This window comes from Corylus avellana, chromosome 6, assembly GCF_965113065.1.
Source record: "Corylus avellana chromosome 6, dhCorAvel1.hap1.2, whole genome shotgun sequence".
NCBI lineage: Eukaryota > Viridiplantae > Streptophyta > Magnoliopsida > Fagales > Betulaceae > Corylus > Corylus avellana.
Genome location: NC_142495.1, coordinates 15,666,041 through 15,738,129, shown reverse-complemented (window position 1 = coordinate 15,738,129; position 72,089 = coordinate 15,666,041). Strand labels below are relative to the sequence as shown.

The 72,089-nt window shown below is 38.2% G+C and overlaps 4 protein-coding genes across 8 annotated transcripts in view; 3 read left to right on the top strand and 1 right to left on the bottom strand.

The window, feature by feature from the left end:
• The first annotated feature begins 1,297 nt into the window (after positions 1–1,297).
• LOC132190770 (uncharacterized) lies at positions 1,298–2,049 on the top strand. Its single transcript, XM_059605820.2, has 2 exons — positions 1,298–1,570; positions 1,663–2,049. The coding sequence occupies exons 1-2, from the start codon at positions 1,298–1,300 to the stop codon at positions 2,047–2,049; spliced, it is 660 nt and encodes a 219-aa protein (XP_059461803.2).
• Positions 2,050–18,556: 16,507 nt separating this feature from the next.
• On the top strand, positions 18,557–56,330 carry MED8 (mediator subunit 8). Of its 3 annotated transcripts, none has more exons than XM_059599887.2 (14): positions 18,557–18,848; positions 19,320–19,337; positions 20,740–21,025; positions 21,162–21,286; positions 25,650–25,774; positions 25,861–26,044; positions 26,953–27,057; positions 27,165–27,229; positions 35,818–36,129; positions 36,720–36,776; positions 52,728–52,937; positions 54,588–54,641; positions 55,712–55,772; positions 55,867–56,330. In XM_059599887.2, the coding sequence occupies exons 3-14, from the start codon at positions 20,841–20,843 to the stop codon at positions 56,067–56,069; spliced, it is 1,686 nt and encodes a 561-aa protein (XP_059455870.2). In that variant the 5' UTR covers positions 18,557–18,848; positions 19,320–19,337; positions 20,740–20,840; the 3' UTR covers positions 56,070–56,330. The 3 variants fall into 3 exon arrangements, with proteins under 3 accessions (XP_059455870.2, XP_059455869.2, XP_059455868.2); XM_059599886.2 differs by having other exon boundaries at positions 20,728–21,025; XM_059599885.2 differs by lacking the exon at positions 19,320–19,337.
• Positions 56,331–57,345: 1,015 nt separating this feature from the next.
• Positions 57,346–58,702, bottom strand: LOC132188434 (uncharacterized). Its single transcript, XM_088517912.1, has 2 exons — positions 58,348–58,702; positions 57,346–57,675 (listed from the first exon to the last, which is right to left on the bottom strand). Exons 1-2 carry the CDS (start codon positions 58,629–58,631, stop codon positions 57,624–57,626), a joined length of 336 nt encoding a protein of 111 aa, XP_088374038.1. The 5' UTR covers positions 58,632–58,702; the 3' UTR covers positions 57,346–57,623.
• Positions 58,703–67,297: 8,595 nt separating this feature from the next.
• Positions 67,298–72,089, top strand: part of LOC132187106 (DUF3754 family protein, putative (DUF3754)) — a 20,448-nt gene continuing 15,656 nt past the window's right edge. For 2 of the 3 annotated variants that reach the window (XR_015912703.1, XM_088517729.1), the window contains exons 1-4: positions 67,298–67,735; positions 67,877–68,173; positions 68,687–68,866; positions 69,949–70,084. Coding sequence is in view for 2 of the 3 variants with exons in the window: in XM_088517729.1 (XP_088373855.1) it covers positions 67,383–67,735; positions 67,877–68,173; positions 68,687–68,866; positions 69,949–70,084 (966 nt within the window). In the remaining variant the exon portion in view is untranslated. The remainder of the gene's footprint in view (positions 67,736–67,876; positions 68,174–68,686; positions 68,867–69,948; positions 70,085–72,089) is intronic. The other variant, XM_059601280.2, reaches the window with a different exon arrangement.

The following is a 72,089-nucleotide window of genomic DNA, read 5'->3' as shown; positions in this document are numbered from 1 at the left end:
TGAGGATGGAGATGTACAAGGACAAGCTAGAGAATGTGAAAATTCTCAATCAAGACATTTCAAAAGCCCACGAGTTAAAACTAAGGCTGCCCGTTCTGTTATGCCATCCAAGAAAGCAAGCAAGCAACCGACCACCAGCCGAGGAGGTACATACAAATTGAGTTGGACTCTTATTAGTTTTTTTTTTTTGTTTAGAAATAATATTCACCAGCAACTAACTTTATGTTGTCACATTTATTATATTGTGTTGTAATATAATTAATCATTTGTGAATTGTTGTGGTTGTTGATCCTTTTGTTTTTGGTTTTTTATTTTATTTTATTTATATATTTTTTTCAGTATGCAGAAGAAGAACACGGGTTGCTCAACCTATTTTGCAGGACGAGGAAGACAATCTTAATGTTGGTGCAGACATCGTGCCCAAAACCGGTACAACAAAAGAAGGACGAGGTGGGAGGCCACAGAAGAAGAAAGTGGAAGAGGATATTGATGAAGTCATTAAGGAGCTGTTGACTGACTTCAAAGCAACTGATGGCGAGGATGAGGACCTTTTCTATGATGCTGCTGAGGTCAATAAAGAGAAGGATGGGACGTCCAAATGGTGGGAAAAAGTTGACATTAACATAGGTGATAAAGGAGCCAATTTTGTGGATGAGGAATCTAATGATGAAAGTGATGGTCTTGTAAGTTTGCAAGACAGTGATGCTGGCGAGGTTGGAAAAAAAAAAGGAAACAGTATAGACAGTTTAATCTAAAACATGACTTGAAGATTCCAATGACGTTTGAATTTGGGGATCAATTTGCAGATTCATATTCCTTCAAGATGGCATTAAAGACGCATGCTATGCATAATGGGTTTGATTACAACTACAAGCACAATGACATGAGTAGGGTCAGTGCAGTCTATAAAGCAGAGCATTGCTCATGGAGGATTCATGCCTCTACTGATGCTACCAAGACTTGTTTTCAAATTAAGACTTACTACCCAGTTCATATTTGTAGTAATCAGTACGAAAACTCCAGATGCGATGTTGAGTATCTTGTTCGTACTTATAAGAAGGACTTCAAGGATGATCCCACGTGGACACCATATGCATTGAAATAGAGGGTGAAGAGAGACCTTAACATAAATGTTCCTATTGATCGTTGCTATAGGGCAAAGAGGGAGTCATTGCATCAACTTTTTGGTAGCCACTCTAAGCAATATCGCCTCACACGGAGATACGCACTGGCAATACTCAGCACCAACCCTGGTAGTAGTGCTTTCGTACATAGAGATTGAGCATTCTTTCAAAGAATGTATATTTGTCTTGATGCGTGCAAGAAAGGGTTCAGACATGGTTGTCGGCCAATAATTTGTTTAGATGCTTGTCATCTGAAGGGGGAATATGGGGGGCAATTGTTCTGTGCCATAGGCAAGGATGGCAACGACGACATATTCCCCATTGCAATTGCTGTGGCCGAGGCAGAGACAAGAGATTCATGGCAGTGGTTAATTACCATTTTATTGGAGGACTTATGCGGGCCAGAAGGCGGACTTGGTTGGACTATAATGTCTGACAGACAGAAGGTATTTGGTGTAATATACTATTTATGTTCTTATTGTGTCATTTTATTTCTTTATGTTATTACATATAATTTAACATAAATTTATGTGTGTAGGGACTTGGAACTGTAGTTGAAGTTGTGTTGCCACATGCTGAGCATCGCTTTTGTGTTCGGCACCTAGATGCGAACCTCAAAGCAAAAGGCTACATAGGGAAAGCTATGAAGGATGAGTTGTGGGGGGCTGCACGTGCAGCCAATGTTTATGCGTTTGACCATTACATGCAGAAGATATTATCAATGGAGAAAGGTGCACACGATTACCTTAGTGGTGTACCCAAGGCATCATGGTCCAGACATGCTTTCAGCTACCAAACCAAAAGTGATATGTTATTAAACAACTTGGCTGAGAGTTTTAATGCGTGGATTAAGGAAGCTAGGATTAAGCCTATACTGACTATGCTTGAAGAAATTCGTCTGCAAATAATAGCACGCTTCCAGTAGAAAAGGAATGGAATCCGGTCGACGCACTACACAATATGCCCAAAGATCCAGAAAAAATTGGAGAGGTCAAAAAGTGATGCAAGGAATTGTATTAGTCGGTGGCAGAATGAGCTGGAGTTTGAGATCGAGCACATGTACGAGCCACGACGTTTAGTCCAGTTAGATCATCACACATGCACATGTGGAAGATGGTAGGTGAGTGGGATCCCTTGCTCACATGCTTGTGCTGCAATTTACATGCATAAACAAAAACCGAAGGATTATTTGGATGATTATTACAAGATGGACAAGTACATGCAAGGATATGCAGCTCGAGTTCATGGCATGGAAGGTCCACAGACATGGCTAGCTGATGATCCATACGATGAAATCCTGCGACCTATCGTTAGAAGGGCTCCTGGTCGACCAAAGATTAGTAGGTGAAAAGCTGTAGATGAGCCGACTAACCCCTACAAGCTAACCCGTAGTGGATATATCGTTAAATGTGGAAATTGTGGGGGTTTAGGGCATAATTACAAACGTTGTCATTTACCTTTGAATCCGGACCGGAAGAGGTGGAAACGGAAGAAATATAAGCCGAAAAAAGATGCTGTTCAAGCACAGGTAAAACAAAGACATTTTACAACACAAGGTTCATATTCCAAAATTTGTTAACTTAATTATTATTTAAGTAATATAATAATTATTGTTGGTATTTGTCTTAATGTTTGGTTAAATTATTGTAGGGATCACAAGCTCAACCCCACACAGAAGCAGAAGCCCACGGGTCATCACAGCCAAGTGTACGTACATGTACGGCTACTCAGTCACAGGTAAAATCCAAGTTTTTTTGTGCTTAAGAAAACTCATATTTCACAATGATTTCCTTCTTTTTTATTTTTTTTATTTTTTTAACGCATTTTTTGGATCCCAACATGAACCACAGGCAGAAGCAGAAGCCCACGGGTCATCACAGCCAAGTGTACGTACACGTAGGGCTGCTTAGTCACAGGTAAAATCCAAGTTTTTTTGTGCTTAAGAAAACTCATATTTCACAATGATTTCCTTTTCTTTTTTTTTTTTAAACGCATTTTTTGTATCCCAACATGAACCACAGGCAGAAGCAGAAGTCCACGGGTCATAACAGTCAAGTGTACGTACACGTAGGGCTACTCAGTCACAGGTAAAATCCAAGTATTTTTTATGCTTAAAAAAACTCATATACTTGTGCTTAAGAAAGTAATATTCACAATGATTTCCGATTTTTTTATTTTTTTATTTTTTTTGGTTAACGCATTCTTTGGATCCCAACATGAACCATAGGTGGAAGCAACAGCGGAATCATCACATCATGGTAATACACGTAGGGCTACACGTGTACTAAGAAGCTGAGGAAGTGGTGCCACGCAATGATCACATTTCTCACTTACCAGATCTCTTCCTTTTGCCTTTTTCCCGCATACCCATTTCATAATCAAGTTATATGTCGGCTTTTTTTTTTTTTTTTTTTTTTTGTAATATAAAAAACAATTGGGGGATTAATTTTGGGACTTTATGTGCTTGTTAACTTGAATGTTGTTCATGAAGCATTAAACGTGCACTGTTAGTTATTGAATTACATTTTGGAATTTAGTCATGGCAATTACCAATTCCGGATCGTATTAGTGGACGGAAAAAAATTAATTCTACCTGCAAATTCTACTGTAGGGTTCAATATTTCAGACTTAAGAGCAGCATACAAATAATCATAAATTGCCGCATACGAATAAAACTAATGCATGGAAATAGTTGTTCCATAAAAGTAATCAGCCAACCTTCAATGCATGAAAATTGTTGTTACATAGAAGCCATAACCATATATTGTTGTGGACAACATAGCTCAGTAAACAATATCCTTGACAACAACAAAATAGATAGTCTATTCCACTCATAATAATCTAATTGCCTCCTTCCCATGCCTCAATGCCCCATCAACCTTAGACAAATCAACAGTACACAAATCACCAACAAAAAAACCAACATATATGTTTGGATCTTTAGTTTGCCCCTAAGTAATGACACTTCACCTTTCAGGGAATGAACTTGTTTATACAGCCCAGGTAGGACCTCCCTTTCGCAAGCACAGGTTTCTTCATCATACCATTGGAAAATACGACATTTGCCAACTTTCTGTAATTACACAAAAAAAATTTGATAATTACGAACAAGCACGAAGTAATAACTATTTCTTAAAATTAGATTATCCAAATTCAAATACCTTTTTACGGTCATACATAGCACACCCATAGAATCGCCTCCCAGGATTTTTTTATAGTTGTGGATGTTATAATTGGGCTTGTAAGTCCACACCTACACTGCACAGGTTCCATATCCTCTTTGACCGATGATGTTATAGATGCCGACGACATTGACTGTTCATTCTACATTGAAACCCACAATTATTAGAAGTAATCACAGTTCCCAGATGGGTTTCACTAAATAAAATTCACAAACTTTTTTCATCTTCCCGTCGTAGAATTCGCTTTCATTGTCTCCTTCCCCGAAATCTTTCTTCCTCCTGTTCATCTTATAATATGAACCTAACAATATATAACTGACATGTGAGAGAATAATCAAGCTCATGAAAAAAAAAAAAAATCAAGCTTGCCAAAAAATTATTCTCACTTCAATTTGTAATCTAAACAATACTGGGAAAAAAAAATGTACCCTAAACCCTAAACAAAAGATAATCACATTGTTTAAAATGTGATTCCCTTGCAGAAATAGTACTGCTCAATTTGTAATCTAAACAATACTAAGTTGTTAGTGTAGTAGCTAGAGATGGTATATGAGCATAGGCGGCTCCCTACAAACATGCAAATATGCAGTGTAATCAAACATGCAATAAGAAGAAATTAGCCGTAACATCCAACCACGTATATAATACTGCTCAATTGTAGAATGATGATACAGGCGTAAACTATGCACAAACAATTCCTATTTTCACGTCCTCGGCAATCCACCATTTGAGTAGAGAAGCAAAAAAATAAAATAAATAGTTATACAGATGAAAAAATCCCCCTTGACCAACTTGCCAGTGTACACGAAAAAACCACCGTCTCATTCCAGGACCACAACCAAGGTGGACCACACCCACTGCCAATCAACAATAATGTTGGCTCAAAAGTGTAATAAATTATACACAATATTCCAATACAAGCTCTCAAAGGTGTATATAGTAATCCGACAGATGTTCGACAAAAAAGCTTGGGATGGGGTTTCGACTAAAAGCTTTCAATACAACAAAAAAATTCAAAAAACTACTATAAAAGGCTTCCATTTCAGTCAATCAACAAAACCCACAAAAAAATTCCGGAAAATACCTTCGTCGAAACAAGATTTTTCGATTCAAAATCTTGTGATTTGACGGAACCCTAGCCGAAAATGTGACACCGGAATGAGTGATTTAACCGGTGGGTACTGTCGCCGGCGGGTTCTGCGTCAGTGGGTTTGGCGCTTAAGGTGTATCTAGGTTCTTTTTTTTTTGACCATGTGCAAGTGATGGGTTTCAAAAAAGATGCCCTCAAGTTTAAGCCAAACTCACCGTTTTGGATGGTCCAAAATGATGAGTTTTATATCCTACGTGTCCAATGTGAACACATAGGATACAAAAATTCGACTGAGGTGGACTTAAGTGAAACGGTTCGTTTAACTCAAAATAATGACAGTTAACAAAAATTGACGGTAGGGAGTTTCTAGTAGTTTCGAGTGACCTAGGGACAAAATTTCTGAAAAAAAATACCTAGGGAGTTTTTAATCGAAGCGCGTTGACCTAAGGAGTTTATATCTAAATTTCCTAATCATAATGAACAACAATGGATAAGAGAATCCAAATAGATTTCTACCAGGAAAATGGTTTCCTCGCGATCGATCCCTTCTTTCTGAGTAAATTCTTTTGCAACCAGTCTTGTCTTAAAGGTCTCAACCTTACCGCCTACCCCTCTCTTCCTCGTGTAGTCCCATTTACACCTTATGAATTTAATGCTGTTATGCGCCTCTACAAGTTCCCAAACTTGGTTGGAATACATGGATTCCAACCCCACTTCCATATCCTTGACCTAGCGGTCCGTAGCCACATCATTAACCGCTTCCTCGTAGGTTTTGAGATTCAATTCGGGTCTTTTCGAGATAGCTTCATAAGGTTCTCCCAAAAATATAAATCTATCAGGTGCCTTGATAATCCTCCCACTACGACATGGTAACCTATGGTGTATCTGATACAACCATCTCATCTCTAGACATCTCTAGAGATTTCCTTGTTCTAGTATCTGACATTTCGTCAAGAACCACCATGACCCTACTCTGACTTGAAAATACTTCACATTGCCATCTTTTAAGAACTTAGTGTTTTTTGCTAACGGTTAGAAGGGTTATTAGGGTTAGTAAGTCATTAGGGTTTGAGGGTAGTTTGGTCATTGTGATGTTTCCCTAATCCTATATATTAGAATGTTTGTATTAGGTTAATGATAAACTGAATGATATAACAGACACCTCTTCTCCCTTTAATCTTTACTACAAAACTCTTAACATGGTATCAGAGTTTTATGGTTTAGATCCTTGTTGTTGTGCAAATTTTAATACTCACAAGTGCACGAATCATTTGCAATATAATGTTTTGCAAGTGCGAGGTCGAACCCACAGGGAATTGTGTTTTTGAAAGAGCAATTTATATCTAAACTAATTAAATTCCAACATAGTTCCAAAAGGGTTTTGAATTTTGAGTTTTGAAAATTAAAACGACTAAACATAAAATAAATAAACTAAGTAAATCAATAGATAAAGGTACTAAGGATGCAGAATTCACACTCACCGAATCATAACAACATACTCTATGTTCATCAATATTAATCCGAAGTTCTCACAATTTAAATCTTATGTATGTTTTACTATGCTTTAAAGAATTAATCAAAATCATCCCATGTATCCATTCATTGACCAAATCACGAAAGGAATCCAAATTCAATTGAAACACCAGATGTATCCGTAGAACAAATCACAAGGAATATCCAATTTTTATGAGTTAAAAACCAAGCAATCAATCATGTGAAGTTATCTTAAATCATCACATGTATTCTTGAATCACAAGAGATATCCAAGAATCCTTCCACACAATTGATTAGAAGTAAAACAATTGAAATAATAAACTCAATGAATAATAAAAACTTACATAAAAGTAACGTTGTTCTTCATCCCCAAACTTAGTTGAGAATTTAGCTCCACATAACTATGAACTAAAACCTAAACCTAAAGAAAAACTAAACTAAAAGAAAAGCTGTGGATTACATTGTCTCCAAAATTGTATCCCAAAACTCGTCTCTGGAATTGTGTCTCTTTTCTTGAATGCAAAGAAGTCTATTTATAGGCTTAGGGAAGTCCTAGAAGCCCAATTAAACCTAGACAATTCGGAGGTTTGTCTTCCAGTCAAAATAGAAGTCTGAAATCGGAATAGAATTCGTCCAAATTTGTGTCCTTTTATTGCGAAAAATTTTTGGCATAGTAACCGTCCGAATTAGGAAAATCCTATTTCACAATGAACTGTATTATTTTGAGTGAGCTTTCCAATGCCCCTTGAATCACCTCAATAGGATACTTGAGTGGAAAGTTATGGTCAAAATACTGAGACATGTGCAGCATCTGAATTTGAATCTAATCCGAAATTTTATCCAATCTGAACTTTAATCCAATCTAATCTTTAATCTGATTTAATCTTTTCTTGGATTTGGTTAAACTTAACCACATTATCTAGGTCTTCTCAAAGTATGCTTTCTTCTAAACTTTGCATTTTTTCCTTTAAAGCTGTAGTTTTTCTTCAATGATCTACAAAATACTAAAAACACAAAACTAACACAAAACATTAAATAACGACACAACTAAAGGATTAACTAATGTAAATCAAGGGGTCCAAATATGGAATATTTGGCATTTATCACTTGTTCCTTTGTAGTCTTAGTTTTTCACTGTTTTTTGTTTTGTTTTGGTGAGTATTCTTCTGATGGCAGCACCGCCCATGTGGGCTTAGAGTCCACACAGGCAGTGCCTTGAAAGATGTTGTCTGTGGTTATCGAAAAAAAAAAAAAAAAAGATTGCCGTGTACTTTCACGATGATTTTTGTGGTGTTTCCTACTAGTTTTCAAAGTTTCTAGTATTTTCTGTGATGTTTTGTGCCGTCTATGGTGGCTGGTGTAAGGTGGCCAATGTATTGCAATGGCCATAAAAAAAAAAAAAAAATCTACAATTCCGGCAGGCCTCCGACAAAGGTTTCTGTTTGGTTTGGCTTCTGTTTTTGGTATTGCCGACGTGGTCTGCCTGTCTCACGCCAGTTTTGACTGTCTCTGGTGTGTATCCGGCGAAGGCTTTTTTCTTCTTTTTTCCCGCAGTAGTAGTTCCGGCAAGATTTGTTGGTTGATCATGTGAAATGTGATAGTTGTTAGTTGTCGAGATCCAACCGGCCTTTGTGTTTTGCAGTGAGGTCCGACTGGCCTTGGTGTTTTGCGGTGCTTTTCGACCGGTTGTTGTGTTTTGCGGTGAGATCCGACCGGCCTTGATGTTATGCGGTGAGATCCGATCTACTCTTGGTGTTTTGCTGCTAGATCCGACCGGCGTTGGTGTTTTGCGATGGGTTCCGACTGGTCCTTGTTGTTTTTCGGCAAGATCCAATCGGCCTCGGTGTTTTTCGGCGAGATCCGACTGCCTAATACATTTTTTGACAACTTTTCAACCGGTGTAGAAGTTTTAGGAAATTTTCTTTGTTATTTTTATGGGCCTTTGACTCTTTGTATTGTGTGCTCCAAGCTGTTCCAGCTTGAGGGGGAGTGTTGGAGTATGTTTTTATATGTGTTTTTTGTTTGCTTGTTTCTTTGAAGCTGGATTTATATGATTTATATGATCCAACTTGAGGGGGAGTATTAGAAGAGTTATTAGGGTTAGTAAGTTGGTATTGTTTGAGGGCAGTTTGGTCATTGTCAAATTTCCCTAATCCTATATATTAGGATGTTTGTATTAGGGTTTCTTGTACTCAACTTCCAACTTGTATTTTAGTATACTCCAAAATGTTTATAATTGTTTGATGGAGTGTTGTGAAAGTGATGATTATTTATTGAGTACCATGGCAATGAAAATGAAAATGAAATATGATAAGCATTGGGGAGACTTTGAGGCTATTAGCCCCTCGTTCTTTGTCGCTTCTATGCTTGATCCACGTTACAAGATATCCGTCTTGGAATATTGGTTCCAGAAGAATTTGAGTGTAGCAAAAGAGAAAAAAAACATTGTTGACAACTTAAAGAGTGTCTTGGACTAGTTATATCAACATTATGCTAAGAATGTTGGGGGAAGTGGGGCTAGGTCATCAAATGAAGAGCATAATTGCATAAGTTCAGGGGGGTGTGGATACTAATAAGAAAGATGCTTTAAAGGACTACCATTCCTTTCGGGCGTCCAAAAATTTGATGATGTGTCGGACAGAGATAGAGGAATATTGTACGAAGGATGTCGAGACACCAAGTGATACCTTTGATATTTTAATGTGGTGGAGGGTAAATTCGGCAAAGTGTCTGGTTCTTTCCGAGATAGCGCGAGATGTCCTGGCAATGCCAATTACTAATGTTGCTTCTGAGTCGGCGTTTAGCACCGGAGGTCGCATCATAGATCATTTTCGGAGTTCTTTGGCTCTGAAAATAGTGGAAACTCTTATTTGTTGTCAGAATTGGTCGAGATCTTCTCTTTGAAGACATGGGTCAATGCGTTTTTCATTAATTTGTTTTGTTTTGTTGAGATTGGCTTAGTCCATATTGCTGACATTGAGCATTCCTTGTGTTAATTAGTTAATTTGCTTTGGAGAAATTTATTAGAACATGTGTGATATGTTTGGTGGATCATATCTTTTAAGCTGTCGGTTGTAGAGTCTTGAAGTTTCATGTTGTTAGAGCAATTTTCTATCTAACTGTTTCCGGTATGGTGCGAGCTACATGTTCTTCGAGGCATGAGCGTGCTAGATCTAGAATACGCTTGTGATGCTCCTTGATGGCTGCAAAATAATAAGAGCGTCAAAAGATTCGCTGGCCACTGTGCCAGGATACTCCGATGCCTATGTCAATTCCTCGGATAAGAGCAATTTGATGAACAAAGCTCAATAATTCTGCCTCCTTGAATAGATGAGAGAGAATGTTTTATACCTTGGTGGAGGGACCTATTTATAGGCTGAAGAGTTGAGGTAGATTTGAATTGGTTCTCCTAAAGTTGAGATAGACTTCAATTGGTTCTCCTAGAGTTGAGATAGACTTGAAAGTCTTGAGAGCTGGAATTGGACTTGGGCTCTTCTTCCAACTTCAGACTTTGAGTGTGACTCTATGACCCACATTATCCCCATAGACATTTGGATTGTATCTCCTGCAATTTAATTAATAGCTCTGCAGTGTAAATTTATTCCCAACACTTGTTAACTGGACCATTTGTTATTTTATATATATATATATATATAAACATAACTCATTATTAATTTAATGTATTTGTTCTATCAAAAAAAAAAAATTAATGTATTTGTATTGATAATGACATTGTGATATTAACTCACATATTAAAATATGACATTTGAGAAAATGTGGGTAGCAAATAGAGTTGTGTATTTTTGAATTACGAGAAAAGCTCATAATTATGAAATTATCTTTTAAATCTTTTAATATATATATAAACGATAGTTGATCAATATAAAAAGGCTTGAATAAGCTATTTTATCCAAAAAAAAAAAAAAATTGAGCCCCCAAAACAATTAATTGTTGGCCCAATTAAAAAGTAATAGCCCAATAAAAAAGCCCACGGTAAGTGATTATCTGAACCGTTATAAACCGATTAACCGTTTTAACCAAAATTTTCGGAATATTTTCTTATCGAAATGTTATCAGTTAATTAACCGAATTAACTAATAATTTTGGTTAATTATCAAAAATAGTTTTACTAGTACCGGTATAACTGATACCCACCCCTAATTGTAGGTATATTACTTATTGAGAAGATGACATATTTTTACTTATTTTAAAGTATGAATATTATGTATCACATTAGCCGGATATTTTGTGAATAAATATGACTTTATACTTTTGATGATTTTTACATGTATTTAGAAGTGTATTAAGAATTGCATTGAGAAACGATGTTGAACATTGCATGATTATGGAAACAAAAGATTTTTTGGTTTTAAGAATATGACATGATAATGCATATGGATAATTTGCAAGTGAATAAGCCATTAATGTTCAAACGAGAATGAGTTAAAAATGTTGAGATGAGAATGTGTAATGAATGTTGACCAACAAGGAATAAAGTACGTTCTTGATGGGGTGAGGCCCCTCTTGTTATAAAGAAACTAGGGAAAAGAGGCCAAAAATTTATTGACAGGGGCTAAAGTATAAATGAGAAAAATATTAAAGTAGGGGGGCCAAAAATGTATGATAAATATATTAATATTAAATATTAAATCAACATATAAAAAAATAAAATTAGTATCCATTTAGTGTTAAGAAAACATAAGCAAATCCTTAAGGGATAGCTTAATCGGCTGAGAATCACACCTCTTAAAGCGGAGGTCACTAGTTCGAATCTCTTCCCTTTTATGCGGACATGTCAAAAAAAAAATTTAAAAAAAAAATATACAAAATAAGTGTTTCTTAAAATATTTCAATTTTCAATTCAATCACTTATTAAAATGGAACTTGATATTCTCCTAAATCCCTAAAATCATCTATGATTAAAAATGGCGTTGGCAACTAGAAGGAAACAAGAAAAACAAAAGAGAAAGTATTTTATTTAGGTTTGAGAGGTCCAATGCATTTTTAAAAATTTTGGACTGTTTTTTATGGGTCAAAGCCAAACAAACATTTGTTGGACTGCTTTCTTTTGAGCTCGGGGCCAAGCTTTTTTTTTTTTTTTTTTTTTTTTTTGTCTCAAATGCAATTTTAAAAGCATATTTAATAAAAAAAATTACAAAATCGAGGGTGGGCTGTGAGTGCGTTCGTCTCTGCCCCTAGTGCTGATCGACAAATAAGAAAGTTCCTAGTGAAAGTGAGGCCCCCTTTTCAACATAATAAGTCATCGGGAATAAGTTTTTAGAGTGAGAGATGAGAAATAATATAAATGGGATGAACAAAAGAAGGAAAAATTACAGTTTACCCCCCCCCCCCCAAAGTTGTCAGCAATTTGCAATTCCGCCTCCAAAGTTTCAATTTTTGCAATCCACCCCCCTAAAGTTTCAATTTTTTGCAATTCAGGCATTCCGTCAGTCAAAGCGGCTTTGACTGACGGAACAGTGATCACGTGCGACGCACGTGATCACTTTATGCGGTTTAGTGCCCAAAATACCCCCATCAAGTGGTTACACCCTCACTCACTCCCTAACCCGGCTGACCCACGCCCTAACCCAGCTGACCCACTCCCCAACCCTACTGACCCAACCCCCAACCCAACCCAACCCAGACTTAGTTACTACAACAAATAAACAAAACTGAAAAGTGTGAAAAAAAAAACCCGAAGCACGCACGAGGGAGGGGAGGACGTTGTTGACTCACGAGCGAAAGCGACCTGAGAGAGGTAGAACCCACCTCCGACAGCCACTCGACAATCTACCCGACACCCACTCGAGATCAACCCAAAGTTTGGAGCTTTGCGCATTTGTGTACGTGATGTAGGACATGTGTGTCCCCACCCCCAAGAATAAATAGTTTACTTTTAATCCTTTCCCTACTAGGAGTATATTTACTTTTCCTAATTAGAATTATGTTTACTTTCCCTACTAGGATTATGTTTACTTTCCTACTAAGATTAGATTTACTTTCTCTACTAGAAGTAGGTTTACTTTTTCTCCAAGGATTTCTCTTCTATAAATAGGCTTGCCTATTATGTAAAACTCAATCAATTGAATTATTATAAAATCAGAGAATTCTCTCTCAAATACTCTGCGGAGTTTTATCCTTTTTTTAGCCTGCGGGCTTGTTTTTATCTTTCTGGGTAGAAGACGAAGACGCTTCTCCTTGCAGAATCAAAGACGCTGCTCTTTGATTAGTTACCTTAGTCTTCCGCTACGTCAGTTGGTATCAGAGCAGGCTTTATCCTGATCATGACCAATCAGCGCAACGGTGACGATTCCCTTAACGACGCTGCTCGTGACAGGGAGGCTCCTTGGAGAGCCGAATTCCAAGAGCTCCAACAGATCCAGCAAACGATGCAACAGGAGATGCGCCAGATGCGGGAGATGATAGAGCGCATGCACATAGGTCCTAATCGTAATCACAGGGACAATGATGCCCATGATGACGATGGGATCCGAGTAAGGCCTATTCCTCATCAACCACTTGCACCCATAAACCGACCACCGGCCTATGACGATCCTAGTGACGATGAAGACTTTGCTGAAGGAGTATTCGGACGGGACATTGAGGTAGATCGAAGGGGCTTGTTTTTATCTTTCTGGGTAGAAGACGAAGACGCTTCTCCTTGCAGAATCAAAGACGCTGCTCTTTGATTAGTTACCTTAGTCTTCCGCTACGTCAGTTGGTATCAAAGCGGAGCATTTAGCAGAACGGGTGAAAGCTACCCAAGAGGGAGTTCGTCAGCATCTGGAAGAATCCTATGCTAAGTACAAGACGGCAGCAGACAAGGGTCGGCGATCGAAGATTTTTTCAAGAAGGAGATCTTGTGATGGTGTATCTACGGAAGGGGCGACTGCCAACTGGTACTTCTGGAAAGCTGAGGAATAAGAAGTATGGTCCATGCAAGGTACTAAAAAAGATTAACGACAATGCATATGTCATCGATCTTCCAGAAGAAATGGCGATATCCTCAACATTCAACGTGGCAGACATTTTTGAATATTTTCCACCAGAGGAGTCAGAACTTAACTCGAGGACGAGTTCTTTTCAAGAAGGGGAGACTGATGTAGGACATGTGTGTCCCCACCCCCAAGAATAAATAGTTTACTTTTAATCATTTCCCTACTAGGAGTATATTTACTTTTCCTAATTAGAATTATGTTTACTTTCCCTACTAGGATTATGTTTACTTTCCTACTAAGATTAGATTTACTTTCTCTACTAGAAGTAGGTTTACTTTTTCTCCAAGGATTTCTCTTCTATAAATAGGCTTGCCTATTATGTAAAACTCAATCAATTGAATTATTATAAAATCAGAGAATTCTCTCTCAAATACTCTGCGGAGTTTTATCCTTTTTTTAGCCTGCGGGCTTGTTTTTATCTTTCTGGGTAGAAGACGAAGACGCTTCTCCTTGCAGAATCAAAGACGCTGCTCTTTGATTAGTTACCTTAGTCTTCCGCTACGTCAGTACGACGAGGTAAGTTTTTGCCCTTATTTGATTCGTAAATTTACACTGAACTGTGTAGTAGCGTTCTTTTTTTTAAGTTAGAAAACGCACGCATGAGTCATGACTCTCTCTCTTCCCACATTTTCAGACAAATCTCTCTCTCCTCTTCCCTCTCCCCTCACCAATGGCCGGCCACCAGAGACCACGAACACCAAGCACTGCTGACGACGAACCACCTACATCTCCGGCGACGAGCTACCCACCGTCAAAATCCATCTTCCCTCCCACTAACGACGAAACGCACAGGTTTTATCTATCTCTCTCTACTATATTTCTTGTGTTAAAGTTACGTGATGTTATGGAACAACTCTTGGGGTTATTAATGGTGTTTGTCAATGAAGTTTGGTTGACAGAGCATACAGATGAAATAGGCTATCAAAGCGAATCTGTTTTTGTTGATATAATTAATATCTAAATTAGTATTAAGAGGTGGTTGGATGTTGATTATTTTAATTTTTTTATTTGATCCTGAGGCTTGTATACGTAGAAAAGAATAGGAATTGATTTTTCGAGCGGTGATTTTTCTTCTATGTTGCTTTGATAAGGTAATATTAATTTCTTTTTCTTTAATCATGTTGCAGAAAAAAATTAAAATTGAAAGTGAAATCACACCTAGGGCTTGCAATTTTGACACAACCCGCAAATCCAACACAAAGTTAATAGGTATTAGGTTTGGACTTATCGGGTTCGGGTCTTAATCGGGTAGAGGGTCTACTTGATTAAGACATGATTAAATTCGTGTTTGGCGGGTTGACCTGGCGGGTCAGGCGAGTGACCCGTCAAACCCGTTAAGAAAATGTGTGACGGGTTGACTTGGCGTGTCAACCGGGTGACCCGCCAGACCCATTTAAATTAAAAAAGAAAAAAAAAAAAGAAAAAGAAAAAACGTAAAGTGCCCACCCTAACTCCTTTCTATTCTAACTCTATCGCAGCCCCCCCCCCTCAAAGCCAGCGACTCTCTCTCCCTCTCGGCTCTCTCTCTCTCTCTCTCTCTCATCTCTGAATCTCAACGCTGCACCTCTTCTCCCTGTGGTGGTCGGTGTCATGGTGGTCATCCGAAATTATGAATCTCTTTGCCTCTTTCTCCGTTAGCCCGACTCAGCCGTGCCTCTCTCTCTCTCTGCACTCTCTGTCTCCGGTATGGCGGTATGTCTAATCTTTGAAAGAGTTTTACCTAGTGTTGTTTCTCAGCTCTTGGAAGGTTCCATCTGTTGGTTTTCTTTTTAAAACTTATGCTGAAGAGGCGTACAAGGAAACATACTAGATATGTGAAAACTTTGAACTCCTAGTATCTCTTTAGCATTACTAATCTTTGAATCAACTCATACAAATCATCACAAAGAAACAATGTAATAAGGGAATGAAGGATTTACTAAGCCACCCCTCCTGAGAAGCAGCGACATTGAACAACTCCATCCAATTGGATCACAACCCCAAAATCATCTCACTTATTCCCCCTGAAATACAAGTAAATTTTCTGCACAAACCAAACAAAAAGGAGACACTTAAGTCAGAGAAAGAGAACTAGAAAAAGCTAATCGGGGTTAAAAGATGCCTAAACGTAGAGTTGAAAATTGCTAATCGTGTCGGGTCGTGTCTACCCGATATGATTCCGTTATTTTAAAAGGGTTAAGCAGGTCGTGTCGGGTTACCCAGATATTTTTCATGTTATAATCGTGTCAGACCCACTAACCCGTTTAGCTAGACGGGTTGTGTTCATGTATAGGGTAATCGGGTCACGGGTCTTAACGGGTTGAAATTGTGTCTATCCGTTTACCCGTTTTGCCAGCCCTATGAATCACACCGACAAAAGCGGTTTTGGGAATATCCTTACAGTTCCCAATTTGCTTTCACCAAAAATTTATTTTCTGTCTCTGCTGGAATAAGCGGTTTTGGGAAAGGTTCTATTGGTAAGAAACTTTTCATTATGATTACTTAGAAATTCATAAATCTTATATTTTTATTCTTTATTTGAGTTTCTATAATTATTCCCAACTTTCGGTTTCTTTAATTTTTTTAATTTAATTCATTTCTCTTTTTTGAATAGAATTTTGGTATCCGGTTCTATTTATTTTTTATGATTATGTTCTGGCCGTACTCCCAGTGCTAAATTTTTTCCCTGACTTACTTTGACAATCCTTTTTTTTTTCTCTCCTGCTTCCTACTTGAAACTTTTTTTTTTCTTCTTCTTGTCATTTATGCATCAACTAATTATTATTATTATTATTTTTCATTCCAATCATTTTTAAAAACTAACCCGTGCATTGCACGGGTTTCAAGCTCGTAATAATCATGTGAGGAGTTTTTAGTAATTTTGATTCAATTTCAGTTAGACCATGTGTGTTGTTATGAAACTAAAGAATTTGAATAATAATTATATTTTAACCTCTTTTGTAATACCTATTTAGGGCTCGTTTGGTTCACGGATTGAGTATTCCATTAGGTAAAGGAATAACTAGGGCTGTTAAGTGAGCGAAGCGTCTCACGAGCAAGCTTGAGCTCGGCTCGTGCTCGACTCGAATATTAAATGAAGCGTTTCATGAACACAAATCCTGGCTCGAATATTAAATGAAGCAAGCTTGGCTCGACTCGGTTAAGTTCGTGAGCAAGCTCGTATAAGGCTTGCCTCGCTTATTAGGCTCGGCTCGTATATTTTTTATTAAGTAACAAATAACAATATATAATCAACATTACACATTTACTCAATAATAACAAATATATTATATACCTTTGTTTTTTTGTTATTTATGCATATGTGTGTATATATATATTATATATATGTATATATTAATATAAAAACATATAAGAAATATATATATATATATATATATATATAATAAGAAATATATGATATTATCATTAATCATTTTATCATATGATATAATCATATAGTACAACCGTACAAGTTATTGTATCATTTAATATAAATATTATAATTAGATAGTTTATACTTTGAAAATTGGAATCGTATACGGTATATCACATAATCATTAATCATTATATATGGTATATCTGCATAAGTTATTGTGTTATTTAATCAATACATTATAATTATATACTTTATTCTTATAAAACATATATGATGTATCACATGATCTTAGATCTAAGATAATATTAATATTAATTGTGAGATAATATGATCATAAACTTTAAGTATGAGTGTATGACCATTAGATCATATGAATTTATTAATTAGAGTTTGAGTATTATTATTAGATTAAATGATTAATAATTAAGTAACTAATGTGTTTTTTTTATAATTTATACATTATAATCACAATTTACGGTAAGTAAAAACTTAACAATTTGAATTTAAATCATATATCATGAATCGTGATAATGAGAACATATAATACAAGTATATAAGTTATAACAATTAACATTGACCCATTACCCATATAAATTAGATAATGATACAATCATATATAAGTACATAAATGTTTACATATAAGATACAATATATATTAATATTGACAGTATATACTTGACCCGTGTTAAGCATTAACATTTTAGCATATTAACTAAATAATACTATATGTAATATGATAATAGTGATTAGTGTGTGTGAGTGTGTGACATAAAGCGTTTTACGTTGTGATTTAAAAAATACTTAATCTAAAATAAGAAGAAAAAAAAATATGCGATTGAAAAAAACACAATTTTTAAAATCGTAATTATTAAAATTGAAATAACAAACTGACCCTAAATAATACTACATAACACAATTTTTAATTCTAATTCCTAAATTTTGAATTTTGAATTTTTTTATTGAATTTAATCGTAGCTGAATTTGAATTTGATCTATGGTATATAAGTGTAATCGTAGCCGTCCAAAATGTTTTAATGATCTAATAGCTGTTGGATAATATTAATGGATGATAGCTATCAAGCATTTACTAAGAAGTATGCATATGATGTAATAGAGACACCGTAATCGACACCGACACCGTAATCTGACGAGTAATATTAAATATTGAAAACGTATATATAATCAATGGATCATATTGAACAAGCACACCTAAGTAGAAACAGCCACATGGGACGAGCTTTTGGTAAAACTAATCAAACCGTTAATATTTAAAATTTAATTATTTTTCCAAATAAACGGTTGCAAATTAGAGAACCCAAGTTTAACTTGAATCTGTCATCTCTGATCTCTCCATTCTCTCGACTGTCCTCTCACAGTCTCCACCATCCTCCTCGCCTCCTATCTCTGTTGCCGCTCCTACCACTCCCCAAGTGCCCCCAACAGCAACCACCACCACACCGCAGCAACCACACACCTCGACGCCTGGCTGAAGCTAATCCGCTCGTGCCCGGTTTCCAGGAACTTGCCGCTGCCAACCCCGCTGTCCACGCCGCTCTCGGAGGTCGTTTCACTCTCGCAGTACGCCGCGGATCGAAGGCGGAGGAGGTGATAAGATTTGTGGGTTTTTCTTTTCTTTTTGGGTTATTTTTTTCTCCGTTTCTTCTGGGGTGGTGGGTGGTTTGGGGTTTTGCCGTTTGATGTGTTTGTTTGGTTGCCCAGAAAAATGTGTAAATATTTTTGGATAGATAGGCATTGAGCACAATAGTAATTAATTGCATTGAGCACAATAGTAATAATTCTATTTCAAAGGCTGATCCTTTCTCCCCATAATTATCTGCTGTTGGTTTTGATAGCCAATCTGTTTAGAACTTATATAACCTTATTTAATTTTAATTTGTAATAAAATATTACAAATTTTGGTTTTGAAACCCATGTTAATCCAGTAATAAAATATTGGGCGGATTTCTTAAAGTTAGGCTAAATTTATGGTTGGGACCAATTTTGGGTGGGTCGAGATTCCTTGTAAATGTGAGAGGTTCTTGATTGCGTATGATTAATTGTTGATTTAATTTGCAGTTTACAGTAATCTTGCTGGTGAGACATTTCTTTGCTGTGTTTACCGGTGGAACGGAAGATTAACCCCTTCACACTTAAATTACAAAAAAAAAAAAAAAAAAAAGTCGAGCTCTATCGTGCCGAGCTCGAGCAGCGAAGTCAGGCTTGACTCGAGCTCGAGCCTGACTCAAAAATAAACGAGCCGAGCCTGGACAGCCCAAGCTCGCCCAAGCTCGGCTCGGTTACACCCCTAACAACATATGTATTCTAATTGGAGTTGAACCAAAATTACCAAAATACCCTACCCTTCTTAAAAAAAAAAAAAACCTAGAATTGCAGGGGCGGCCACCCCATTGAAATTCTAGGTTTTCCTTTTTTTCTTTTTTTTTAATAAAAAAAAATTTAAGGGTTAAAATAAACTTTTTGGAAAAAGTTTTCCATTCCTTTAGGAATAGCTGTTCTTCTCATTTTTTGGAGGAATAGCTATTCCTGTGTGTAAGGGATTAGTGATTCCCATGGGAATAACTATTCCTAGGAAGAGACCCTTACCAAACAAAGTAATAGCTATTCCATAGGAATAACTATTCCATTCCAGGGGTCTATTTTGCAAACCAAACATGCTCTTATTTTCCTAATGGAATATCCATTCCGCAAACTAAACGGGGTCTAAGTTTTGTATTATAGAGACCAATTCTCAAAACATGCATGTTTTTAAAGTTTTGCTATTCATGGCAACATAGTTTACTCTAAAGTTCATAGCTTTTCAAGTTTAATGATGCATTATAATGAAAAAAACCTTTGATGAAATTACAATTTTATGTACTTATATATTGGTTGAGATAAACACCTATATACTTGTTCAATAATATATGTGTGTGTATTTTTCTATACACTTTGATTTAAAATAACAACGTATATGTGTGCTATCTAAATTAACTTATATCATATTTACTCAATTTGATAATTTTACTTTATTTATTTACAAAATTGTGTGCGTGTGTGTATTTTTCTATACACTTTGATTTAAAATAACAACATATATGTGTGCTATCTAAATTAACTGTTTCGTTTTCTTTTGGTTTATCATATTTACTCAATTTGATAATTTTACTTTATTTATTTAGAAAATTCAATATATACTTGTTCAATAATATATCTATATATGTGTGTGTGTGTGTAATATTTCAATATATACTTGTTCTGTATGTGTATATAATATTTCAATATATACTTGTTCAATAATCTAGATAATGTGTGTGTGTGTGTGTGTAATATTTCAATATATACTTGTGTGTGTGTGTGTGTGTGATATTTCAATACACACACACACACACACACACACACACACACACATATATATATATATATATATATATATATATATATATATATTATGATATTAAAATTATAATATTAACGATTATAGTAGAATATAACACAGATCAAGCACGTGCATTGCACGTGCCATCCCAACTAGTGATTGGAAACGCGTTCTCCCAATTTAAGTCGATTAGTCCCTTTGTCCGTCGGCGGAGTTGTACGATGGAGGGAGCGGTGGTGCAGAACCACCAGCAGCAGCAACAACAAGCGGAGAGGCTGAACCTAGCTCTTCAGCAGCAGCTGAACCTGGAGGCCATGAAGACGCGAGCCATCAGCCTATTCAAAGCCATCACTCGCATCCTAGAAGACTTTGACGCCTATGCTCGCACCAACACCACCCCCAAATGGTCATTAACTCGCTCTTCATTTTCTTTTTTACTCACAATGCTCAGGATTTACCCGCTGTTTGGAGAATAGCACAAACATATTTCCATTCTCAGTTTTCAACAAATTTTATTGTTTATTTCTTGTGTTGTGTGCCAGGCAGGACATTTTGGGACAATATTCTATGGTGAATCTTGAGCTTTTCAACATTGTTGACGAAATTAAGAAGGTCTCCAAGGCCTTTGTAGTACATCCAAAGAATGTCAATGCAGAGAATTCTACAAGTATGCACCTTTCTTCTTAACATGATTAATTCTCCGCTACGAACATAAATTGGCTTAAGGTACTACACTTCACATATAATCCGCACCTACATTTATATGATGAAATGCAATAGACGAACAGGCAGTTGCACACACACCCATGGGTCATATTAAGTCCATTCGCTAAGCACTTGCTCATGGTTCCGACCACCTTTAGACCCACCAAGTAGATACAATGAGCTATCCAAGAGCACAATTTCTCCCCAAAACTGCTCATTCTCTGCATGTACAATAGAAAATACCAATTTTGTTTTTTGATAAGTAATGTAATTTATTAAAAAAGCATAAAGTGCCCCTAAGTACACATGTTACACAAAAGGCTCCTAATGAGCAAACGAAACCCAAACGAGACAGCAAGGAACACCCACAATCCACATAACCCTAAAAGCCCTCAAACCCAAAACCCACAAAACAACAAAGCCCAAGCCCCCAGGCACTGAACGCTAGAGAGCGTGAGTCTTGCCTTACCCCCTCCTAGTGGATGCTCCCTTAGCATCATAGTTGATGAAGTATTCTAAATTCAGAAGTTCCCTTCTACCCTTTACCTCCCGAGGGGTTTCCCCTAAGGTGTCATGATCATAAGCATTTTTTAAGTCCAATTTCCACAGTACCCCCGACTCCCCATATCGTATTCTACTATCAAGGCACTCATTGGAAATAAGAACAGGATCTAGGAACCTACCTTGGATGAAACATTTTCCTACTTAGAGATAATCTTTTCTAGCGCCATCTTCAGCCTATTTGCAAGAATCTTAGCAATAATTTTTTTAATTCCACTCACCAGACTAATAGAGCAAAAGTCTTTGGGATTATAGCCTTAAGAATTTTCAGGATGAGGGTGATGAACGTTGCATTAAGGCTCCTTTCAAACTTGCCTCTAGCATGGAAGTCATGAAATACCTTTATAATGGCTTCTTTTAATGCACCCCAACAAGCTTTGAAGAAAGCCATAGAGAAACTGTTAGGTTCTGGCGCCTTGTCACCATTCATAGCTTTGAATACCTCCAACACTTCCCCTTACTTGAATTCTCTCTCCAACCAATTGGCCTTCGCCTCACCAATAGAATCAAAAGAAAGGCTGTCCAATAAAAGTTGCTAACTAAACTGCTCTGTATACAAATTTTTGTAAAACTGGATAATGTGTTCGCTGATCTCCAAGCGGTTGGAAGAAATTGTGCCACCAATCAACAAGGAGTCGATGGAGTTCTTTCTTCTATTGGAGTCGGCCACCTTGTAAAGAAATTTCGTACATTTGTCACCCTCCCTCAGCCATAAAGCCCTAGATTTCTGCCTCCAACTCACCTCCTCCATGAGAGGGGAACACTCTAACTTGCTTAAAACTTTTTCCTTCTTCATTCTTTCCTCTTCGCCTAAAGCCCTTTCTTCTTCAATGATATCAAGAGCAGAAAGTTATTCCAGAAGTATCTTTTTCTTCCTCCCTACTTTGCCAAACACCTCCTCATTCCATCCTTTTAAATCAGCTTTCAAAGCCTTGAGCTTGCAGGTTGGAGAGCTTTGAAAGTGATAAGAGTCCCACCACTAATTTACCTTGTCCACAAAACCCTCAAACCAAAGCCACATGTTTATTGAAGTACCTACTACCCCTTTGAATTTCACCACAGTCAGGAGGATCGGGTAATGATCCAAGCAAACCCAAGGAAGCCTCCTCTAGGGCATGCTAGGAAATTGGGCTTCCCAATATGGAGAAACAAGAAATCTATCAATCTTGGACCAAGAAGGTAACTTCAGATTATTTGACCTAGTAAAAGTTTCGGTTTTGATTAAAAATGAAGTCGAAGAACTCCATCATAGCTAAGTGTAAGCGAGCTCCTCCTAATCTCTCACTGGGAACTGGGTAATGTTGAAATCACTCCCAATGTACTAAGGCAAGTTCCACCAATTAAGTATACTAACCAAGTCATCCCAAAGAAGCCTTTTATCTCTCATCCCATCCCAAAAAAGCCCAAGTGAAGTGACTTCAATTTTTTTTTGAAAGTAATAGCCAGGGTGAACTCAACCCCACAAACTACGCCACAACGCTATGTGACATAGCCAAAAAGCTTAGTTTCTTGAAAACAAACAATGCTAACCTTCCACTCTCTAAGAAGGTTCCTCACCCTCATACATTTATCCCCCTCATTCAACCCTCTAACGTTCCAGGATAACAATCTAGGCTTCCTTAAGAACTGAGAACCCCCTTTTCCTCTCCTTTACCATGGCTTTAGCTCTCTTTTGGGATCATAATTAATGGAGCACTCTAGCATTTTAACTCCCTACTGCCTTTGTTACCAATTTTAGAGGCAGAGGTCGAAACCTTATGAATACGGCTTTCTTCAAAAACTGTTAGGAGAGCCATAAATTGCTCCTCAAAACCCATACATGAAACCCTCACAACATGATGGATTTCCTTCATTCTTTGCAAAACTCAATTTGAATATTTTGAACCTGGGCAACCAGATTTCCCATCATAGCAGGGGAATAGGAGCTTAGGGGATTGCAGACTGAACCTTCCTTCCTATTGACAAGCAACACGTCCCTACATGGTTAGTAAGGAACAAAATGGCTCAATGAGTAGATTGAACCGTCCTTCCCCCTTATTGCCATTAACACTACCCTTCCACACAAAACCCAATGAGCAAGGAAGAAATGGCTCAATGGTCAGTAAGGGAGCAAGAGCCCACTCAAAAGACCGAAGGACTGCTGCCGCCCCATCAGATTCTGGTAGGCAACCACCAACAGAAGCCTCAAGACCACTAGTACCGAAACTACAAACAATCATCAATGTTTTGGGAGGTTGAGAGATTGGCTGCAGGGGAGCTTCTGGTTGCAACCCCATTGACCCATGATCACTAGTCAAATCAGAAACATTTTGGTAGCATAATGAGAGCTCTATGTCAGCTCCAACAAACTCTGTGGGGCTCGTCGTGCTCCCTTCCACAAGGAACGACTACTGCAGAACCGCCCTAGAGAGGATCAGGATAGTCCCAAAAGCATTGGCAAGGGAGCTCCCCTTACCCTTACAACGGTTGCTGACCAATGACCACGGCGACCTTGATTGTCGGTCCTTCAGGTTGACCCACTAGTCCTTCGGATAGTCCCAAGTTAACACCCACCCTGCTTGAGCCCAAAACGAGCCACCTCAAAAATGAAGGCCCAATTGCAGTTTTATTTCTCTACTTTAGCATTTTTGGTCTAGGCTTAAGGGGGAATTTTACCCGAGCGCCCCTCGAGCCCATTAGGGCCTTCCTAGGTCACGACCTACATGGGCCACAAGAGGCTTGGAAGGGCCTGCTTTAGCAACGGGCTTCAGTCCAAGTCCAGCCACTCTAAACGTCTAGACACATCCTTAGATATGGGCTTCAACGTCTCTTTGAGGATGCCAAGTTCGAGAGTTTCACCCAAACTACCTTTGTCCAATGTTAGACGACTTTCACCAGCAAAAAACTTGGGACTAACTCTAGACCCAGACGCTCCTAGCCACCCAGTCAATTGTTTGTCTCATCGGGGCAAACACTTTGGAGTTCCCAATGGCCTCTTGCTAGATTCCCCTCGAGGCATACGTTTTGGATTTCAACACCTCTGCGTATGGTCTCTTCCCCCCCTCGGAGAACATAGCTTTGGCTCCGTATGATTCTTGCCCATAGCCAACGACAAGCGGCCAACAAGGATTAACTAGAGGAAATTTATGACCAAGCGAACGTCATCCTCCCTACATTGTGTCTTCCTTTTGACACTAGAATATGTCCCCTCGGTCTATCTGTACTGTGCTCCTCCCACGACCAAGAACCACCCGTGCTTGTTTGAGCATCTTTGGGAGAGAATAGTAGGGAAGCTAGCTATGGATCTTCTCCAAAACACCTTCAAGCCCCTCTCTCGGATTAGCTCTTCTATGGTGGCTAGCAACAACTGACTATAAGCTTTACCCAAGAAAACAGAGTGAACAACGCCCCTACAACTTTCAAGAATCCGAACCCCAAAAGAATTTCCCCCCACCGTCAACTCAAACGCTTTGGATTCAATTGAACACCATCTACCCATCCACACAGCTCTTAACAACTCTCAAACTCAATCGTTCAAAGCAAAACAAAACTCTAACAATAATCAGTCAGCAGATGCGCCTACATGTGCTGCCGAGAACACTTTCTGTCAACATAATCTTCCCTACTAAATCCATCATTAATTGAGAGAAGAATATCCCAAAAGACTAAGCCAGTGGACTCAAAAGAGGAGTTTGAATATGCTTTTTTTTTTAATCACTATCCAATGAAACACATGATACAACAATCAAAATGTTAAATCAATCAATGGGATTCTGTGATTACAGTCCTACCAGTTATGCTGTCCTCAAAGCTATTGCCTGAGATGGAAATGGAGGACAACACCAAGAGAGAGCAGTTGCTTCATGGGATGCAAAACCTGCCAATATCCTCACAAATTGAGAAGTTAAAGGTGTTTCAGAGTTGATTGAGAATCCAATATTAGTTTTTATTTAATTTTGTATGAAGTTCATTCATTTAGACACTTGCATTTTACAGGCTAGAATTGATATGATTGGAGCAGCCTGTGAAAGTGCTGAAAAAGTATTAGCTGACACTCGGAAAGCTTATTGTTTTGGAACTCGGCAAGGGCTACCAATCGCCCCAACTCTGGACAAGGGCCAGGCTGCAAAAATTCAAGAACAAGAGAAATTGCTCCGAGACACCGTAAATTTTGGGGAAGGCATTACTCTCAACTGCTACTTAACATTCAATGCCTTAATAGATTATCTGCTTTTCGTCCAGCTCTAACTCTCTATAGGTTATTGGTCTTATTTGTATTTTTTAAGATCAAAACCTGTTGACATTTCTTAAGCTATCTAGTATTGTAGCTTTGTTTCAGCAATTTGTGGTCAGACAGTAAACAGAGAAAATTAAAGAACCAACTCTAGGATGAAGAAAAGTTCAGCAGAATTTATATACCTTATATTTATTGTCACTAAGAAGAGTTCTAAATGATGCTTTGCGCTTATTGAAGCAACATCAGCCTGTGTCCTTTCTGCATTCTTGAGTTATTATTGTTAGCTGTGACAGTGAGATTCTTATAGAATTGTGTTCTCGTATGAACTGTGTCAGTGTATCAATCCCTCCCATTTGCCATAGAATTGTGTCTGTAAGCGTAAATTATTCTTTAATCATTGATGCAGACTCCAGGTTTCATATTATTCTTTCATCACATCAGATATGGCCTTACCCTATCCAAAAAAAAAAAATTGATATGGGCTTTACTCTTTTCAGTTTCTAAGATAATCTTTCCATTTGCATATAATTAATGGTTGTTTATTTAACTCTTAATTCAGAGCTAGTCATACTGTATTTAGTAATTATTCTTTGCTGAGTTTGGCTGCTTGTCAAACTGGATGTTGAGGTTCAAGATCAGTTGTGTTAGGGACAGTTGTGCAAGAGCAATGCTTCCTGTCTAACTTTAGCACAGATTCATAGGATTTTGCTGCAGGAACCAAGCTCTGCAAGTTTATCTTGAAAGTAACACAATTTCTAATAAAAGCAACAATTGCTTATGTCAGACGAATGCTAGTTGGTCTAATCATGATTGGAAATTTTAAATTTTGATTGATTGGTATATGCATGTAGGATTGCGAATACCTGGAGACCAGAGGCAGATCACACCTGCACTTCCATTGCATTTGGTAGATGTGGTCACAGGTGATGGAGTGCAGAGTTTTGTTGATGCATCAGGTAATAATCAGTCATTTGGTGTTCAAGCGTGGTTTTATTTTATGGGATTTATTTATTGGATTGAATACCAATTCTATTTAGGCGGCTTTTACAAAAACCACTTGCAGGTATGTATTTAAAGAATACTCCTATTTCATCAAATAACATCGGTGGACAGGGCACTCTGTTGCAGGTAAGATCTTTGACGTTATTCTTTAAGTGTCAAGTGTCACTCCCTAGAGTTTGACATGATTAGTTCATTTTTCCTTGAATTGTGAATTGACGAGGCTGCCCTAGTTATGCTAAAGCCTAAACATTATTTCATGCGGTCACCCCTTGATTGTGGTTACTTTTCTTCCATGTGTAATTTCCATTACTGATCCTACAAATATCTCTTTTTGCTTACACACACACACACACACACACACACACACACATATGGGTTATTCAAGTTACATAACTCAATAACCTTTCTTTAAAACAATATTTCGTCGAATAATATTTGGTTACTTTTCTTCCATGTGTAATTGCCATTACTGATCCTACAAATATTATTGGACGTTAAGAGTTATCTTATCCATAAAGTGTTCAAGTTTATGTTTTTTGTATTCTTAATTACACTAAAGGAAAAAAGTTTTTGTGTTTGATAGTTAATGACATTTGAATGTTGTGATATTTGTATCCGTTTAGTTTTCAAATTTAAGTTTCTTTGGAAATCTTTTTGATAGGTAATCAAGCAAGTTTCACTAAAAAGTGTAAGGTGCCCCTAAGTACATAGGAAATATACAAAGGAACACCAAAAAGAAAAAAAAAAATAGAACAGAAAAAACGTAAAAAATAGAAACAAGCTACCCCCGGAAACCCAAAGGACCGGAACAACAACAAACCACCCACAAAGGACTACAACATAACATTGAGAGAACTCTCTTTCCTTTACCCTGGCTAAAACCATCACCTCTAGCATCAAAGTTAATAGAGCACTCCAAGTGTTTAAGCTCCCTCCTCCCTTTCGGCTTAGAAACAAAAGCCACAACCTCATGACGTTGTCCCTCGTCAACGAGTGACAAAAGATCTTGAAGCCTTTTCTCATTACCCCAACAAGAGATCCCTAGTAAGGGATCTCCATTGCACTTTGCACAACCTCGGAGAAGCCTACATCCCCCACCTCTCCATTCTCTCCAACACCAGCCCCATCCAGATCACCCTCCTTCAAAGATTCACCCACCTCTAAGACAGTTAGAGGGGAAACAACCATTGGCATTGACGGGTGTTGAGAAATGGGGGGGGGGGGGGGGGGGGAACCAAAAACACCTCTCATAGAATGGAGAGGGTATATAGAAGGGGAAACACCGAGATACCGTTGATAACACTGGCCTTGGCGGGAGTAGAGGAAGAGCTTTGGCGTCACTAGACCTTGCTGGAACATACCCATCCAAAAGACCAAAGGCAAAGCAAGACAACCACTCACCCTCAGGAAGGCTAACATCCAGCTTCGAAGCCCTCCCAACCTTGGACTTGTTTAGGGGTTTAGCCAAATTCTGGGTAAAATCTAGATTTGTCGATGAAGTAGAGGAAGCTAAACCTATCGGTGAGCCCATGATCTGTTGGGTAAGATTATCGGTGAAGGGTAATGGGCAAGCCAAGCCTAGAGCTACCGGCGAAGACGGAGGTAGCAAAGAACCAACGACATCTCTGAGTATTGCCAAAAAATACTCATCCAAGCGGGCATCTAAACTTGTGTTCACCGGTGCAAGAACAACCTCTGGCGAAGACGGGGCTTCGAGGGCTTCTGGCCTTGGAGGGAACAAAAAACCACTGGTGTCAACTGGGCATGCCGGAAACAGCCCACCAAGACAGACCTCTTCAAGTGCGGTCGCTGGTAGCAGAGTACCTCTAGCGAAGTAGCCGGGACCAAAACCTCTTCTTGCGAAGTAGAAACTGGATTGGAATAACTCGGGGCCCCGATCTTGGAGGACTGATTCATAGGCTGAAGCTTGGGCCTACACTTGGGGGCTCAATTACCCCCCCCCCCCCCCCCCCCCCCTCTCCTTATGTCACCCAACACGCTTGGGCTTCTGAAAAAGCCCAACTCCCCCAAATCCCTTCAAGCCTCCCAAAACTTCCCTAATGCCTGGTCAATCTTGGCCTACAGCCTCACGAGCTAGCCCCTCCATGCCCTAAGGAATGATAACAACTCCTTGGCTTGCTGCAAATTCCCCTCATTTCTGCAACACCACCAGACGAAGCAACTTTACCCCGCGCAGTGGACCTCTGCTGGGCGTTAGAAAGGTCCTTTCCTTGTAGATTACAAAAGAAAGGGTGGTCTTTGACCAACAAGTCCCCTAGCCGCACCACTGGAACCTCTACATCGCTAAAGAGCTGGCCACCGAAAGCAATGCCTCTACAAACGACGACGCGCACTCCCACCGAATTAAGAACAACCCAACCTCAAACCAGGCTGAGCCTTCTTCCTAGTCTGCGAGAGGGCGGTACAACAACCGTGGCTTCAAGAAAAGCCATTGCTTTGCTCAACTCACCAACAACTCGGCTCCATCCCAGCCCTTCGTGACCGTTAGGAAGCAAAATAAGCCCCTTTTGGCCACCCAATGTGTAAGCTGCCACCTCCAAGTACCGGCTAGTCTTATGAACACCTCTTCGGACGATGAGTGCCTTCAAATCCTCTCGGAATGATTTGATGAAGTCTTTAACATCAGGATTATGCAACATCTCTTCCACCATCAAGACCAGCCATGCGATACACTGGAAGCCCAAAAATAGTACACCGAAAAAGCCCCTCCTTTCCTCCAACCGGAGCACTAAATTGCCTTCCACCACCGAGAAGACAAACGACCTATGTCTCCATGCACCACTCACATTGTCGTTAAAAAAATAGCAACGAGCGAGGCAACAACCCACCCAAAGGGGGAGCCACCCCAATGAGGCAGCAACTCACCCAAAGAGCGAAGATGACACGCATGCTAATGGAAATCTGAAGCTGAAATCTAGCGTGATGCGCCTCCACGAGCCACCGCTAAAGAATAGAAAGCAAGAGGAACAGAAAAAGGAGGAAGATCTCTTAGAAATTAAGAGAAAATGGTGTTTGATGGAGGTTCGAGGTTGACGACTAGTGGGATGCACCTTCATGCGCCACCGCTAGTAGAGGGAGGGAAAGAGAGAGTGAGGAAGATGAGAGAGAAGCTCTGAGGAAGCCGCTAGCCTTTGGAAATCTTAATACATGTAACAAATAAGTTTTTTGTATTTTATAGTAAGTGACATTTAATTGTTGTGAAATCTGGCATGTGCAATAAATATAGAGGAAATTTAATTGAACGGTGATGAGGGTTCTGCGCCTAAGTGAGACCTAGTATTGTAAAATACTCTCTCTCGGAAAAAAGTTCTCTCTCTCTCTCTCTCTCTCTCTCTTACTCTAGTGGTGGCGCGTACAGGCGCGTCCCGCTAGAGTCTCAGTTTTAGGTTCGTGAGATGCTGTTGGTTAGGTTGAGATGGAACTTCGTTTGATGGTGGAAGCTAAATCCTTTTCTCTCTTTGCGAAATCTAAAGAGATTCGTTTGGAGGAAAGAAGGAAAAGCTTCGATGGTTCTATTTCTTTAGGGATTCGATGCTTTGATTGGTTGGCGGACACAATGGAGGAGGTGTTGCTGTATCAGGGGAAGGAGGAGTTTGTTAAATCCTTCTGAGGTGGTGGAGGTTTTGATGGTCCTTAAGGGTAGCAATAAGTCCGGTTGCTTCTTAGAGGTGGTTGTCTTTGTTGACTTGAGGGCCATGGAGGAAGGGGATGGTGTCGTTTTGTAGGCAAGCTACGGCAATTGCTAGCGCCCATCGTCGCTAAGGATAGGCCGCTGGTCTTTGGAGTTCCTTCCGGCGACGGTGGTGTTACGCCTTCTCGCTCATATGCGGTGATGCTATCCGTGACTTCTGATTCTTTGAAGCTGTTGTCCGTGAACCATTTCGATCTGGTTCCAGTGGCGAGGTATTTTGGGTTGATTAGTGGTGGCGAGGAGGCGAGATCACCAGTAAACTGCTTCGAGTTTGAGTATGGTTCACCAATTCAGAAGGAGAAGTTTGGCTTGTCGCTGGGTAGGAGTATTCCTCAAGGAGGCGGCGCTCCAGTGGTGAAGACGATGAGGCTTCTACGTTGGCTGAAGAAGGTCCTCGATAATTTCAGGGCTGATGTGGATCAGGTCCTGTCTACCGGGCTAGGCTTAAAGCCCAAACATTTCTGTGGTTTAAAGTTGAGGGTTGGGCCTAAGGTATCACTTAAGAAGGTTAGGCCCATTAGGTTTGGTTTGGCTCCAGAGCCCTTTTCTGGGTCTCGGGCAGGCCTTGTTCATCAATCGGACGACGAGGTGGTTTCGGGTCATGCAGCGGGTCTTGGGGATGCTACTACGACGAGGGTGTCGGTGGTGGTCCAGGGTTATTGTCTCCGGTGTCTGGAGTCTATCCCTAAGTCGCTGGTGTTAGCTTTGATGGCTTCAGGGGACTTCGATGGTTCCTTCGATGAACTCTGTGAAGGTCTCACCTCTGCGGTGGAGTGTCAGATTAGTCTCTAGGCTTTGGTGAGTTCAGAACTAGAGAAGGTGGAGGTTGCGGTGGTTTCTGTATTGCTGGCAGTGGAGGAGGATCCTGATAAGGCTGTTCGCAATTCTTCCCAGGCAAAGGGCTTGCTCCGGTGGGGTTTTTTTGGGCCGAGAACTGTTCCTTCACCATCCTCGTCAACACTGGATGTTAAGGAAGGTTCTTCTGCTTTTCCTCAGAAGTTGGGTCCCCCGACAGCAGGGTTACAACCCACTCATACTGTCTCGAAGACAATTTCTCCAAAGTGCTTTGGTGGTTCCTCCTCAAGGGCGGCCAAGCTGGGTATGAGCTCTTGTCCTGTGATGTCGGAGGATGGAGCACCTAGTTATCCTTCTGTTTCCAAGTCGCAGCATGGGTATTCTCGGAGAGTGAAAAACAAGATAGGTGCGTAGCTGAATAAGAAGATGTATAAGAAGCTGATGGGCGAGGTAGTGGTGGCCTTTCCGTCGGCTGGGGTGGAGGGATATTCCAAGGGGTGGAGGGATATCCCACTTTGGGGTAGTCTTTTGGGGGTGAGGAGAAAAGACTTCAAGGTCGTTTTTCTATCATTGAAGAGGATCGATACTGTGAAGAGGGGGTGCTACTTCTAATACTAAGGGGAGGAGGGAGCTTAAAAATTTGGAATGCTCCATTAACTTTGAGGCTAGAGGTAGTGGGTATAGTAGGGGGGCAAAGCCACTTAGGCAGGGTAGTTTGTGGGTTTTTGTTTGCATTGTGAGGATAGGGTTTTTTTGGGTTTCAGGGTTTTGTTTTGAGGACTCCAGGTTTTTTGGGCTTCAAGGTTCTTTTTTTTAGTGTCTTTTTTGTGGGCTTGTAGGTTTTCTGTGTATACTTCTTATGTACTTAGGAACGTCTTACGCTTTTTGATATATACAACATTACTTGCCAATGACACGTGGAACTCCCTTTTTGCATCTTCATATTGCAATTGAGATGGACTTAATGTTATCTGATACAACCATCTCATCTCTAGACATCTCTAGAGATTTCCCCGTTCTAGTATCTGACATTTCTTCAAGAACCACCATGACCCTACTCTGACTTGAAAACAGTTCACATTGCCATCCTTTAAAAACTTAGTGTTTTTTGCTAACTATTAGAAGGGTTATTAGGGTTAGTAAGTCATTAGGGTTTGAGGGTAGTTTGGTTGTTGTAATGTTTCCCTAATCCTATATATTAGAATGTTTGTATTAGGTTAATGATAAGCTGAATAATATAGCAGCCACCTCTTCTCCCTTTAATCTTCTTACTACAAAACTCTTAACATGGTATCAGAGTTTTAGGGTTTAGATCCTTGTTTCTTTGTTTGTAGTCTTAGTTTTTCACTGTTTTTTGTTTTGTTTTGGTGAGTGTTCTTCTGGTGGCAGCACCGCCCATGTAGGCTTAGAGTCCACACAGGCAGTGCCTTGAAAGATGTTGTTCGTGGTTATTGAAAAAAAAAAAAAAGTTTGCCGTGTGCTTTCCCGGTGGTTCTTATGGTGTTTCCTACTACTTTTCTAAGTTTATGGTATTTTTTGTGATGTTTTGTGCTGTCTAGAGTGGTTAGTGTAAGGTGGCCAATGTATTGCAGTGGCCTTCGAAAAAAAAGAAATTCTACGAGTTCTGGCGAAGCTCCGGCGAGACTTTGGCAAAGGTTTCTGTTTGGTTTGGCTTCTGTTTTTGGTATTGCCGGCGTGGTCTGCTTGTCTCCTGCCAATTTTGACTGTCTCTGGTGTGTATCTGGCAAAGCTTTGGCGAAGTTTTTTTTTTTGTTTTGTTTTGTTTTTTTTTTGTTTTTTTTTTTCCAACAGTAGTAGTTCCGGCGAGATTCGTTGGTTGATCTCGTGAAATGTGATAGTTGTTAGTTGTCGAGATCCGACTGGGCTTTGTGTTTTGCGGTGAGATTTGACCGGCTTTGGTGTTTTGCGGTGCTTTTTGACCGGTTGTTGTCCGGCGAGATTCTATTGGTCTTGGTGTTTTGCGGTGAGATCCGACCTGCCTTGGTGTTGTGCGGTGTGATTTGATCTATCCTTGGTGTTTTGCTGCTAGATTCGACCGGCGTTGGTGTTTTGCGATGGGTTTCGACTGGTCCTTCTTGTTTTCCGGCGAGATCCAATCGGCCTTGGTGTTTTTCGGTGAGATCCGACTGTCTGCTGCAGTTTTCGACGAGTTTCAACCAGCATTGAGGTTTTAGGAAATTTTCTTTGTTATTTATATGGGTCTTTGACTCTTTGTATTGTGTGCTCCAAGCTGTTCTAGCTTGAGGGGGAGTGTTGGAGTATATTTTTATACGTGTTTTTCGTTTGTTTGTTTCTTCAAAGCTGGATTCATATGATTTATATCATCCAGCTTGAGGGGGAGTATTAGAAGAGTTATTAGGGTTAGTAAGTCATTAGGGTTTGAGGGTAGTTTGGTCATTGTGATATTTCCCTAATCCTATATATTAGGATGTTTGTATTAGGGTTTCTTGTACTCAACTTCCAACTTGTATTTTAGTATACTCCAAAATGTTTATAATTGTTTGATGGAGTGTTGTGAAAGTGATGATTATTCATTGAGTACCATGGCAATGAAAATGAAATATGATAAGTACTGGGGGAGACTTTGAGGTTATTAACCCCCTCGTTCTTTGTCACTTCTATGCTTGATCCATATTACAAGATATCCGTCTTGGAATATTGGTTCCAGAAGAATGTGGGTGTAGCAAAGAAAAAAAAACGTTGTTGACAACTTAAAGAGTGTCTTGGACCGGTTATATCAACATTATGCTAAGAATATTGGAGGAAGTGGGGCTAGGTCTTCAAATGAAGAGCATAATTGCACAACTCATCATTGCCCTTAACATGTTCATTGTGCACATGTTATGTTTCTATGTTCTCTCTCATGACCTTTGTGAAATTTTATCCAAAATTTATTTTCATTCTCAAATATTTTTGTGTATCTAATCTGGAATTCCTTTTTTTATTATTTATTTTATTTTTATATATGATGACCAGACTTTTCTGAAATTTTAAGATTTAGAATTGTAAATCTTTACTATAGTTTCACAGTTGATCATCTTCTTCTCCACTGTGAGCTCGCAAGTGCTCTTTGGCACATGATTTTTAAGCGGTTTGAGTTGCATTGGGTCATGCCTTGTGGGGTGAGGGCCTAGTTTGATAGCTGGTGGTCGGGAGAGCGTTCTCGAAGTGCGGTTGTGTGGAAGATGATTCCTCTGTGCCTTATGTGGTGTATTTGGAATGAAAGAAATGCTAGATGTTTTGATAATTCCACTAGGCCCATAGATGAATTGACTCATTTTTTCTTCTTTACTCTTTACTCTTGGACGGCCGCTTGGCTAGCTCCTTTAGTGATTAGTTTATCTGATTTTCTTTTTCATTTCTCTCCCTCTTAGGCGCTCTCTGTGTATACTTCCCGTGTATATGGGTTGCGCCCCTTTGCGCTTTTTATATCATCATTACTTATCAAAAAAAAAAAAAAAGTTGTAAAACTTTTAGGTGTCACAATATTATGAGGTTTTATATCATATAATCAGCTTAGTCTGGGATCCTTCTCAGATAGACCTGGAATAGGATCCTCTTCGGTTCAAATCAACTGGAGAGTATCTAGTTAGTTATACTTTAGAAGTATTTTTGTCTTTTCATTTTTTGATGGGGCAAAAATGCCCCTCTACTTATAACTAATTGGATATTCTCCAATTCAAATGAACTTAGCAGGATCCTAATTCGATAGACCTTGGGTTGGCTAATCTTTGCCTAGCCCAAACCAGTTGAACGTGGAAATGCAATCCTACTCGCCAAGTATGTCTTACTCCACCTTTTTTTTCATTTAATTCTTGGTTGATTTGCTTACTGCATGTTCTGCTTATCTCCCTGTAATATAGGCAAAGTTTATGTTATAATATTCAAATTTGTAACATAGGTGGGCTGATCCTAGACCTTCACAAACCAAATCCTACCAAAATAGAACTTTGGCCCAAGGATTTTTGTCTTGTGTTGGGACTTTGGACCGGATATTCCCAATTGATCTTATTGGATTTGTATAGGTTAGGGTCTCATCTTACCTATTCAATGTTGTCAAATTGATGTTTCACATCGTATGAACCTGTTGTGGTTTGATATTCTGCATCTGTGGGATAAGATTTAGGGTCTCTTCTTTTCTTAAGGTGTCTGTTTTCGGTTCAATTACCAAGCACTTTTTAATCAGGCTTCTGCAACACAACTTATTGGAAGATCAGCTGCGTCTCCTTCCGGTGCCACAAGTGCTACTTCCTTTGATAACACAACGGCATCTCCGCTGCAATATGCCAATTCTCCTAGGTCAGCTACAAACATGATGAACATGCCATCTCCTCAGCAACAAACTCAACAGCAGCAGCAGCAGCAACAGCAGCAGCAACAGCAACAGCAGCAGCAGCAGCAGCAAAGGCAGAAACTGATGCAAATACCTCAGCATCAGCAGCAACTGCTTGCCCAGCAACAACAGTTCAGGCAATCTGCGATGCAAGGACTGGGACAGGTGAGGAATAATACTGATTTATGTGAATTTGAAGTGGTTTTGTCTTTTATGCTTCAATTTTTTTTTTTTGGCAAGTAATGCTTCCAGTTTTCCATCTAAAGCAGTGGACATATATCCAATGTGGAAATAAAATTTCTCACTTAAACATCCTTCATTATTCATATGTTCAGAAAGGAACTTTGGTTCTGCTTTGGATAAAATTTAAATTTTGGAAATCTGAAGGTTTTAAAAGACATGGTGGAGGAAAGAAAAGCCTTGTATTTAAAATGACTGAAACTTATGAATGTAAACTATTTTGCCATGGCTAAAGATTAAAAACAAGAAGGAAAAATGTTTCCATTAACCTTGGTTTGTGAAAGAATCATCTCTGTTAATATCTCTCACTCTCTCTCATATTACAAAAATCTGTTTCAGAGCCTTGAATTTTGTTTTTTGTTAATGTCGCTGCAAGTTTTGCTTCTTAGGAAATTTAGCTGTATATTCCAAATAAAAATTGTTTGAATCTGCATCTGAAATTGATATTTATTTGTTGCTGGATGTTTTCATTGCCAACTACTAAGATGCATAGCATTTGACTATTCCTCATGCAGAACCAGCTGCCACAGCTGCATGATTTGCAAGGCCAGCCTCAGCAAAAGTTTCAGCCGGTAACTCTTCACCAAGCTACACTTTTTGCTCCTCCTAGTAGTTATTTTTGTCAAAAAACTTATCTGCCACAAATGCATGCAGGCACAAGCACGGACACACATATATATAAGCTTGTTGATTGCATATTTGTCATTTTTTTCCTTGTTACAAAGTCTTCTAAGAAAAATTGCCCATTTGGATGGAGGAGAGGAGAGTAGAGGAAAGGAGAGGCTAAGGGTGGGGAATTCTTCTTTTCCTTGTTTGGATGTACTTTTTTGGGAGGAGAGGATTTGAGGTGAGTAGGAGGGTTATTGTCCTCTCAAAGCTCCTTTTTTCACCGACTCCCTCAAATCAGGGGAGGTTGGAGGGAGGAGATACCAGGTTTAATGAGTTTTATGCTTAACAAGTTATTAACATCATATATATATATAAAAGCCGAATCACTCTTAGAAGTGCCTTAATATTGCGACATGTGGAGTGAACCCTTTTTTTTTTAAAGGATAAACCGTTTTTTTAAGGCATAATTTTTGAACTGATTTTTTAAGAGTGAACTGGTTTTTCAATAGTGAACCGGTCATTAAATTATTTAATTATATTTCAATAATTTTCCTTATATGTGATTTCATTAAATTCAAACATTTAATGCACGATATTAAGTATTATTAATGTTCAAATCAAATAAGGAAACAAATAATATAAATAAAATTATTATGTATTAATACTTTTAGTCACTTTAATATTTTTAATTCAAATTTAGAAAAGGTTAGAGAAGACGATTTTTTTTTCTACATATACTTTGTGCATGTAATAATAGATAATTTATAAAATAAGCATTGTTTTTTTCTAAATAATAAGCCATTGAAAAATAATTTGATTAATAATCGATTATCTACAAAATAATAAGCCCTACAAAATAAAGATCTCCCAATTATTTTGGATTTTTTTTTCTCTCTCACCAATTTAACTTTTTTTTTTTTTTTTTTCCCCTTTTCTCTCTCTCTCTTCCCACGTCTCTCTCTCAACTCTTCAAATATAACAACCTAAAAAATGAACCTGAAGTAATTCTTTCTTCTTAATCTTCCATGTGTATGTTTTTTATTTGATAAAAACTACAACTTCAAGAATTAACTTTTTTTTTCTCTCTCTACTCTTCAACAATAATAACCTAAAAATTCAATCTCAAAGTAATTCTTATTCTTAACCTTTCAAAAATGCAAATTTTTAAATCGTACTTAATAAAACTGCAATTTCAAACGAACCCTTAATAAGAATAACACAACCCTCTCCAAACAATTGTAATTGAATATTAACTGTATTTGTAGGTTGTTTATTATTATTTTTAGTTTGTTCTTTGAAGAAAATTGCAACTTCTGAATTAAGATAAGAAATTGTTTGGATTTTTAGTGGGCTAATGGAAGATTATAGTATGGTTATTTGATTTTTGTGGGGGAAAAAAAAGAAAGAATAGAAACTCTTTCGAAACACTAAAGAGATAATTAAACATTGAACTTGAGATGGTTTATCTGATTGCGTTAAATGTTGAGTGCAAAGGTACTTATAAAATAAAAAGATTTTGTTTATTTTTGCACTGTATTTGATTCCGTCTAGGGGTTTCTATTTAATTGAAAATTTTTTTGCTTGGATTTATCTGTGTGTCTATGTATAAATTTTTCACGACAGGAAATTGGTTATTTTTATGTTTGTTTCTCTAGAAAGTTTTTTTGTATTGAAATATAATAGGTATCACACCAATAAGATTTTATGTTTTAATTCATTTGAATATTTTATTGGACTTTTTTTTTTTTTTTTTGGTGATTTACTCAGATTTTCTAGCATTTTTTGAAAGTGTTGAAGAGATTTATTTGATTGCATTAAATATTGAGTGAAATATGTGTTTTATTTTGTATTAAAAAGAAGAGAAAAGATTTTGTTTATTTTATTCTGTATTTTTCTGAAATGATTAGAACTTTATGGGTTATTTATATTGAAATATAATGAGTATCACATCAATAAAATCAGAGTTTCCTATTAATTTTCTATTAATATTTTGATAATCAGAATTCAAGTTTTCTTCTTGCTATTTTTTTTTCTTTTATATTTTTCATTAAGTACATGTTTGGTACACTTCAAAAAAGAAAAAAAGTACATGTTCAGTAATGTACTGGTGCATAACATTTAGTATGTATTTTCATTAAAAGATGCGTGATAGATTTTTGCACACACCTATTTTAACTTGTAATGAAAAGTAAGATGGGATGCATTTAAGTTTTTAAAATTCTTTGATGGGACAATTCTTTGAAGCAAGCTTTCCCGTCCTTATTCAATATCGCCAGACACAAAGATGCTTGGGTGAAGGATAATTTTATTGGGAGGAATGGGGTTGTTGAGTGGAATGTCATTTTCATACGATCGGTCCAAGATTGGGAGGTGGATTTGGTTTCTCCTTTCTTTGAGCGGTTGTATTCTTGCAAGGTTTCTTTAGGCAGTGTAGATCGTATTTGCTGGTCTTCGTCCAAGCAAGGCAAGTTCGAGGTTAAGTCGTTCTACAAGGCCTTGACCTTTTCTAGTAAAGAGGAGTTTCCTTGGAAGAGCATCTGGCGTACTAAGGCGCCTCAGCGGGTGGCTTTTTTCGGGTGGACTGCAGCCCTAGGGAAAATTTTGACTCATGATACGTTGCGCAAAAGGAACATAGTGGTAGTGGAGTGGTGTTGCATGTGTAAGAAGAACGGAGAGTCAGTCGATCATCTTCTTCTTCACTGTGAGCTTGCAAGTGCTCTTTGGCACATGATATTTCAGAGGTTTGGGTTGCATTGGGTCATGCCTTGCCGGGTGAGGGACTTGTTTGCTATTTGGTGGGCGGGAGGACGAGCTCGAAGCGCGGTGGTGTGGAAGATGATTCCTCTATGTCTTATGTGGTGTATTTGGAATGAAAGAAATGCTAGATGTTTTGATAATTCCACTAGGACCATAGAGGAATTGATTCATTTTTTCTTCTTTACTCTTTACTCTTGGACGGCCGCTTGGCTTACTCCTTTAGTGATTAGTTTCTCTGAGTTTCTTTTTCATTTTTCTCCCTCCTAGGCGCTCTCTGTGTATACTTCCCGTGTATATGGGTTGCGCCCCTCTGCGCTTTTTTTCTATATCATCATTACTTATCAAAAAAAAAAAAAAAAAGTTTTTAAAATTAAATTATAATGTGCTAGTTTCAATAATGCTTAAGCAAGGAGAGAAGAAATAGTGGTTGTTTAAAGGCAAGGAGTAGATCAGGTTGGACTAACTCTCACCCTCCATTGTGTACTAGGTTGACCCCTCTTAGGTGTTCCTAGTGCATCTTTTATCTATTATGAAGGTTCATGGAAGGATATTATAAAGCCCACATTGTTTAGAACAAATTTTGACCTGAAAACTATGTTTCTTATTCAAAAGTTTTCACTTTGGACGAGAACGAATTTCTTCCTTGATTTTATGGTACATGTTTTGGCATAATCATTAAAAAAATTTGAGTGGCTTTTTTGGACTATAGACTTTGGGTGCCACATGAATGGTTGGTGAGCAATCAGTCCATATTTTGGGAACTTAAAATGTAATTATGTGGTAAACTAGTCTTATCAAACTCTTAGTTTCATATATATGAAATTTATAAAGGATGAAAATAATTTGGGTAAGTGGGTAGCAATCCCATTTAGAGTTTTATTACTGTTGTTCTATGTTCTAATATCTAAAACCTACTTCTTAGACCTCCCTCCCTCCTCTCTCCCTTGGGAGTGTGTATAGAGTACTTGTCCCTGTGTGTTTGCATACATTCTATGTCATCATTGGTTTCTCGTAAAATGACTCAGGATATATTTGACAAAGACTGGAAGCAGAAATGTAGGATTTTCAGATTTAGAATAGCGAGATTATGGAAGTACTGCATTGCTAAAAACTGAGTTCTTGCGCATGAATAATCTTCATTTAGTTAAGTGGCTAGCACATCTGAACTTTCCGCTAAGTCTGATACCAGAGGAAAAAAATAGTTAAAGTGATTGGTATGTTCTATCAATTATGAAGTAAAGAGAGGGCAGTCTAAAGAGCCCAACCATTTCCCTTGGAAAAGTATTTGGCGCACCAAGGTTCATTAGAGAGTGGCCTTTTTTGCTTGGTCGGCCGCCCTTGGGAAATCTCTTACCTTGGATAATATTCGGAAGATAGGCATTGTGGTGATTAATCGATGTTGTATGTGTGAATCGGAAGGGGAGACTGTGGATCATCTCTTTCTTTACTGTGGGGTTGCGCGCACTTTGTGGGATGCTATCTTCTCTCGTTTCAACATGTGTTGGGTTATGCCTAGAAGCGTCAAGGAGATGTTTGCTAGTTGGGGGTCGGGTGGAAAGTCCCGAAGTGCTGTGGTTTGGAAGATGGCTCCCCTGTGTCTTTTATGGTGCCTATGGAAGGAAAGGAACGCTAGATGCTTCAAGGATTTATCTAGAAACCTTGAGGACTTTGTTCATTTCTTTATGTACACGCTTTATACTTGGACTGCAGGTTGGATTGCTCCCCTAGTGATCAATTTTCCTGATTTTCTTTTTATGATCTCTTCTTCTTTCTCCCCATCTTAGTCGCTCTCTTGTATACTTCCTGTATTCTTGGGTTGCGCCTCTCTGCGCTCTTTAATGCATCATTACTTATAAAAAAAAAAAAACTGTGATAAAGGAAAGGAGAGGGGAATCTGTATGATTAATGAAGCCTAAGTATCGTGGAATGTGAGAGGGCTAAATGAGGAGGAGAAGAGGACGAAGATTAAGGGTCTTATTAAGGAGTGGAAGGCAGATATTGTTTGTCTGCCGGAAATCAAACTAAAGTTCATTAATTGGGAGGTGGTACGGAGTTTGTCGGGGCTGTGTTTATGTAGATTGTTATTATTTAGGGTCGAGGGGGACTTCTGGAGGAATTTTACTTATGTGGCACAGAAGGGTGGTAGAAAAGGTGGAGTGTGTGGAGAGTTTTATTGTTGCATGTTCTTTTAGGCTTTTTTGTGATAATTTTGAATGGGCATTTGCGGGCGTGTATGGTCTTAATAATGACTATGACATGAAATTGCTTTGGGATGAACTGGGTGGACTTATGAGTTGGTGGGAAAAGCCATGGTGCATTGGAGGAGATTTTAATGTCATTTGATATCCGAGTGAGAGATCAGGAGATACCAGTTATTCTTCAGCTATAAGGGAGTTTTCTGACTTCATATTTGAACAGGGGCTCATGGACATTCCTCTTGTGGGTGGTAAGTTCACTTGGTCCAACAATAATTAGTGTTGGTCAAGAATTGATAGATTTTTATTCTCTCCTGATTAGAAAGAACAGTTTCCTGATGTAGTTCAAAGGAGACTCCCTCATGTCTTGTCGGATCATTTTCCTTAATTGCTAGATTGTGGGGTATCAAATAGAAGTGGAGGATATTTCAAATCTGAGGGATTTGTGGATCAAGTGAAATTATGGTGACATAATTATCAGTTTGAGGGCTTTCCTAGTTGCGTGTTGGCATGAAAATTGAAAGCTTTGAAAGGTGATTTGAGAAAATGGAATGAAGAAATCTATGGGGATGTAGGGAAGTAGAAAAAGGCTTTATTGGAGTGTATTCAAGAGCTAGATTTGCTGGAGAAGGGAGAGTGTTGGTTGAGGAAGAGGAGTTTGCTAGGGAGTTGGAGAGGTTGCTTCTTTGTGAAGAAGTGAGCCCGATATAAAAACAAAGAGAGGGAGATAAGAACACAAAGTATTTTCACAGGGTGGTGAATTCAAATAGAAGAAATAATATTTTCGAGTCTTTACTTGTTAATGGGTCCTTATCGTCAGATTCTATAGAGATAAAGGGTCATATAGTATAGTTTTTATATGCAACTGTATTCAGAACAGCATAGTTGGTGGCCAAAGATGAATGGACTCTCTTTTCAAGCCATTGGTGAAGAGGAGGGTTCTTGGTTGGAAAGAGACTTTGAGGATAGTGAGGTTTTTGAGGTGGTTAAAAATCTGAACTGGGATAAAGCTTCGGGGCCTGATGGGTTTTCTTTGGGGTTTTTTCAAACATGTTGGGAGATTTTGAAGGAGGATTTAATGGCATTCTTTAGAGAATTTCATAGTAAAGGGTGGTTTGAGAAAAGTATTAATGTCACTTTCATATCTTTCATAGCGAAGAAAGTGGGTGCGGTGGATATTAATGATTTTCATCCAATCAGCCTTGTGGGTGCTGTATACAAAATAATTTCTAAGGTGCTAGCGAACATATTGAAACAAGTATTGGAGAAGATTGTATCAAATTCACATAATGCATTTATTAAGGGGAGATAAATTATGGATTCAGTTATAATTGCAAATGAGTGTATTGACAGTTGGCTCAGGTCAGGAGTACCAGGTTTATTATGCAAATTGGATCTCAAAAAGGCATATGAATCATGTGAATTGGGAGTTCTTGTTATGCTTGCAAGAAAGGAGCGGGTTTGGGGAGAATTGTAGAGCATGGATAACCTTTTGTACTTCTTTGGTTCGCTATTCAGTTTTGATAAATGGAGGTCCATCTGGATTCTTTAGTAGTACTTGGGGCTTAAGACAAGGGGATCCATTATCACCTCTACTTTTTGTAGCGGTTATAGAGGCTTTGAGTAGGATGATGTCGGCCATAGTGGATAGGGGTCTTTTGGATGGTTCTACAATGGGATCAAGAAATGCTGCAGGAATGGTTGTGTCGCACAGTGGATATGATACTTTAATCTTTTGTGAAGCTAATGGTGAACATCTTCGTCACTTGAGATATCTTTTTTAATGTTTCGAAGTGGTCTCAGGGTTGAAGATTAATTTGTCAAAGTTATAGATTATTCCTATTGGTGAGGTGGATGATGTGGAGAGGTTCGCTGGTATATTGGGGTGTAGGGTGGCGGTGTGCCAATGAAATATCTGGGACTTCCTTTGGGGGCGCCATACAAGTCAATTACAATATGGTATGGTATTGTAGAAAAAATGGAAAAGGTGATTAGCGGGTTGGAAGAGGCTATATTTGTCAAAATGAGGTAGGTTGACAAAAGTACATTATCCAATTCACCCACTAATTATCTTTCTTTGTTTCCTATTCCTTTGCGTGTGGCGAGTAGGATTGAAAAACCGCAAAGACATTTTTTATGGGGAGGCATCAAGGAAGAGTTTAAATTCCATCTAGTTAAATGGTCGACCATTTGTTCTCCTATGCAATATGGTGGTTTGGGAGTAAGAAATTTGATTAAGTTTAATCAAGCTTTGTTGGGTAAATGGTTATCGTGTTATGCTTTGGAGAGGGAGGTGTTATGATGGGTGGTTGTGGAAGCAAAATATGATAGTTTGAGTTGGGGTTGGTGTTTTGGTGTTGGAGTGTGGAAACTTATTAGGAGGGGGTGGGATGTTTTCTCGAGATATATTAGATATGAAATGGGTGATGGATCTCAAATTCATTTATGGCATGATGCTTGGTGTGGGGATCAGACATTGATGGAAGCTTTTCCAGAGTTATTTAGTATTGCTCGTTGTAAGGAGGCATGGGTTGTGGACAACCTGATGTCTTCCAATGGAGTTATTCAGTGGAATGTGTCTTTTGTCAAATATGTACAAGATTGGGAGGTAGATTTGGTGCTTGCATTTTTTGGTGTGTTATATTCACTCAGATGGAGACAAGGTAGTGAGAATTGTATTTGGAGGGGATTTCTTTGAAGAGGAAGAAATTTGAGTTGAGGTCTTTTTTTCATGAGTTATCTACTTCTCCTTGGAGGAGTGTTTGGAAAGTTAAAGTCCCTTTGAGAGTGAATTTTTTTTTGTGTGGACAGCAGGTCATGAAAATATTCTGACATTTGATAATTCGAGAAAGAAAAGAGTCATAGTGGTGGAATAGTATTGCATGTGGAGAAGGAGCGGGGAATCTATTGATAATTTTTGACTCCATTGCAAAGTTGCAAGAGAATTATGGAGTGCGATCTTTACCCTATGCGGAGTGCATTGTGTTATGTCTGCAAGGGTGGTAAAGGTGTTAGATTGTTGGTGAGGTCACGTAGGTAGACGCTTAGTTCGAGATGTGTGGAGGATAGCCTCGTTGTGCTTAATGTGGGGTATATGAAAGAGCGGAATGCTAGATGTTTTGAAGATCGTGAGAAGACAAGGGAAGAGCTCAAGAACACCTTGGTCAAATTGCGTTTTGGTTGTATTGTGGCGTATAATATCTCTCAATTTTTTAACTTTTCTGAATTTGTGAATTTTTGTTCTTTTGGCATGTAAGGGGGACTTTCTTTGTATACATCATGTGTACTAGGGTTGCGTTCTTTTACGCTCATCAAGAAAAAAAAGACCAAAAAATAAAAAAGGACTCGAGAATGCCCAATAATTTTTTTGATAAATAAGTAAGAATATCATTGAAAAGTGCAGAGGGGTACAACCCAAGTACACATGAAGTATAAAAAGACACCCATTTAAAGATAAAATGAAGAGCATAAATCTACAAATTGATGCATCGAAGAAACTTAAGGAATGTTCAAAACACCCGCCCAATGGAAATACAAATTGAGAAACCTACCACTGAGCTCCGCCATTGTCGATTCCTTATTTTCGAAACCTCGAGCATTCCTCTCCCCCCAAATAGTCCACATAAGATAGGGGTGTCAAAAATTACCGGGAAACTGGAACTGGGAAACCGGGGTCCCGGTTTGAAAAATCCAAAAACTGGGTACCCCGGTTCCGATACCCGGTTTTACCGGGAATACCGGAACCGGGTTTCCATTTTATTTATATATATATATATATATATATATATATATATATATATATATATATATATTTTACACTTAGGTTTATGTTTAGGGTATTTTATTTTATTTTGATAAGTAAAAATGATATAAAAGAGCGCAGAGGGGCGCAATCCACATACACGGGAAGTATAAAAGAGAGCGCCTAAGAGGGAGAAAAATGAAAAAGGAAATCAAAGAAGCTAATCCCTATAGGAGCTAGCCAAGCGGCCGTCCAGGAATACAAAGTAAAGAAGAAAAAATGAGTCAATTCCTCTATAGTCCTAGTGGAGTCCTCAAAGCATCTAGCATTCCTTTCATTCCAAATACACCACATAAGACACAAAGGAATCATCTTCCACACTACCGCGCTTCGAGAACGTCCTCCCGACCACCAGCAATCGAATAAGCCCCTCACCTTGCAAGGCATGACCCAAAGCAGCCCAAATCGATCAAAAAAAAAAATTGATTTTTATTTCTAAGGCCCAAATAAGTAAAAACATTGATTTTTTAGGATTTTTGGACTTTTTAGGTTTATTTTTTAATTATTTGGAACAATCACAACAAAGCCCATTTAATTTAGACAAAGAGATTAATAGATTTTTTTTAAAATGGGCCAACTTATGAAAAAAAAATTGGCTTATTTTAGGCCCAATACCTAAAATAAGCCAAAAAACCAATTTTTTTAAAAAACCGGTTACCGGATCGGGTAAAACCAGAACCGGCAGGTAACCGGGGCCTCGGTTAACCGAGGTTCCGGTTTTTCAAAACCGAGAACCGGCGTACCCCGGTTCCGGTTCCCGGTTTTGGCAAAAGCCCGGGAAACCAGACTGGGTTGACACCCCTAACATAAGGCACAAAGGGGCCATTCTCCAAACCTCCATCACCATTTTATTACCTCTTTGGCCTTTCCAGCAAGCTAGGAGATCAATAACCCTGCCATTCATGACCCACTTCACATCAAAAATGGAAAAGAGAACACTCTAGAGAGCACGAGCCACGTCACAATGGAGGAGGAGATGATCAACGGACTCACCACTCTTACACATACTACACCAATCCACCACGATCAAACCTCTCTTCCGAAGATTATCCAATGTGAGAATCCTTCCATAGGCTGCCGTCCATACAAAGAAACTAACTCTGAGCAGGACTTTAACCTTCCAAATACTCTTCCACGGGAAAGAATAGCTCCCCACCTCGCGCCTTTCCGCAGAAGAAGGAAGCACACCGAAGAAAGAACGTACCTCAAAAAGCTTTCTCTTTGAAGGGATCCACCAAAGGCGATCCACCCCCCCCCCCCCCCCCCCCCCACCCCCCCCATCATGACGTTGAGTCTCATACAATTTCGCCTAGAAAGTCACCACCACCTCCACTTCCCAATCCTGAGCCGCTTGACAAAAAGAAACATTCCAACGTGCTTCCTCATTCATAATCTACATATTATCACTCACCCTAGCCTCTTTGTTTCTTGCAATGCGAAACAATTCAGTGAAAGACTCCTTCAAAGGTTGATCACCGCACCATATATCATGCCAAAACCTAATTTGGGTGCCATCACCAACTTCAAATCTGATGAACTTGGAAAAAAACTCCCACCCTCTTCTTATATGCTTCCAAACCCCTACACCAAATGGCCTCTCAACCTGTTTGGTACGCCAATCTCCCTCCATGCTTCCATATTTTATCTCTACGACCTTCCTCCAATAAGTTTCCCTCTCCGTAGCATACTGCCATAACCATTTCCCCGATAAAGCTTGATTGAACCGACTCAAATTTCTAATCCCCAAGCCACCATCCTTCACCAGAGAGCAAACTAAAGACCATTTAACAAAATGAAACTTAGTCTCCTCATTGGTACCGCCCCATAAAAAATTCCTTTGCAACTTCTCTAACCTCTTTGCCACACTCAAGGGAATGGGAAAAAGAGATAACAAATAGGTTGGAAGGTTAGAGAGAGTGCTTTTAATCAGCATTAGCCTTCCCCCTTTTGATAAAAGGCCCACTTTCCACCCAGCCAACTTCCTCTCCGTGGTCTCAAGCATACCGTTCCAGATTGTGGTATCCTTGTCTTGTGCTCCCAAAGGAAGCCCCAAATACTTCATATGCAAGCCGACCACCTGACAATCAAGAATGCTAGCCAACAAATCAATATTCTGCACCTCCCCAATAGGAACAATTTCAGACTTTGACAGATTTATCTTTAACCCTGATGCAGCTTCAAAACATAGAAAAAGACAGCGTAAGTTGCAAAGTTGTTCCTCATCCGCATCACAGAAGATCAAAGTATCATCCTCAAACAACAAGTGCGAAACGCTAAGACCAGGATTATGCACAGGATCTATAGAAAACCGTGGAACCAGCCCCCTAGCTTCCGCTTCCACTTCCACCATCATACTAAATGCCTCCATGATAATAACAAAAAGCAAAGGAGAAAGTGGATCACCTTGATGAATCCCCCGAGAACTACTAAAAAAGCCTCCTGGTTCTCCATTAACCAAGACTGAATATCGAACTGTAGAGATACAAAACGCAATCCAGTCTCTCCATTTCTCCCCAAAACCACATTTTTGAAGAAGGTGCAATAAGAAGTCCCAATTCACATGATCATAAGCCTTCTCAAGGTCCAACTTGCATAACAAACCAGGAATCCTGGAACACCAATGCATTTGTTCCCTATAAAGACCGAATCCAGGGTTTGCCACCCCTTGACAAAAGCATTTTGAGACTGAGAGATGATCTTAGCCAACACCGTTTTCAATCTATTCGCTAAGACTTTTGTGATAAACTTGTACACCACCCCCACAAGACTTATCGGACGAAAGTCCTTAAGATCCACCGCCCCTACTTTCTTAGGAATGAGAGCAATAAAAGATGCGTTAAGGCTTTCTTGAAAACTTGCTTTCATGTGAAACTCACAAAAAACAGCCATAAAGTCCTCTTTTATCACCCCCAAACAAGCCTTAGTAAATCCCATAGAGAAGCCATCCGGACCTAGAGACTTGTCGCCCTTCATATGCTTAACAACCTCAAACACCTCATCCTCCTCAAACTCCCTTTCCAGCCACCTACTATCCTCCTCATCAATGGATTGCAAAGGTAAAACCTCTGGAATCGGCCTTCAACCACAACTCTCAGAGAATAAATGTGAATAAAACTAAACAATATGCTCCTTGATCTCTATAGGATTAGAGGATAATGAGCCATTGACCTTAAGAGAATCAATAGAATTGTTCCTTCGGTTGGAGTTCGCCACCCTATGAAAGAACTTAGTGTTCTTATCCCCCTCCTTCAGCCAAAGGGCCTGTGACTTTTGTCGCCAACTATTTCTTCACAAAGGAATCTTTCCAGTTCCATGGACAGCAACAATTTCTTCCTCTTTTCCTCATCATCCTAGCCCCAATCTTCCTCAAAACTATCCAGCTCCCTGATTTCTTCAAGAAGATCCTTTTTCCTCTTCCCTACATGCCCAAAGACATCCTTGTTCCACCTCCGCAAGTCACCTTTTAAGAGCTTTTTGTTTACAAGCCAAAACATTACTAGGGTCACCAACAAACTGATAAGATTGCCAACAAAGTTTCACTTGATCCACAAACCCCTCATCTTTCATTCACATATTCTCAAACTTGAAGTAACCTCCCCCCCTCCTTGTCTCTCCGCAGTCTAAAAGAATGGGGAAATCATCAGACAAAACTCGCGAAAGTCTCCTTTGAACCACATCAGGAAATCACTCTTCCCACCCTGAGGACAATAGAAACCTATCAATCCTAGACCAAGAATGACCATTAGACCACGAAAATTGCCCATCCATCATAGGAATATCCAAAAGCCCTCGGTCAAAAATAAATCGGGAGAAAGCCTCCATAGACGACGCATATCTAATGCTTCCCAGTCTCTCGCTCGGAAATCTGACAGCATTAAAGTCACCTCCAATACACCAAGGCACCTCCCACCTATCCATGAGACCGCTTAATTCTTCCCAAAGCATAAGTCTTACCATTATCCCTGTTTGGCCCATACACTCCAGCAAAAGCCCACTTACAGTCATCACTAATGCTACGAAAAGAACATGCAACCGTAAAGCAACCAACACAAGCGTCCACTTTTCCACTACGCTTCTATCCCACATAAGCAAAGCAAAATACCACCTGAAGCACCTTGGGCCCCAAGAGAACACCAATACACTTGAACACAGCCCCACAAACTCTGGACCAGCTCCCTTGTCACCAACTGCACTTTTGTTTCCTGAAAACACACAACATCTGCCTTCCAATCCCTAAGCAAGCTTTTGATCTTCATCCTCTTCTCCACCAAATTCAACCCCCTAACATTCCAAGATAAAATCTTAGGCTTCATTTAACACGAGACAGCCCCCCTCCCCTAGCCCTTTTCTTTTGGTGCTGGTCCCTGTTTTCTTTCCCCAGCTTTCCATCATAGTTAACATTCCATTCTAGACCCTATAGTTCTCGGTTACCTTTGAGGGTTGATTTAGAAGGGGTTGCTGCCGGGCTATAATCCTTCCCTCTATTACCCTCAATCTTACGAAACAACTTCTCCAATTCATCCTCATACCCCTCACATGACATTCCCCACACATAGCACATGCCTTTCATTCTCTCTATTACCCATTCACAAACCTTACCTTTCGGACAATCTGGATGAGCTTCCAGTGGTTCATCAGCAAACTGCTCCCCCTCGACATTAACCAAAGAACAACTAGAACCCCCTTTGTTGAGATTGTATACCCCATTTCCCTCCTTCATAACATCCTGCAACTCCCCTGAGATGTAAAAATCAGGCTGCTCCAGCTCAGTTGGAATGAAAGGAATAATAACATACCGAGAATCCACTTCCCTAACAGAGGCCGGTAACAAAGAGGCAATCAGAAAGTGCAGACGCAGGCCTCTATTGATCACAACTTCTGACCCCACATGACTGGTTGACACTGTCCAGCAAAGAAGAGCAGGATTTGGACTTCGACAACCAACTCTGGCTAGTCTCCTTTATGCCTCCGGCGACCCATCCTTCGCCCCATCAAAGCTGACAACCCCTTTTTGCTGATCGGCGCTCTCTTCTCCCTGCAACCCACTCTCTGATGCTTGTTGGCTGCCTTGGCGATGCTCCAGAGGCTCACTGGCGACCAGTGAAAGCCCCCTCCCCTTACGCTTCACTTGCCACCGCAGGACATTTTCTGTGTATCTTGCTTCCTTCTCGGTCCCTATTGAATCTTCGGCAATGTCGCCGACAGTGTCTGGAGCTTGCAATTCCTGACCCACGAGCGGACCCATACCCTCTACACCGCTGATATGGTCTATTATCCCATCTTCGGCCCTTTTTGCTTCAATTCCGACCTGCCTACCCAAACCCGCCACCTCCACTCCTCTTGTCGCCGCCTTTGCTTCCATGCAAAACCCAATATCAGGTTTCCTCAAGTGTCCCCCGCTCTTGTCGGCATCGTTTGTGGCAGTGACACATCCTGTCTGCTCCGGCGTCCTACTCTGGCAATTCTCCGACTGCTCCTCGGTCTGCGGTTGGTCCTTTCGACCCACCATTTTTGGGCGCCAACATACCTGTCGTCTAGGTGGGTGCCTACGCACCTAAATTTTGTGATACCTATTGATGATTTGTTGTCTAGTGGGCTTATCAACTGGATCTAACACTTGTTTGGGCTGAGCAATTCCTGGCCCATCCTCCTTCTCCCCCCTTGACGCCCATTCTTTCAGCCCATTCCCCTCGTTGACTTGACCCGTCTAAATCCCCTTCCCCTTATGCCCCCAGCCCATCTCCAGTTTAATTAAATAGTTAGATATTTCTTTCTAGAATGAAAGTAAACTCTCCTTAATGCCTTGCGTGATTCTTTCCTGATTTCGAAATTCTAGAATCTCCATTTTAGTGAGATTCTCGGCCTCGATCTCCCTGTCTTGCGCACCTTCCTTAATCAATTTTGGAAACCCCTCACCGGCGTCCTGTATTCCGAGATCACTAACCTTACCTTTTTCACCTACCACTGCCTATGCATACAATCGCTGGTCTTGGATCCCCACTTGTGGCGTCTCCTTGTTCACTCCACTCGTCTGTCCAAGAATGCCCAATAATGATCATACAAAAATTTATTTTTTTGATAGGTAATATCAAAGAAGTGTTATAAAAAGCGTAGGCGCCTCCAAACATACAGGTAGTATACAAAATGGCACAACACCACCAAAAGTATACAAAAAAAAAAAAAAAAAACAAGAGAAAGCACCCCTGAAAACCCAATAACACCAGAAACACAGAAACAACCAAACCAGCCCACAAAAAAACCCAACAAGCCCTCATGGACCTAAAGCCCACACACCCAAATCATACAACTAAAAAGGCATTTTTCTGAATTTTCCTGCAGTGTCCTGTATGTGGTTGATCAATTTGGCATTTAAAAGGAAATGGAGAGTACTTTGATTTGTCTGAATAGTTTTGATATTTTCTGAGTAGTTAACTTTTTACATTTGATTTGGGTCATCATTTGACCGCGTTCTTATTTCAAGATGTGGACTCTGATATTTATTTCATCATTTAACTGTGTTTTTATTTCAAGATGTGGACTTTGATATTTATTTCTGTATGAATGTTTGCATTAGCAATAATCGTTGTAGTTCCACAAACTTATGATTGATTGACTTGTCAATAATGCAATTGTTTTTGTCATCATATATATGTATGTTTAGCTTAAATGTATGGTTATGAACATTTTGGTTGACATATAATAGAATTATCATAGTCATGACATTCCAGTTTACATATCTTGACTATGAAAGGTCATATATTATGCGACATGTTTTCTACACTATGGAGTTAAAACGTTAAAATTTGTTATTTTCCATCTTTTTTCTGTTTTTGAAATACTGTTTACAATGATCATAAAAAGAAAAGAAAAACCAATGATTTATAGTGATATGTTGTGGATCCTTACCAACAGTGACGTTGTGTCTCTTATTTATTTGTTTGTGGAACCATGTAGGATTTCATTCGAACAACAATTGACTATCATTTAAGTGCTTTAGGAAAACTTTTTTTCTTCTGGTTACTAGATATAGTTTGAGTTCTAACCAAGAGGCAGGCTTTTGCATCAATAATGCAATAAGAAGCAAGTAGAATTCTCTTACTTCAATTCTCCAAATCTTTTTATTTTGTTTCCGTAGCTTAAAAAAAATGTTTTTTCCTCAGATACATGGCCAACATCAGATGCAGTTTTCCCAACCGATGGGGCACCAGCAGTTTCAGGGTAGGCAGTTTCAATCAGGACATGTTCAGCATGGCATTGGTCAAAGCCAGCTCAACCAAGGAAATCACATGAATCGCCACTTAAGCCAGTTCTCTAGCACTGCTAATAGTGCATTGTTTAATGCAGCTCAGGCGACATCAAACACCCAAATGGTCAAATCTATGTCCTTTTATTAATTCATTTTCCAGTTTTCCATCTTCATGCTCTGTATGATTTAATTGTAACTTGGAATTGTAATCATGAGCTACAGTAGGCAGCATAGAGAACATGTATTTGGATTATCATCACTAGCTAAGGCTGTGACTTCCCCCTCCTTCTACTTCTCTCTTTGTGATTGCATTGTTAATATTTTGCTTTTCAGGTGTTTTTGCACATTCAGGAGTTCATTGGTTGGGGTTTATATTTGGTTTTGATGTGATATTTTTGGTGGTGCATGTGCTGGTTGAGCAATACTATTCTCAGATTTGGCAGTGTTTTCATGCTAGATTCCTAGGATTATAGGTTCTCAGATATTTCTTTAAAAGTCTAATGACATGTATTTATGCTTGGGTCTGTATGGTGTGCCTACTATAGTCTGCCAAAAGGCTATTTCTCATTGAGGAAAATTTCTTATAATCTCTCCATATTCTTAACACTATTTTTCTAGTTTATCCCATGTTTGTCCTTTAATTTTTGGCATGTTATCATATAAATTTCCTAAATTACCCTTATCTTATAGTAGAGAAGTATTAAAGATGTATCCTTTTTGTTTTGGGGGTAGGTTTGGAAAGTGATGGCTATTTGAATGTGAAATATTTAACTTATTTCACCTTTAAAAAGTTTAAATGATGAAAAGAGCCAAAGAAAATGAGATGGAGGGGGTAATTGCTTACCAATTGGGTCTAAATTTTCTTCTCATACACAAAAACCTGGAGCTAATACATACCATACTTCAGGGAGAGAAGACAATATACCCTATCAATAACTTTCAAACAGAAAGTTTTACAGTAAAGTAGAACTATTGCATTGAGTTAAGCCCAAATCAGTGACAGAGTTCAGTGGTGTGCATTTGGTTGGAGAGAAATAAGAGGGCGTTTGAAGGTTTAGAGAAGCCCATAGGATATCAAGTTAAGTTTCTTAAAAGTTTTGTTCTGATGGGTTCCAGTTTCTCTTTTCATTCAAGTCTTCGATATGTTTCTGTGACTTTTTAGATGTTCTTAATTTTGGTCTTTAGCTGTATTTGCTCTCTCTTTTATTTTTTCTATTCTGTTTTTGTTTTGGGTGATCCCATTTATTTATATACGATCTGTGTGCTTGGCTTACACCCCTTTGGCATTTTTTTTTTTAACTTAAAAAGAAAAATACAGTGGCACCAAGTACTGGAAGCTGTTTTTCTCTATCCATTGGTTGATATCATGGGTTTCTGGTTTCTACTTCTCGGTTTTCTTCAGGATTTTATCCTCAATTACAGAGAATATCGTTATTAGTTTCCTGAAAATTAATATGTTGAGTTACGATCTTTCCTTTCGGGATTTTTGTTCTTTATTTTTGGTTGTGAAGCACACGTGGTATTGATGCACATGACTAGTAGAAAATGAAGTTCACTCACAATTTATCTTTTTGGTTATTCCCATATTTCCTACTTTTATTCATATTCTATCACGTGCATCTTTATTGCTTGTTCGCTCATGCTATGCATGTATTTGTATATCCCATATCTGTTTCACGGTGATCTTTTGTTCTTTCTCTATACTCTGAAGTTAGTTTCTCTTATCCTTTGTGATGGCATCTCTGCAACTTGAAAGTCATGTGTCCTGTTTCAGATTCCAAATATTTCCGGAACGATGTCATCGCAATCACTTTTGCCACGGATGCAGGTCTGCTTCCAATGTGCTTTGCTAATATTTTTTCCTTTTTATTTTACTGATGTGCAAAGGAAAAGGAAAGAGAAAAAGGGGCAGGGCGGGGTATGGTGTAATGCCCTAAAGTATGTATTGACACTCCCTGGAGCATAACGGTTGTTATCTTGACTTTGGTGTTACATACTCGGTGAAATTTAAGGAGACTTGATTCCATAATCTCTATAAAGTTAGAACCATGGTAATAATCTCAATGGGGGTTTTAATTGATGAAAAATAAGTTATAGTTTAAATGTGATAACTTGTTTGATTTACATCAAACAATAATCTTTTGGTTTGTTCTTATCAAAAAATAAAAATAAAAAAATAATCTTTTGGTTTGCGAGCATGTGCACATCTAACTGAAAGTTTATAAATCTCACTTTTATCTCACTGGGATCTGCCTTTTTCTACGTGCTCAAGTTCTTTATTGTCTTGAAGTTGACATAAAACTTATCTATGAGAGTGGTTGAATTGGTAACTTGCTCCTGGTATTGATACCAAGTGATCATTCTGGAGTGTGTAGCCATATATCATCAGTTTTGACATATTTTGTGCTGGGAGACTCAAAAATGAAGTCTTGTTCCTTCTGAATGGGATACATGCTCCTAACTCCATAAATTATTATACAGCATAAGTCTGGGCAAAAGCTGCTTTTCGATGTTTGGGATTGGAATGGATCGTTCACTCAATGTTTTAATATAATAATATAATTTTGATGGTTCAAGTTCATCAATGCACCACAAATGGTTGCTAAAATATATAATGATCTTGCTATTGTCAGTTGTCATCCTGGTTTGCAAGCAGAAATGCAAGCTGTCATACAGTTTTCTTCCCTAATCAATATTCTCTAGCTCAATGCTTTATGTAATTAGAGACAGCCGACCTGCCAGTGCATGTCACTGAGCTGTTGACTTTCTCTATGCCTGCAATATAATGGTTCTAGATAGGTGTACTAAACATGTTTTTGTTTTTGTTTTTGCATGGTATTGTCAAATCACCTTTTGATTGTGTGACAATGACTTGTGTCCTGCTTAATTTCTTCTCAGTTTGGATTATCTGGTAGCAATCCCCAGCGGAATCATACTTCCCAAATTTTGAGCGATCAAAGTACGAATCGTATCCTTATGTTTCTATGTGAAACATTGTGTCCTATGAATGTGGACTTAATAGGCTAAAATGCAACTGGGACTTTTTCTTGCAGTGTTTAATATGGGAGCAGCAAATCCTAGTGGTATGATGCCCATGCAACAACAGCAGCAGCAACAACAGCAGCATGGTTCACAAAGTTCATTTGGTAACATGCAACCTAATGCTCAGAATCTGCAATCTGGTTTGGTAGCACTTCAGAACACGCAACAGAATCTTCCGAATTTCGCCCAACAGAGACAGCAAAATCCACAGTGAACAATATCATCTGGTACTAATATGTTATTGTTTACTATTTTTATTTCCAAACCGTGGAGAACTCAAACAATGCTGTCTGTTTTGGCAATTGCATATCCTTGAGTAAATATGTCTCTTATCTATTCCAATTGGACTTTTGTTAACCAAATATATGATTGGGGTTGTAATTTTCATCTTTTGGGGTGAAAACTTGTACAGACTCTCATTTTTATTTTATTTTTATTAATTTTTTGAAAAAGCATTGGACATAGTTTTCGTTTACGTTGAAGCTTTTCTATCTTGTCTCACTCTAAATAAAAGTTCTGCCCTCATGTGATTCCAGTCTGGAGTTGGTCTTTGGGGCACATCATTATGCCAGTCTTTCTTCTCCCATTGTACTGTTTTTAGGACTTCATAAAGAGAAATGTTACATGTACTTTTTAAGTGCTTACCCCCTGATGTAATGTGGCAGTGAAAAGAGAGGTGTTACATGGATTTCGAAGTGCTTACTCTCAAGTGCACTCCTTGATGTGGCAATGAAAATCACCATTGGATCCAAAATTTAATGTTGATCCATCTAAAATACAATGATATTTTTACTATCACGTCACAAAGTACATTTCATTTCTAGCTATGATAATCATCATTGATATATCATATATAGATTAATTCATTCAAAATCCAATTGTAATTTTCACCATTGATTTAAGTCATTTCTCATTCATAAATTTGATTTATTGGTCGTGAATTGTCGTCTAGCCACCCACCCATCAACGCGAGTGTAATATTGCAATGTGGGTTTGTTTTATTGAGTTGAGCGGGGTTCCAACAACATAAAATATGTGGGGATTAGATTCCTCAGACAAAAAAAGTACGTGTTGGATTAAAAAAAAAAAAAAAAAACTAATCAAGATAAAATCTCTATGCTCTTGCACCCTTCACTAATTTGTGAGACCAACATTTGACTGATTTCCATTGCTAAAATTATACCATCTCCATGTCCATAGCATGCAAGAAAGTTCCAGCTTTTCTTCTCTTCCTTTTTTATTTATTTTATTTTTATTTTTCTCAAATGCTTGCTTATATCAAGTTGATGGAAGAATACTTATTTAATCTTTATAGAGTTCCCAGAGTTGATATATATATATATAGTTATTTTATAAAGAAAGGAAAAAAAATGCTAGTTCTGAGTGATTTAAGGAATAAATTCAACAACCAGAAAGCTATGCTCGAAAAGATGGTATCTATCATCATTATACATTTGGGTTATATATATCATATGCGAACATGTTGAGAATGAGAAGAAAGGGATAAAAGAATTGTCATAATTCTTAAAACATTTGCAAGTTTGAAGAATGGTTACATTACTTCACCCATTGACATTTGGTAGCAGAGATCCTCTGAAATGGTGAGGAAAAAAACAAAAGACAAAAGACAAAATGATTTGAGGTTTCTCCCAAAACAAAAGGAAAAGAAACGACTTTGTAATGAGTTAGCAGAGATGTCAGCAATGAGGCGAAGTCAGTGCTCTATACATCTTTGGGACGAGCTTTGCATCTTCCAGCATATCAAAATTCAGAGTGGCCTTGAGCAGCAATTGCAGCATTTTTGTATAAACCATTCTAGCCTGTTACAATCCAGACACGGGAATAAGTATTAAAACAACAACAACAACAATAATAATAATAATAATAAGGGTTAAATGCTTCTTTAGTATATATGGTAATGGCCACTTCGGTTTTATAAAGTACTGTATGAATGGTTTTGTCTTTACCCTAAATATGAAGATGGTACTTCCGACTATAATTTTGACAGAGACACGTTAAACTAATCAATAACTATCATGTCGCCTACTTGCCTCATTAATATTATTTAATTTTTTTTTTTTTTAAAAAAAAAAATGAAGAAGCTTGGAGTGACCCTCTTGCTGGCCAAGGGACAGTCAAACCACCCCTTGGGTATTTGGAGGTCGTCGGGCCACTCTCATTGTCCATTTTGAGGTGGGTGGACATAAAGAGTTTTTTAAAAGTAATCAAGCCTTTTTTTTTTTAAAAAAAAAATAGAGGTTCTGTTGGGTCTGCATTTGACTGGTTGGCGGGTTCTATGGAGATGCAAAAGTTAAAAGAAGAGAGAAATAGCTACCCGGCCAGTCCAAAACCATAATTATGAAGAAAATTAACAAATTCCAAAATAGGAAATATTAATGAAATGAAGCAACATTTATTTTAGATGGAAAAAATGAAGAAAGAAAATGATGATGAGAGAGAGAGAGAGAGAGAGAAGGGACCGGGGTGCTTACAAGTCTTTGAGGCAAGAGGAGTTAGAATCCAAATGATGATGATGGGGCTCTGGAGGAGGAGGATCCAAGGAAATGGCAAAGGGCACAGCAGTACCAGACAACTTGTGATGCAAAAGAGGGAGATTCTCGGCGGACGTATGGTTTGAGAAGGGCGGGGAAGGGGATGGAGAAGAAGAGAAGACGTACTTTTGGTTGCCTGGTCCTACGCTTATGGGGAGGGGGGAGGGAGGCGTAGGAGGCGACGACGATGGAGAAGGATAACCATTTTTAGTTTCCTCCTCCATTCCACCCCCACCAAATTGATGGAGAAGCCTTTGTTGCTTGTTGTGGCTTTTGTCTTTTGTCTTCTGTCTTCTGTCTTTGCTTTTTCCCGGGGCTTTTTTTCTTTGTTTGAAACTTAGGTATAAACCTAACGGTCATGTGCCTGCCAACCCGTCAGCTTAGCTACGGAGCTACCTGCTTCCAACCTCAGCAAATTACTATTTACCCTCTCTAAACTCTAGTCTTTGACTTTCTGATTGGACCCACCCACATAGGGATTCTTATTGACTTCATCATGTTGAAACGGAACCATCACTAGGTTCCGACAATTGTTTGACAATGTTACTAAATTCTTCAAAATTTCTCTACGAATCCAATTTTAACACTCAATTAGTTTCTTGTAGTATTTATGAAACACCCATGTATGTAAAAATACCAAATACAGTTGTCAGCATAATCACTAGAGTGCAATCACAATTATTTAGTGAAATTAATTGTGATTAGATAGTGCTGTGTGACATGATCTAGAAAGACATGATCGTAAGCCTATTAAACTTATTATATTTTTCCGTAAGTCCCTCTTTGAGCTGATATAAATTGACTCATCAATTATATTGTTCATAAGTTATTTATTTATTTATTGAAATGTTTTATTTTAATAAAATATGGGACAAAAAAATTATTTAATCTTGTTGGTTATTTGGAGAAATTTGATTTAGAGAGTACTAGACTCATAATTTAATTCATGGACCTTGGGCTTATAATTTTAATTCTTTAGGCTTGTAAAATAACTTTGGGTTTCATGGAATTAATTCCAAAGCTATAATTAAATTAAAGGAGCATTGGGCTTGAAGATAAAACCCAAAACCAAATAAGTAGGTTACGGATAAAACCCTAGCCCTAGCCGCTTGGAGAGAGAGAATATTTTCACCCTATGGCCAGCCACTAGGTGGATGTCAATTAGTGTAAATACTCAACACACTTCACCTAGGACTAGGATATCTAATCCCTATTCCACATGGTTTAAAATTCATTTTCTCTTATGGGATCCCAATGTTATAAATAGATGAGCAATTGAAAAGTAAAGACACATACATTAGCCTTTGTGATTTTTGTGAAAACAAAAAAACACAACATCACTCTCCCACAAGAGTGACTACACGGCCACTAGGGGAGTTTTCTCTCTCCAAAGTTTTGCTTTTAGTTTTTTCTTGTTCTTGAAAAAACTTTGTGAGCCCACACCCAATCATTCAGCCATCAAAGAGAAGATCTAATGAACTAATCTTCTCCCCAACTGTTTGAAGATCCCGAAGTTCTTGATCAACTCTCATGTCTTCAATAAATTCTTTATGAATATGATGAAGAGCATAAAGATGTTCTTCAAGTTCATAAAGAACACAAAGAATGCGAGATGAGTATGGACTCATACTTGAAGTTTTTCAAACATGTTGGAACTTCAACTACTTAGTCCAACACTAACGGAAGAACCGATGGACACTCCTATGCCCCAATGCCTAGGAGAGGCCAAATCCATATACAAGTAACTTCAGTTTAGACCCTTGAATTACCACATAATTTGACAAGTCCCATCAAACTTCAAAACCTCTCAATTTGGACCCCTGAACTTTCAATTACAGTCAATTTGAACCCCTTTGTCAAATTGAATCATTAACCTCAAACAGAATCGTCTCCACGTGACCTGCACGTTGTTTTTTACCCAATCCATACCCGTTATACCCTCATACTTACTAACTGAAATGTCCAAACCACCCTCCTTAAAAAAAGCCCAAATTTTTTAACCTAAATGTGAAAACTCGATGAGCACCATTTGCCAAACATTTCGAAAAGTGGTCTTGCGAACCCATACTCTTCGTTGTCGGCGAACAGTAACAGCTAAAGTTGGGCTGTTGATTTGCAGCGGTTTACTTTATAATCGTATCTAAATCAATTCGTGACTACGATTATCAAGAAGTTTAATGTTATCCCCAAAATTTATATTTTAGGGTTTGTAGTTTACATTTTCTGAAAGTTGTGTTTGGTCTTAAATTTCTATTGGATATTTGGGGGTTTTGAATGTAACGTTTCTGGAAGGGATTTTGTGAAGTTTTTAGTTTGGTTATTATTTATTTGCAGTGGGTCATATTCTTGTTCTTTTTTTGCATTGAAAGTTGTTGTTTTTCTGATAATATTGTTAAAAGTTCTTATTTTGTGGTCATCTTGTCGTTGGTAGTCATTGTTTATTACTGAAGTGAGGTCCCCTAATTTTGAAGGGAATGTTTTTCTGATTTAAGTGTTGTCCCCTAGTTGGTGCTTGTGTTGGACACGTGATTATCACTATGAATATTATACATTGGATAAAGTGGTCCCTTTCATTGTACTTTTCATTGTTTGGTTACTGACTTTAAAAGAGACAAATGAAAATGCATATTGGCAGGAGATAAATCTTTTTTTATGAAGTTGTTGTTGGTTAAGTATATAGGTAATGTAGTCCTTTGCTGTTTGTGTATGTATGGGACCAATCTGCATTATTTTTCAACAATTAAATAAGTTGAGTGTCATTTTTTTTATAAATGTTTGTGTCATATACTTTTACACCTACATAGGGGCATTGTATTGCACATTTACAAGTTTCTCATTGTATTAGTTTTTAGTGTTTGGAACTGTTTGGGGTATTCTATTACACATTTAAACCTTTCAATGTAATGAATGTGGCAGGACACGTGATGGGTACATTGTCTATGATGTTTGAGGTGCACCATGTGGGTACTTTTAATAGGTAACATAGGATTAATTATGTTGAGGGCGATGTTAGCAATTACTCAGACCCATATGATGAGAATAAATTGAATTTTTTTGATATAGAGGACATATGTCAGACATATGGGTATAGGTATGTGGACCTTGTGTATTACATTTTACCAGGATTTCCTTTAGACCAAGGGTTAAGACTTCTATTATTTGACCACAATGTAACTGAAATGGCGGCAAACCATGTAGGTCTTGATTTTGTAGTCTTGTATCTTGTAACGTATGGTGTAGTAGATGTTGTAGTTGAAGGAGATGATGAAGAGGATTCAGAGTATGAGAGGGGGGTTGTGTTTAGGAATGATTCTTTCTGGGATGAGGTTCTTAGTGATGATACAAATTGTCTTGATTCAGGTGAGGATACTACTCATGGTTATGGAGACATTGATGAGGGGGTTGAAAATGATGAAGAGGCAGAGGTAGAAGGAGATGACACTGCTGAAAATGTTGGTGAGATTGGGGAAAATGATGAGGATGTTGCTGGAAATGCTGGGGAGAGTGATGCACATGGAAATGATGGAGAACATAGAGGTGGGGAAGAGAGTGATGGTAGTTCAGACATGGGTGATAGTGATCAGCTAAGGTCACCACATTTTAATGGTGATGAGAGTATAGTGCACTCAACTCGTGGCGATGTAACCGAAAGGGTGCAATTTAATTCTACTGACTTGAGTAATTCAACATTGATTGTAGGGAAAACATTTCACAATGCAGTTGAATTTAGAAAAGCCGTAAGACAATACAATATTATGAGAGAGAAGAATTTGAAATTCAAGAGAAATGAAAATAAAAGGATTGTGATTGTTTGTAAAGATCCAAGGTGCAAGTATAAGGTATATGGGAGGCAATTGAAGAATGAGTTGACATTCATTTTAGTATCCCTAAGGCCAAAACACACTTGCACTAGGAGTTATCAAAATCATATGGTCACCTCAAGTTGGATTGCTGAGTGGTACATGGATTCTTTTAGGAAGCAGCCAAACATCCCCATAGAGGTGTTGCAGAAAAAGGTGAGAGCCAAATGGAATGTGGATGTTCATGTGAGTTCTCTGTATAGGGCAAGGAAAAAAGCAAGAGAAATAATCTATGGGAAATTGAATGAGCAGTACCGTCGTTTATGGGATTATTGCTTTATGGTTAAGAGCACTAATGTGGGTAGTTGTTTGATTTTGATGGTTGAGAGACCAATGTTCGAGGTACCATTCAGATTTCAAAGGCTTTACATTTCATTGGCAACCATGAAGAATGGTTTCAAAGAAGGGTGTATGCGTGTTGTGGGTGTTAATGCATGTTTTCTGAAGGGTATGTATAAGGGGCAGCTAATGGCTGCTGTTGGCAGGGATGCCAACAACAACATGTATCCAATTGCAATTGATGTTGTAGAGGCGGAGACAAAAGATAGTTGAACATGGTTCCTGGAGGAGCTTGTTACAGATCTTGGCCCAAGTCGACATAGGTGGACTTTTATTTCAGATTGATAGAAGGTAAAATAATAGTTATTTATTATTCATATAAATTGAGTGTTTAGTGTTTACACCAAGGTGGAGACCAGGGTTCTCATGCCATTTCAGCCATTTAACAAGAAGGTGGAAATCCTATTGAATATCTGAGTGAGTACTACAACAGAGAGAAGTACTTGAAGGCATATGACTACATTGTCTACCTTGTGCCAAGTGAAGACAAATGGCCTAAAAGCAACCAACCTAAAATTGAGCTACCTAAATCGAGGTCAACTCCTGGCAAACGTAAAATGCTCAGACAAAGGGGTATTGATGAACTAAGAAACCCTAATGCAATGAGGAAGCTGGGGGGGGGGGGGGGGGGGAGGGCAATAAGAATCAATGTGAGCACTGTATGAAGTTTGGTCACAATAAGAGATCATGCAAAGCCATGCAGAGACATGATGAAAGAAAGAAACATGTGAGACAATACTACAGAGAGAATGTATCAACTGACTAGAATTTGGACATGGTAAGTGACTTGTTAAGTTACTATATTTAATGTTTAGTGTTTAGTGTGTAGCTTTTAATTTACTCTATTTGTCAACACTTGTGTCGTGTTTACATTTTTTTGTTTGTTTGTAGTTGGATGGATCTTCAATTGCACTTCAACCACTGCTAGAAGGGGAAGAGTGAACACACCATCAGCAGGTGCAAAAAGAGAGGGTATAAGGTTCAAAAAGAGTAAGGGAATCACAATCAGGTGGTTGTTTAACTGGCACAACTCAAACACTTTCCAAACCTGCATCACTGCCTGTATCACAGCCTGCCAGAATAGCAACTGTTGTAGCATCTTCTACAACAAATGCACCTTCTGCAACCCAGCCATTCAGAACAGCAAAAAGGGGAGCAGGAATACTTTCTGCATACAAACCAAATGTGAGTAATTTTTCATATTCGGTAATTAAAAGGAAAAAAAAAAAAAATAGGGTTAAACTTTATGGGGCTAATTGTATACCTATATTGTAGGCATCTACTATATTTGGTAATAAAAAAAAGACAACCATAGGGTTGGCCATAAGGTCAAGGGCATGTGGTAGGTTGAGGAAAAATGTTAGAAGTGGAAAAGAACCTACCAACAAGCATAAGATTATCCTTGATTTGACTAGAAACCCCGTTGGGCCAACCCCAATTCCAGGTGGTGGACTAGTATGCTCTTGAGGCCTTCCTCGTGTTCGTGGTATAAAATTTCGAACTACCTCACCTAATTTTGACATACAAAAGGGTCAGGAGACAACTGCTGACAAGCCTCCATCAGGTTTTGAGGAGCATGTTCGAATAATGGATAAGGGGAAAGTAAAGTCCACCACAACAGTGAAGGACAAAGGGAAGAAGAAAATGTGGGAGCAATGACTTTTTGTGTTTGACCGCTTAATAGTTGTAAATGTTATATTTTGTAAACATTGTAATAGATAAAAGGAAAATGGTGGTCATGTATATTTTTTAGAACATTTAGAAACAATGTAACTTGTGGATTCACTATTATGCTACATTTTGGATTAACTATTAAGTGTAGTGATTTGGATTATGTATGTAATTTATTTAGTGTTTGGAATTATGAATTATGTATTTTCTGAAATTATTGATAGGGATGATTGAATAGTTGTTGAATAGAATTGTTGACTACTTGGATTACTTTAGACGTTCTTATACATTTAGTGTTATTGTGGTGTTATTTTGGTTAAATTGAATACATGTGGATGACAACATTTAGCCATTTTTTTATTTCTCCACATTAAGGTATAACAACAGCAAGCAATAAAACAACATCACATTTAAATACCATAAATTTAGTAAACAAATCCCATTTGCAGACTTGTTAAATTGTACCAACAAAATTCATACAAAGCATTCCAAATATTGTACAATACTTGGGTAGAAAAAACATTACAAAATGGTCAATTGATACAAGTTTGATACTTGGATTAACAACTAAAGACAACAAAAAACATACAACTTCAAATGTCTTCTTTAGGTACTCAACATCAGCCTTGGTGCAAGTCCATTAGAAGAAGGGAAAAACATCAATACAACAACAAGACACCAACAACATGCAAGTGCAACTCAGAACTTCAGCTGCATCGAACGATACTTATTCTTCTACCTTTCAAGTTTAAGTGCAGAATTAACAGCATCAACTTCCATTTTCGACTTGTACTCAGCAAGTTCAATCTTGCATTTCAAGATCGTTATTTCAATAATTGCCCTTTCAGACTTCAAATCTTACTGCCACTCCATCAATATCAACATCACTTAATCACCGCACACAAATTTCTGGTTCAACCCATTTAAAAAAATTGCAATCATGATTTTTTTTCATTCTGCATAATCACACAAATTAGGGTTTAGCCCATTACTACAGGATTTAGGCATAACAGAAAAAATTAAATTTCTGTGAAAAATTAAATTCCCAAACACATCTTACCACATAATTTACAGAGGCATAAAATCTTTTGCCATAATTTTTAGTTGTGCAAGCTGTTTTGATCACTGTTTTGCTCCCACATTTGCAAATCGGATAACTCGATCCTGAATCACTTACCCCACCCTCGGAGTGCTCCATCTTTCACCGTCGTAACCTTGCCAATAGTGGGTAGTGGGTACTGGGTCTCATTGAGTCGTCGTGTGGGACTCCTTCACCATTGTGACATCGTCCCTATTAGGTCGTGATTTTCAACGTGGTGAGACTTTTGTTCTTCGGCTTCGAATGGGTGGAAGCTAGTTCTTCAGCTTGGGCCGAGTTCCTTAGCTGCTTTGAGTAGGTCTTTAGCTTCATGTGGGTCGATTTCTTTGGTGTTAGACATTTAAGTTTAACTTAGTAAGGGTGAGGGTATAACAAGTATGGATGGGGTAAAAAACCATGTGCAGGTCACGTGGAGACGATTCTGTTTGAGGTTAACGATTCAATTTGACAGAGAGGTTTAAATTGATTACAATTGAAAGTTCAGGAGTCCAAATTGAGAAGTTTTGAAGTTTGAAGGGCTTGTCAAATCTGGTGGTAATTTAGGGGTTCAAACTGAAGTTACCCCGAATTATAACTTATATGTTTGCTATAGATTTAAAGGTTTAGGTGATCGTTTTTATTCCAATGAGTAAAAAGAAAATTTTTGAAGTTTACTTTTACACATTGATCCCAACAGAATGCACTGAAGACGCTCCTCAAGGGTTGTAGGCAGAAGTTCGTAAGGTGCGAGGGAACGGTTTTTAGAAAAAGTTGTCGTTCATTCGTTAACATCAGGGAGCAAGCGATATATTATTCAATGAAGTAAAGGAACCCAATTGAAAAATTATATATTATTTTTTCTTCTGGATTTCGCGGTCTAGACAAGCAAGGAAAAAATCCCTTTTTTTTTGTTCTTTTCTTTTCTTTTCTTGATGTAAACATAGGACCGGGTATGAGTTTAAATGGAGCAGGGCTTGGGAATGAGTTTTTCTTCTTGGAAAACTCCATCAACGAAAGAACCTAGAAAACGTGGAGATCAAGACGAAAAATAAGATTTTTTTTCCATGTTTGTGGAGTTTTTCGAGCTTTGATTTTTATTAATGGAGATTAGCTTAAAAAACAGAGATGATTGCTTGAGAGAGATGAAGTTAATTAGCCATTAAATTCACTTAAAAGTTACAAGATTTAAGACACATTTCATCTTATTAAACTAATTTGTAACTAATTTTTATCTTAAAAATATGGTTGTGTTTGACGAAGGACTTGAAAAATGAAGTGGACTAAAACTATAACAGATTTGATTGATGTAAGAAAAAAATAAGAATGTTTTGTATGAAAAAGTGAAAAAAAAAAAAATTGTTTTATAGTAATTTTTTTTATTTGAATAGTAATAAAAAGTGATTGATATGATATAAAAAGTAAAAATGTTAAGATTGTTTTTTAGAAGAATAGTTGAATTTTTTTATTGGGAAAAATACACTTTACCCTCATGAACTATTCATTTATTTGCACTTTTAACCCTAATGTTTAAAAAGTGACATTTTACCCCCTAAAGTATCTGATATTGACACTTGACCCCATGAAGTACAGTTTATTCCCTGAAGTATTTTGAATTGACACTTTACCTCCTGAGTTGACACTTTACCCCCCAAAACTTAGTTACTTTGAGAGTAAAGCGTCAACTCAAAATATTTCATGGGTAAAGTGTATTTCATGGGGATCAAGTGTCAATGTCAAATACTTTGGGAGATAAAGTGTCACTTTTTAAATATTGAGGTTAAAAGTGTAAATGGGTGGATAGTTAAGGGGTTAAGTTTTTTTTAGTCCTTTGACAAACATATATGGTGTTTACCGAATATTTATTGCATAAGAGCATATTCCTTATCCAAAAATTTAACTAACGAGGTTTCCAGCACACACTCTCGACCGTTAAAATTCTCTTTTCGTTTCCAATATTGAGGTTGGTTAACAAGAATGCCTTGGAAGCAGCAGTCTCCGAATTAAAGATTCTTCTTCTGCTTCTTCTGATGTCAGTTTCTTGGCATGCTCTCGGCACCCTCGGCGCTCTTTCATTAGCAGCGCCTCCTTCCACAATCAGAATTCGCTGTTCTTCTCTCCCTGGGTGTCAGGAGATGCGCTTCGGCTCCACTAGTGATACTATCAACTTGGCGCAGTCGGAGAAGAAGATGAAGAAAAACAAAGATTTTCTTCCCGGAAAGGTCGGCGAAGAAGAGGATGGAGTTTCTATTTCGAGAATACAAGTGCCGAGGCAGAAGTACATCCCGGTTTCCAAGGCCGAGCTCTTAGACGCCGTCGTTCTGATGATGTTTGAGTCTCAGCAAGATGATGATGATGCCAATCAGTTTCTTCTTCTCTCATCGTAAGCCCAAATAGATTCTTTTTATGCATTTATGCGTGTTTAAGAGATATGGGTGGGTGAGTTCCTTGAAATTAATTTTTATGGTCATTTCGTTTCTGTATAAATCCAACACTAGATTGTTATATGTTTGTGTAACTGCAGGTGCTTGGACTCCATTCTTCATGCTGAACACAAAGGAATTTTAGAAGAAATGCGTACTGATTATTCGTTTGCTAGTTCCATGGGGAAAGGAGAAACAATTAATGAGGAGTTTGTTACAAATGGGAAGGAGGCAGAATATGCTAGAGATGGCATTAATGGAGTTGGGAGTGCAGAGAGATATGAGGAGGAAGATGGTGAACTTGATAAGCCTATGTCTTTCATTCACGGTCTGGACTTGAGAAATCTATTGGGCTCTTCAGACAAAAATGTCAAGGAATATTCTGATGGTGGATCCAGGTTTGTCACTATTTGTCTTGCAGGCATCACACTGTTTTCTCCTTGTCTTGAACTAAAGAACTTTATGAATTGAGTTATAAAAGTTAAAAGTTGCTTACTAATGTGCTATTGGTGCATACGCTGATGTCTGTTTTTGTTGTAAATGCATTAAACAAGAAAAAACAATTTTTAGTTGATATATTATTAGCATAAGGGAGTTTCTTTTATTGTGGATATATTATTAGCATAAGAGAGATTCTTTTATTTTACAATAATAAATGAACCATTTTAATGAGATCAAGTCAAACATTCTTTGAGGAAAGTGATAATTACACTAATTCTGATTTGGTTTTTGTTTTTACTCTAGTATGTTCTGTTCTATTAAATGTTTTTGTGAAGAGAGTTTATTAAGGCTTCTTAAATATTTGGGATGTTGTATGATGTGTTGACTTTCAAGATTTATTTGATTTTGTAAGTGTTGTTTAGCTTCATGCTTCAGGTGTATTTTAACTTATTATGTAAAATTGTTCACAGTGTTGCTGTTGCCACTCGTTTCCAGCGTGCTTTCATGCAACTTCTTTATGATGCTCAGTTTGAAGAATTATCAGCTAGGGACTTGATGTTGACATCTGCACTGAACACAGATTATCTCCTTACTTTGCCAGTATATATTGATTGGAAGAAAGCATCCGAGTCCAATGCAATAATATTCAGGTGATGTAATATTTTCTTGAATGTGTTGCTTTTGTCTTCATATTTACTTATACAAGAAATTTGAACAAGCCAGATGATGAAATATGCATTAGCTATTATTTTTGATGAGATAGTAGATGTCAAACATAGAAGTTTAAAATTTCCGATTGCAGTTTCAGAACCATAGTAAGAAAGCACTAATACATAAACTGTCTATATACTCATAATGTAGGTGTGTGTATGCGTGTGTGTGTGTGTGTGTGTGTGTATAAACTCAAAAAGTCAATACAAATAATTCTACTTTTTCTTAAATATCTTCTTCGAGACTCTCCATGCTCTTTAAAACCATCTATTTTCTGGGATGGATTGAGATCATGGAGGGAGCTTATTCTAGCCCAAACACAAAACATAATATCCTGAATAACATATATATATATATATATATATATATATATATATATATATATATATATATATATATATATGAATGTATGCATTCATGTATATTGAAATGATGGCTTCAATAATACGTGAATAGCATAATGTCCCGAGTCGGTGCCTATGGTATCTACTATCTAAGGTTCCCTATTTGTTAGGAAATTGATTTTAGCACTATTTGTTAGGAAATAGGATTTGGTTACATAAAATCATGATCTAGCATATTTCATCTGTTTAATGAATGTGTTTTTAGCTTAAAGGGTATCTCCTTCTCTTACCAGAACAAGGAGGAGAGTGAGGTATTTGGTTCCAGACCTATTGGATGCGTGTATAACTTACCAATAACCACTATGTTTATGATTGAAATTGAGCAATCATAATGAGGTTAAGTATTTTTAAAATAAGAAAAATGCTAAGAATTCTGATATACACGGCAAAAGGAAGCTGATTAATATGACCTCATGTTATAAATATATACAATCAAAAGTTGATCAGTAAAAAGAAAAAGAGGTTGAAGATCAAAGGTCTTTCATACAATAAATTTCTATACAATATGTTTAGGCAGTTACTTCATTTACTTAAGTGCACTGGACTTAGCATTATCTGGATATTCTACATTGCAAGATTTTGTAGGTCATTAACTTGTCGTCAATTTTTCCATGCAGGCGGGGATATGCAACTGAGAGGCAGAAGGGCCTCCTTATTGTTGAAAAACTAGATTACATACAGTCCAAACTTCTGCGAGGATTTTTCTTTATAATATCCAAGCCCTTAGGGAAACTTGGCGCCTGGATAAATGAGGTGATTCTATTTTCTGAAACTTTTGTTTAAGCAGAAATTGGAAGGTATCCCTTATTCACGTGTATAAACATACTTATGTACGTACATATGTAGAATGTCTTCATAAGCATTTCTTGATTCTGTAGTCACATGTGGACTTTCTTTATAGGAAATAGGCTGAGATGGTGTCTATTCACTACTATATTCCTTCGCGACAAATTGTCAAGAGAATTGCATATGTGTACGCTCAATCATATCTCTTTTGTTTTCATACAAGTGAGCCTTTTATTATGAAGGAACTAACAAAATAGTGGAAACCCCAAAATGATTAAGGAAATAGGGTGCGTCATAATGTTTATCTTGTGTTTGATAGGAGCTATTCATAAACATGAAAGGAATGCCTTTCATCATTAAATTTAATTTAAAAGATTATAAAAAATTATTTGTGGATTAATTTCACATATAGATTTTTTCTTATTGTTGGAAGGCATGTGATTTGACTGGCGTGATAAACTTTCTTTGTGAGTCCTGCATTCAACTCACAGGGGATGGATTTGGGATGGGGAAGGCTACTTCCTATTGTGTAGCCTCTATTTCAATGGTAGAAAGCAAAAGAAAGAAAAAATATATGTTGTGAGTTGATGATTGATTTTTTTTTCTTTAACTATAGAAAAGACCACAATAGTTAAGAAATGTCTGATCGTGAAAACTTTTTTAGTAACTTTATGTTAGAAATGAAGGAACTATTCAAAACTGGTCAGATGTTAAGCTTTAACTTTGTGATTTACATTGTTGAACTTTTGGCAACAATGAATGATTGAAGAGACCTAATTCAAAAGTTTATGATAACTAGTATGCATGTATGCTAGGGAGATTCAGAGTGAAAGCTGTCATCTTATTAAACCAATAAATGGAGAAATGGAGAGAGATATGGTCTTTATTAGAAAACATACAATAGAGTATTCATATCTGTATCTCTAAAATAGGTGTTTTGGAAGTGCACGCACACACACACATAACATCTTTGATGAAATTGTGAATAATGTGAGGACAGCTAAATAGAGGAATAAGCAAATCAGTAGGCTTATGTAAAGGATAAGCATTAGAGCCCATCACAGTTGCCTTTGTTATGGATGAACTAAGTAGAGCCTACACGGAATTGAAAATAGAAACCGTGGATTTGATTCCCCTTGATTTCCAGTATTATTCTGATTTTATGTGATTTGATTTCAATGTAATATTTCATTATTTCATTCTGTTTTAGTTTCTAGGTCTTTTCTATTAAAACCTATGTAACCACCATATGGATTGATTATTTGAATAAGAGAATTCTTTCTCTCTTTTCTACTTGGTATCATAGCCAAATTTGGTTCTTGGTTTGTGGTCGTTTTTCTTCCTTCTTTTCTGGTTTGTGTTCGTGGGTTTCTGCTCAGTCTTTGACACTCATGAGTTGTTGGTTGTGCGACCAGATGTGGTCCTCCATCATCTAGGTCGCACCACCCATAGAAGGCACCGTCGGCATCATCTGTGCTGTTCCTCTGACGCACGGTGGTGATTGGGTGACCACCCAATCCATTAGAAACACGGGACAATGGGGTTTTGATGTGTCAACAGTGAACACAGCCTATCCTGTCCTCTTTCTCGGCAGTTTCTGGCGTGGTTTGGAGTTTTTGGCAGCCTATTGGAGTACTTGAATGGCGGCGTGTCGACCTCCGGCAGCGGCGAGACTTTTCTTTTGCACGCCCAAAATGACACGTCGTTCTGCAGTAGTCTGTCATTCAGCATTATGCCAAACAATAGGTAAGTGCTAAATGAGTTGTAGTTTAGCAAAAACAAAAAAAAAAAAAAAAAAGGAGGCACATTCAATACTTGTCCTTATGAGTTGATATTATGGTTGAATTTTAGTCTTCCCTTGTTATTTGTAATTTTCCTTGAGCCCATGTGGTGTGTCTTGGAGCAATTTACTTGATTGGATATCTGATTTGAAAATGACGGAGACTAATCAGATAAATGGGGTAGAGAGTCA

Excerpts from the sequence above, each read along its gene's own strand:
- LOC132190770 (XM_059605820.2), top strand. The coding sequence starts at position 1,298 with ATGTATATTTGTCTTGATGCGTGCAAGAAAGGGTTCAGACATGGTTGT. Across the intron at positions 1,571-1,662 it reads TAATGTCTGACAGACAGAAG|GGACTTGGAACTGTAGTTGA; the intron begins GTATTTGGTGTA and ends TTATGTGTGTAG.
- MED8 (XM_059599885.2), top strand. The coding sequence starts at position 20,841 with ATGGAGGGAGCGGTGGTGCAGAACCACCAGCAGCAGCAACAACAAGCG. Across the intron at positions 27,058-27,164 it reads GAGTTTTGTTGATGCATCAG|GTATGTATTTAAAGAATACT; the intron begins GTAATAATCAGT and ends AACCACTTGCAG. Across the intron at positions 52,938-54,587 it reads CGACATCAAACACCCAAATG|ATTCCAAATATTTCCGGAAC; the intron begins GTCAAATCTATG and ends GTCCTGTTTCAG.
- LOC132188434 (XM_088517912.1), bottom strand. The coding sequence starts at position 58,631 with ATGGAGGAGGAAACTAAAAATGGTTATCCTTCTCCATCGTCGTCGCCT. Across the intron at positions 57,676-58,347 it reads TCCTCTTGCCTCAAAGACTT|GCTAGAATGGTTTATACAAA; the intron begins GTAAGCACCCCG and ends GGATTGTAACAG.